Here is a 72,089-nt window from a genome sequence, read left to right on the forward strand (position 1 = left end):
ACCAAGCTGCTCCAATTTAGCCATGAAACCTCCCACACTAAAATAACAGGTGTTTCAGTTTCTTTGTCCAACCCCTGTAGGTGATCAGTTAGCTTTGCACTGTGCAGCTTGATTTAGGGCATGTCAGTGTGTCTTTGCTATCATAACAGCAGGAAAAGTATGCCTTGCATGACTTCTTTTATCCAGCTATGGGCTTGTCTACACATGTTAGGGATGTACCTGTGTTGACTATTCACTGACAAGGTAGCAATGAACGGGTTCCCAAAGTTACCAAAGTCTTCTGGTGGATCCTGTCATAAATGGAAGGCAGGGAAGAGCCAACCTTCAGGGCAACCAGGTGGGACCCAACATACAAAACATCAACACCTCCAGGCAGCATAAGTAGCGTTTTAGTCGTGTTATATAAAAGGTTATAGAGTCTCCTGGTAGAACTTTCACTAAATGCTTTTATTTCCTTTTAATATCTTCTGGGCTGCATATCAGCCTTCTGTAGAGACATAAATCCACTATAGTGTATATTTAAGTGACTGCGTTTAACCCTGGCTGAGTTTGGCCTTGCTTCCATTAAGATAATTACAGTATCTTATAAGCCCATGTGTGTGTGGGATGTGTGTGTGTGTGTTAACTAAACTACTACTGGTAAAAGCGAGATAGCTGTCATGGATTACCTGCCTTGTTGCTGTGATGCAGTACAGCTTTTTAAACAGAGAGGAATTCTGGGGGATACGTATTGATCGGGGGGGTCTCTGAGATGCGGTGTAGTGCCAAATCCTGTCAGCTTGCAGAAAAACAGCAGAAACCCATTCACCCACCAGGGCAATGGTGCTAGACCACGGCCTACTGGGGGAAAACACAGCAGCTGCACACATTTCCAACCTCACGCTGCTTTATTTTCATCACACACCAGTGGGAACTCCAGCGGCTTTTGTTCAGAGCCTGACGGAAGAGAAGGTTTGGTGTGTTTCTGTGGGAATTTGGGTCAGATGCGGTATTAAAAGATGGAATTTGTGATTAAAAATTGTGATCAAAAGCGACATCTGATTTGATTATGTATTTTTAACCTTAGCAAATTCTGTGGCTTCAATTTCTTAATATTTCTGCCTGTTAGATATCACTATTGTTTAAACTCTGCCCAGTGTTGCTATAATAATTTAAGGCATATAGAATCTATTCAGTCCATTGCTGAACTTTCATTTCCTTTATTCTTTTTGATTGAGAGATAAACCAGCTTAGACTATAATTTTATTCTTTTTCTATGTAGAAACAGTATTGTTGCATTAACATTTATTTACATTTATTTTATTAACTGTCAAAGGAATGGGGATCTGGCACTTTCCTTTACAAAAACAGGCAGAAAATGATTTTATTTATTTATTGAGAAAAGTGTTGAGATTCATTACTCTGTAGGTAGAAGTATAGATACTAGGGTTTAAAATACTTTAATACTGTAGAAGTTGAAGTATCAACTCAAGCTTTTTTACTCTTTAAGTAAAAGTGTAAAGGTACTGGTTTCAAAACTACTTACAGTATACAAGTAAAAACCATTATGACTATAATGTTCTATTATTAAAATGTTAATGTTGGTAATATAATTTGGGATGCACTAGGCAGTTTCCTGTTTCAGCTGCATATATGCCCATTGTAAAGTAATGTATTTTAGTAGAATGTAAATATATTAAAAAAGCTTAAAGAATTAAAGAAGTTGGACTGGAGTTTGTCTGGAGTTCTCTTGAGTTTCTGCACAAATCATCTTCACACTAGACTACATACAGGGGTTGGACAATGAAACTGAAACACCTGTCATTTTAGTGTGGGAGGTTTCATGGCTAAATTGGAGCAGCCTGGTGGTCAATCTTCATTAATTGCACATTATTGCACCAGTAAGAGCAGAGTGTGAAGGTTCAATTAGCAGGGTAAGAGCACAGTTCTGCTTTAAATATTGCAATGCACACAACATTATGGGTGACATACCAGAGTTCAAAAGAGGACAAATTGTTGGTGCACGTCTTGCTGGAGCATCTGTGACCAAGACAGCAAGTCTTTGTGATGTATCAAGAGCCACGGTATCCAGGGTAATGTCAGCATACCACCAAGAAGGACCAACCACATCCAACAGGATTAACTGTGGACGCTGTAAGAGGAAGCTGTCTGAAAGGGATGTTCGGGTGCTAACCCGGATTGTATCCAAAAAACATAAAACCACGGCTGATCAAATCATGACAGAATTCAATGTGCATCTCAACTCTTCTGTTTCCACCAGAACTGTCCGTCACCACAATAAATTATTGTGCTCTAAAACCAGGTGTTTCAATTTCATTGTCCAACCCCTGTCCATCTGCAATGTTCTTGCTGGAGTGTGCAGGTGTGATGGATCACAGTATAAACCAATAGGGAGTCGGAATGGTATATGTTTATACTTCTCTACATCCAATCACAATCAGATTCTCTCTATCTGGATGGAGAGATTTATCTGGATAGGGGTTTTATTGAACGATGAGAAGCCAGAATGAAAACGAGCTGAAATGAAACAGGAGTAACGAGGCTACTTTTAAAATGTAAGGAGTAGAAAGTCATATATTTGAGATCCGCACTTTTGACATATGTTTCACAACTAGATCTGCTCTTTCTGTCCAAACCCTGGACTCCTATAATGCTGAGAGCTGAATTCTGCACTAAGCAGTGTGCGAGTGACAAACGACTGACCCACAGCCTGATAAGCTGCTCCGAGCTGGACGTGGATCACTGCCGGACACTGCAGGCCGGCCCACTGACCACAGGCTCACAGCTCAGCAGCTCCACGACGTGAATCATGACGCCTCACGCTCGGCCAGAACGCTGACCGCACAGAATACTTATGAGCTGGGGACACTGTGGACGGACAATTCACACTGTCCTACAGTCTGCTGCTGCACTAACATACAGTACGTACACACAGAACTAAATATTACACACACATCTACTGTACTAGTGCATCTTACAAAATTAGAATATCATTGAAAAGTTCATTTATTTCAGTAATTCAGTTCAAAATGTGAAACTCATATATTATATAGATGTATTAAACACAGAGTGATCTATTTTAAGCTTTTATTATAATGGATTACAGCCAATGAAAACCAACAAAAAAATCAGTGTCTCAGAAAATTAGAATATTATATAAGACCAATTGGTACTTTTGGCAGTGTGGGCAGTGTGCCAAGTCCTGCTGGAAAATGAAATCCGCATCTCCATAAAAACACTGCACTGACTTTGGACTTGATATACAGTAACACAGTGGATCAACACCAGCAGATGAGATGTCTCTCCAAACCATCACTGATTGGTGGAAACTTCACACTAGACCTCAAGCAGTTTGGACTGTGTGTCTCTCCACTCTTCCTCCAGACTCTGCTCCCTTGATTTACAAATGAAATGTAAAATTTACTGATGATCAGTGATGGTTTTATGGAGAGACATGTCATCTGCTGGTGTTGATCCACTGTGTTTTATTATCAAGTCAATGCAGTGTTTTATGGAAATGTGAATTTTCATTTTCCAGCAGGACTTGGCACACATGCATATTTAGTCATAGACAGTTGCCATAGAGAAGGCCTCTGTCTGACTGCTTTATTGTAGACTCTTAAAGGAACAATAACCCTCCAAGCACACCAAGTGAAAAAAAACTTCCACAAACTCCAACACCTCTGACAAACACCAATCAGCCCAGTCATCTCTTAATGCCAATGAACTGAATTATCTCCAAAAAATAGTATTAAAGTTAACATTCACTACAAACATGTGCATTATATCAGGCTCTCTAAACTTAAACCTTTAAAAATGGCTCTATATAGCACCAAAAAATGATTCCACAATTGGTAGTCACACCATAAGCACCAACCCGGAACACAGTCACCAAAAATCATCAACACAAACCCAAGTTTCTCCAAATATGACCAACCCAACATTTCTCCAGACAGGGAATAAGCCTAGTCATTGTCTACAGGCTCTATTTTCTCCAATAATCCAAACACAACACTTTTAAATAATCACCAGCATTGTCCCAAAATTCTTCAATAATACCAATATAAATTCAACATTCTGAAATAACCATTAAGCCCAACATTCTCCAACACCAACACAAAACCAAGTCCAGCATTCAGCAACTTTCACCAACATAAACCCAAATTCTCCAATAATTACCAACATGATGTAGGTTTAATCCATGCCTGGGAGATTGCGAAAATCCAAAACCAAACCAAGTTAAAGTAAGTCGTGTAACAATCCAATCCAATCCAAGTCTGGTAATGAGGATCCGCTGATACGGATCTAATCTACTGATCTGATTTGTAGGTTTGTATAGATAATGTGGCCCCACAGTTTAATACTAAATACTGAACTGGGACTTTTCAATCTGACCACACTGAAAAATCTGATGGTCCAGACCAAACAAGGTAGGTGTAAAAGCACCACAGACAACCAATGCCCAATTAATTCTATTAGCATATGCCTTGATTGACCAATGCATGGCATTAGTCAAAGCATGCATAGCATTAGAGCAGAGTGGGTTTAGGGCCTTGATTATGGACCCTTGAGCAGATATGGTTCCTCAACCCACAGCCATGTGATCAATAAACCATTTCTCTAGCCACCATCCATTCCACTGTAGCCAATCCTACGTCACACAGCTAAAGCTGGGGCAGCCTGATTCAAATGTGCAAATTAGGTTTTTCACTAAAATATATATTTAAGCTAAAATGTCACATGACACATTGTATAAGCTTCCATAAGTCTAATTCCTTTCATGCCGCAATGGCAGCAGCTGCCAATCACCGACGGTGACCTGAAAATGAACCCCACTTTGAATTCAGCATGTAAAATATGATGATAATAAAGCGCAGCCGGAGCCTCGGTTTCCCGTGGGAATGGGCTCTGTGTGATGTTTTGGGTCTCCCTTGCTGCTTTAGCCTGTCAGGGACTTGACCACTGCTCATATTTCCCATTTAAAGGTTGGGGTGTGGGTGTAACACGCAATTTAGTCTGGGGAGGACAGAAAAATCGAGTATTTTATTACCCATTTTCTCCAGCCGTTCCCTGCCTCTCCCCACGGTTACCTGCCTCCATCGTTCCGAATGTCCGGGCAGCAGGTTTGCGCCCGTGACAGTGCTGGTGATTTAGAGCAGTTTTAAGCGAATTGTTTAAAGCTGGATGGAGAGCTCTGCAGACGCCATAAAACTGCAACGCTTGTCAACATCACTCAGGGATGAGTATTTGAGGCAATGGAATAGGCCTGTTCGGATGATAGACAGTTGCCATGGAGATAGGCCTCTGTCTGACTGCTTTATTGTTGAATCTTAAAGGAACAATAACCCTCCAAGCACACCAAGTGAACAAACATCCACAAACTCCACCATCTCTGACAAACACCAACTGAACCCATCCATCTCTAAATGCAAACGAACTGAACTATCTCCAAAAAATAGCATTAAATTGAACATTTTCTAAAAGCATTTACATTATATCTTTTAAAAATGCTCTATATAGTACCAAAAATGATTTCACAATTGGTAGTCACACCATCAACACCAGAACAGAACATCAACCCAGAACAGTCATCAAAAATCATCAACACAAACCCAAGCGCAAACATAGCTTTCTCCAACAATTACTAACAGAAACCCAACATTCTCCAACAAACACCAATACAAACCCAACATTCTCCAACCAACACCAATACAAACCCAAAATTCTCCAACAAAAACACCAATAAAAACCCAACATTCTCCAACAAACACCAATACAAACCCAACAAACACCAATACAAACCCACCATTCTCCAACAAACACCAATACAAACCCACCATTCTCCAACAAATACCAAGACAAACCCACCATTCTCCAACAAACACCAATACAAACCCAACTTTCTCCAACAAACAACAATACAAACCCAACTTTCTCCAACAAACACCAACACAAGCCCAGCATTCCCATTCTCCAACATTTACCACCAAACTCAACGTTCTCCGATAATCAACACAAACCCAACATTCTCATTCTCCAACAACATTCTCCAAATATCATCAAGTCCAGAATTTAAATATTTATCAAATCCATTTGATAAATATCCATGTCTATTAATCACACAAAAAAAACAAAAATCCAAATTTCTACATTTGCCCCCCACACAAACACATTTTTCCAACAATCTTTAACACATACCCACCATTATTCCACAGTTATGGCCATTTTCTACAACCACCAACATCCAAATAATTCAAAACAAAAAATTATCACCAAGCCCAACATACTCCACAGATCAACATCACAAACCCAGTATTCTCAATCACCAATCATATTGTATGTGTGTGTGTGTGTGTGTGAGAGAGTAAATGTAAAAGTGTACTAAATATCATAATTTTTAATACAGTTTACAATGTGAACATATACAATTGTAATTAAGCTGTAATAATGCATAGCTTTATTATTAGTTACACTGTTATTACATGATTGTTAATGTGTAACTGCACAGTTATTGGAGACAATAATTATGAAGTAGGACCAACAACTCTTAAAATGCTTTACAAATCCAGTTTCCAGTGAGAACAACTAGAACACCTTCCAATTTCCTTAATTTGTGGAAGTTAAATGTTTTTTTTTTTTTGTTACTTTTTTGTGACCACTATTTTTGAAATTAATCTGTAACAATGCATAACTCTAACAGTAGTTACACTATTGTTACATGATTGTTAATGTGTAACTAGACAGTTATTGGAGACACTTATTATAAAGAAGGACCAAAAACTCTTTAAACTCTTCACAAATCTATAAAACAATACATATTCTTTGTAATTATCTCCAGGGGTAATTCAGTGAGAACAACTAGGACAACTTACAAATTCCTTAATGTGGAAGAGTTTTTTTGTTACTTTTTTGTGACCACTGTGCCTCAAAAAGTATTAATTTAATGTATAAAATCACATCAAACATAAAATAGTCTTGTGTCAATCCATTTTTTAAATTAATCTGTAACAATGCATAACTTTAACAGTAGTTGCACTGTTATTACATGATTGTTAATGTGTAACTACACAGTTATTGGAGACACGTCTTGCAAAATATGACCAAAAACTATTTAAACGCATCACAAATCCAGTATATTTTAGCACACGCTGATACAAATCCAACATTGTTGTGCTCTAATCACTCAGTGGTCATATTCATATATTATTGATTATTATAAATTATAGATTAATTCAGTGAGAACAACTAGGACAACTTCGAATTTCCTTAATTTGTGGAAGTTAAAATGTATTTTTTTTAACTTTCTTTGTGACCACTGTGCCTCAAAAGGTGTTAATTTGAGGTATAAAATCACATCAAACATAAAACAGTCTTGTGTCAATCCAGGAACGAGTCTCAATATGTGCTTTCTTAATCAGCCTTTTTTTATCTGTACTGGAAAGCACCCTACACATCTACACCCTGGGACTCTTTTGCCTTTTTACTGTATATACTGTTCATTTTGCATCCCTGGACACTTGGCACTTTACTGTACACTCTGTACCTTTTCACTCCTGGACACTTTACTGTACATCTTGTACATTTGCACCCCTGGACACTTTGTCACTTTACTGTACATCCTGTACTTTTGCACTCCTGGACACTACACTACGCACCTTACTTAAATACAATACTTGCACAGGTTTATGTTTAATATTGTCATATCTGCTGATACCTTCTATACTTAAATTATTATTTTCCTGCACTACCTCATATCTATGACTGATTACTTTCCCACTTTGTATATTTTTTTTGTATTTATATATTTATGTATATATTTTTAAGTCTCAGTTTATAATTTTATAGTTTAGAGTCTTATATTCCTCACTGTGCTCTTTTATTTTATTTTATAATACTTATTGTTTGTTTCGACTGTGTTGTGTAACTGCTACTGGCTGCTAAATTTCCTTCGGGATCAATAAAGTATCTATCTATCTATCTATCTATCTATCTATCTATCTATCTATCTATTTTTGTAATTAATCTGTTACATTGCATAACCTTAACATTAATTACACTGTTATTACATGATTGTTAATGTGTTATTGCACACAGTACACAGTTTTTGCATTGAGACAGTTATTGTAAATTGAGACCAACAACTCCAACATCCAATGTGTTGTCCAATAAACCCTGAGCTTTGTGTTCTGCTTTGTTCTCATGTTGTTAATACAGACAATCCAGATTTGTTGGAGATCGTTGGATCAGTGTGCTTCCTGTAACAGAGTCGCTCTTCCAGCCTCTGAGATCAAGTCTCGCTCTAATCACTCAGTGAAGGTCTGTGACACGCTTTCCTGTGTGGCAGCTTCATACCTTCAGTCACAACATGGCAGCACAGAGAACAAGATTACAGCGTTAAATTTTAATGACCGCTGGGAGATGGATTGCTGAAAGAAAGAAGGAGGGAGGGAATGAGTGAGATGGGGAGCCAGTTATCCATAGGATCTGAATTCTATGATACTGACACATGAGGAAAGTTTCCTCTCCCAGCGGGCTCTCCGTACAGCTCCTGCCGCTGAACCTGACTCAGGCTGGCACAGCCGGACCTGCCGGGGCTGGAGGGAGTCTGCGATGGCAACCCGGCAGCCTCGGGATCAGCCGGCGTCCTCAACCGGCCGGCGTAATCCATCTCTCCGCCGTGATAGATGAACAGAAACAAGGCAAAGCCCAGGCATCTGTTGTTTCAGTGTCATTGGCAGCAAGGAGCGTATAACTCACACCAAGGAGCAGCAGAGCTAACATTTATAACACTGCCACCTGCCTGCTGTATTAATCACCCCATCCAGCACATTATACACATCTCAGCCCAAACCAGAGAGCGGCAGGAGTGCCGCCCAGCCAACCAGATGCAGCTTTAGCCACATATGTTCATGTATTGTACATCATATTTTTGGAATTATCTCCAGGGGTAATTCAGCGTCTTTCCAAAGTTTGAGGAAAAACTAGAACAACTTCTAATTTCCTGACTTTATTAAAGTTAAAGGAGAACTCTGGTGTAACCTCTGTTCTCCCACAGCATTTAGAGATCCAGAAATTTCAACAGTTTGTCCAAACACCCTTCAGAATGGGTGAAACAGAGCTTAATTTACCCTGATAAATCGCTTTTTTCCACCGTTATCTACACTATAAACCCATACGTTGCTTGAACTAAGTCTGTTTTACATAAAATTGGATATTTCTAAACATTACTCAACTATTTTAAGTTAGTTAAACATTTGTGGGCACATATATTCATTCAAAAAAGAAGTTTAGTCTGTTGCCATTGGCAGCTTCTTTTCCATTGGCTTCTGTCACAATCTATTTGCATACTGTTGGGTGTCCAACAGTTTCTGACTAACACTCACCATCAGTGTGTAGTGATTCCCCCTGGGCTACCTTAGAAATAAATCAAGTTTCCCTTTTAGTTGTAAAAACTTGATGTTTTAATTTATGCTAACTTAAGTTTTCATTACCCATTACTTAGCTTTTTTTTTCAAATTTTTAAAGTAAATTCAACTTATCTGGGCTTACAGTGCAGGCTCAAAGTATCTCCACACTTTCTTGCTAGAATCCGGAGAGCCCTGACATTTAAAACAAGTCATTAATAACTTAAAAAGTGCACAAAAAGCTTAATAAAAAACACTGTTTAAATCCTATAACACTAGCTTCAGCTCCGAGCGCCGCCATTACTGAACTGTAAAATAGACATATATATGCATAGACTCTGTAAGCCTGCCTCCTGGTGCCGGCTGCTATGCTATGCAAAGTCTATGTATATATATATCAGTACAGTGATGGCGGTGCTTGGAGGTAAAACTAGCGTCACAGGATGTAAAAAGTGTTTTTAATAAGCTTCTTGTGCACTTTTTAAATCATTAATGCCTCATTTTAAATGTCAGGGCTCTCCGTATTCTAGCAAGGAGGTGTGGAGCTACTTTGAGCTGGATAACGGGGGAAAAAGTGATTTATCAGGATAAATTATGCCCCGTGTCATCAGTATGAAGGGTATTTGGATGAACTGTTAAAATTTCTGGATCTTGGAACGCTGTGGGAGAATGGTGGTGTGCTATTCATCAAAGTCAAGAACTTTTTATCATGTTTTACTACAACAAAAGTGCATTTTACACCAGAGTTCTCCTTTAACTTCCATAATTACACAATTATTGTATTAAGACACACTGATAGACTAAAGTTTGGCCAGAAACTCTTTAAATTCTCCACAAATCTATTTTGGGGAGGGGGGTAATGCACTATAGGACTCTGTGGGTGTTTGTTCTTATTGGCTTCATTTTTTCCTCCTTACATTACTTTTACTGTTATACTTTAAGTAGTTTTGAAACCAGTACTTTTTAAACACATTTACTTAAATAGTAAAAAGCTTTAGTTTATACTTATTCAACTTGTACAAATGTAATTTTAAACACTAGTATCTAATATATACAAATATATATTTTTGACAATATTATATGCTATTACTTTATAAACTCCAGAGCTTTGCATCAGGAGTTTGCATCAGGAAAGTCTGAGAGTGAACTTTATAGGACTGGAAAAATCTCACTACAGTGATTCAGATACACTCCTAAAAAGAATGGAATTTGCAATGATGGTAAAATGGACTTGCTAAACACCTAGATCTCTCCATATTAGATTTAATTGTTGAGCATCTATTTAATTTTTTTCCTGACGCTGTAAAACGAAGTGTACTTTATGGTCAGTTTGACTGGAAATGATATTACATCAAATGAAGGGTGAAAAGAGGCCTCTGTGGTTTTGTGCACATTAATGCAGATCAGAAAATGAATTTTCTTTGTTTGTGATGCAGTTTACTTGAATCTAAAATTCCAATGAATTCAATACTTTCATCTATTTGATTTGCCCATGGTGATGCATGGTGATACCTTTTAAAATATGTGTGGCCTTCACTTTAAAAGTGTATTTTTTGCTTGTACAGATCTGTTCCAACCATTTAACCGGTTGTTAACGACACTTTTACCTAGCCTTGAGTTTGTTTGTTTGTTTTCTTGTTGCTGATCTTTTTTCTCTTTTTCTTTGTTTTTTTGTCTATAGCAGGGGTATTTAATTAGACTTCAGTATAGTCCAGTTAGAGAAAATTTCGATAGGCCAAGGTCCGGACCGATTTTTAACTTGTTAACTTGTTATGATTCAGTGCTATATTCTGTAAGGTTGTTTGAAGTATAATGGAAAAATATATAATAATAATAATAAAAAATGCTTCTCTGGTGAGCTTTATATTTCTCCCCTGTCTCTCTCTCTCTGTCGCAATCAGCTTGACTTTAGTTTCCGCCCATTCTCGTTTTTCCTTGTAAAGGCGTTTTTTACGGTTGTGTCCCAATTCATTAGCTGGAGCAGCAGGACCGTGACCATGACAACGTGTGAGGAGCAGTGTTTTTATTTATTTATTTATTTATTTCCTTACGCGTCTGCACAGATCTGATTGACTGAAGAGAGCGTTTGGTGATCTTACAGCACACGTGATTGGTCTGTGAGTTTACTGCACCGCAAAGCACATATGCAATTAAATACTTCACATGAGGTTTTGGTCCGCATAGGACAACGTCTGGGTCCGGATCCAGATCACGGTCCACCTATTAGTGACCTCTGGTCTACAGTCTACCCTTTTGCCTTGTCTTTTTATAGTGTTGGATTATCTGTGTATGACATTTTTGTCTGCTTACTCTGGTATGTTGTTTGTTTATACTGCCCTTTGGTTATTGACCCTGCCCATCCCTGACTATTCTTATGAGCTTAATACCTTATTTAATAAAGCGTGTGTTTGGTATCCGCATTTTTCTGTCTTGTGTTTGGCCACTGTGACAGTCTTCCTGATGGAACAAACCCAATGCATACTGTATATACTGTATATTAACATCACTCTTCTGGCTGATATTGGTAAATGAATGTAACTCATATATGAATTAATATTTATGTTAATGTTTGTATGCATAAGGATGTACCAATAAACATACAGTTGCAAGAAAATGTATGTGAACCCTTTGGGATTATACTTGGATTTCTGCATAAATTGGTCATTAAATGTGTTCTGACTCAGCTAAGTCACAACAATAGACAAACACAGTCTGCTTAAATGCTTAAACTAATATCACACAAAAATGGATATATATATATATATATATATATATATATATATATATATATATATATATGTTTGCATGGTTTTATTGAACACAACATGCTAACATTCACAGTGAGGGAGGAAAAAGCATGTGAACCCCTAGATTAATAACTTTTTTAGAGCTAATCGGATCCAGGATGTGTTGGTTAAAGCTGCCCTGCCCTATAAAAAAAACACACCAGTTTTGAGTTAGCTGTTCTTAAGAAGCATTGCTTGATGTGAATCACGCCTCACACAAAAGATAAAGCTCTCAAAAGACCTACATTCAGGAATTGCTGACTTGCACAAAGCTGGAAAGGGTTACAAAAGTATCAAAGTATCTCTAAAAGCCTTTATGTTAATGTGTCCACGGTAAAACAGACAATCTACAGACACACAATCTACAAATACACTGTTGCTATTCTCGCTAGGTGTGGTAAAGTCCTGCAAAGATGACTGCAAGAGCACAGCGCAGAATGATCAACGAGGTGAGGAAGAATCCTGAGTAAGAGTGTCAGCCTTATAGAAATCTCTGGCACATGCTAACATTTTTGTGTGGTATTAGTTTAAGCAGAGTGTGTTTGTCTATTGTTGTGACTTAGATAAAGATGAGGACACATTTAATAAGCAATTTACGCAGAAATCCAAGTAATCCCAAAGGGTTCATATAGTTTTTTTTTTTTTTTTTGCAACTGTATGCATACGGATAATGTCTCTGTACCAATAAACCTCCAGTTTTATGCTGTTTAGCTGTGTGTGGGGCCATGCAATTGATTGCATTTGATCACTGGCTGTGGTTCTACACTCATTAGGTCATTAACTAGAGTTGTGCATGTTTGCAGTTTTCTGGTGTAAAGCTGTAATAATGTAATAATGCTGGTTTGCATGTGTATCTCTTTACACGGTTGATGGTGTGTGTCAGGACTGTTATTGTAGCATATAAGGCTTGCTAATTACTGTAAGTAAGTGTGTGTGTGGTTGTTTTACCAGTGCAATTAAATGCATGTTTAATAGCAGTTATTAAACCCATGCCTGTCTGGCTTTCCTATTTCACGGGCGGAGAGCTAGAAAGAGAGAAAGAGAAGCCTAGGGTTTCTTTTATTATTATTATATTTTATATTTCTGTTATTTCACCCCTATGTGCAATAATGCTTTCATTCTCTGACTGTTCTGCTACCTTTTTACGGGGTAAATTTATATTAGATCAAATTAGCTTGTCACAGGGAGTGAACAGAGCGACAGCGCTTGGAAATGCATCTTTTTAGTAGGCCACAAGGGTGCAACCACTCACACTCAGGCTAATGTGTAGAGCCATGCTTCATTTTTCTTTTTTCGTTTCCAACGTGCGATACAAGACAATGAAAGAGAAGACATAATAATAATAATAAGAGTAATAAGAGAGAAGAGATGGTTGTCAGGAAGGCCCTTTTGCGCTAAAGAGAATATGGCTTATCGATCGGGGAAGATTTGAGGATAATTACTGAAGAGGGGAATAAATGAGCGGAGCAGAAAAGTCAGCTGACGAGCAGCTAATGCAACGTATCATGAGTGATGAATGAGTTTGGACCTCCCCGTTGCTAAATAAAAGATTAGGTGGCATGCTGCAGACGGATAATGGCATTAACGTCATCGATCTGGCCAGCCAGAGATGGATGATGACGGGTGAGTGTCTGGGTTTGGATCTCAGGGTGTTTCCAGCATGGTGCAACACACAAACGCACAATAACAGGTGCGCTCAACATCAAAAATGTTGTGGTGTTGTTGTTTTTTTTTTTCGAAAGAACTGTTAGCCAAAAAAACGCTAAAACACTTGGATTAGATGCCCAGCTTCCACTGTCAACCAGCAATCCACCCTAAAGCACTGCCACTATGATCAGGAGATTGTCGGTTCGAATCCCAGGCATGCAGCTTTCCATCAGCTGCCAGAGCCCTGAGAGAGCATGTCACTCTTTCCCCTCATCACTCCTAGGGTGATGTGGATCAGCACAAGGCAGCATCTGTGAGCTGACGTATCAAAAGCGAGTCCGAGCGTTAGCGCTGTGATGCTACTCGGCAATGCTGCATCAGCAGCAGTTCAAAAAGAGGTGGTGGCTGACTTCACATGTATCGGAGGAGGCGTCTGCTTGTCTTGGCATTACTAGTGATATACAGATGAGTAGCAACTGAATGGGTGGGACAGCTGGCCTTGATAAATTGGGGAAAGAAATGGTAATAAAAAAATTAATCCTTCAAAGTCAGATGGTAAGTGATTAGTACATACCATTTGAGCATTTCGAGCTGTGCAAGGTGTACATTTCCTGACGTTACTGGATGATAGTTTTATATAGTTTGACATATTATGGGATGTTGTGCTCTACTGTAAAACAGTCCCACACTGAAGACTCTATCTAAACTTTCCCTTAACCTTCTGAAAACTCTTCTCAGCTGTAATGGCTAAGCCATGATGTCCTGTAGTGCATTGAATGCACTGATGAGTATATGATATAAAACTCTCCGTTTATATGCACAAGTAATCTGATTAAACATGACTCGCATGTGTAGTAGTATCACTTGGTGTAAACGTAACCATGACAATGACAATGAGCATTACATGATGCCAGCCAGCGTGAGAGGAGCAACAGCAACTGGTTAACTAGCGATGTTTCCAGAGTTGGCAGTTGGTATTAGGGGTGTAATGAGAAAATTCACAGTTCGGTTCACACCTCGGTATAAACCCCACTTTCGGTAATTTTTCGGTAGATTTTCGGTTGGTTATTCGGCTGGTTATTCTGTATAGACTCACCTTTATTAACTTTATAATAACATTGAATCTTTATTATAATCATGTTTAGTTTTTTGGGGATGGATTGCTGTAACAGGGCTCGAGCTCTTTTTATAAATGCTTCTGTTCTGTCCTACTGTCATCCTGAGAGTCTCCATCTTTTAGATCTTGTTCGAACGAACAACCAATGAGCAAAGACAACAAAAACAACAGCATTTCTTTTAACTGATTAAACTACAAATATTTTTTCATAAGAATATTGCTAGAGAGAGAAAGAGAGAGAGAATAAGAGAGAACATGCGAGAGAGAAAGAGAGAGAGAAACAGAGAGCACACAAGAGAGAAAGAGACAGCGTGCGAGAAAGAGAGGGTGCACAAGAGAAAGAGAATGAGAAAGAGACAGCGTGCGAGAGAAAGATGGAGAGACAGCACAAATGGGTGCGAGAGAGACAGAGACAGTAGGAGCGCCTAACCCTGCGTGCAAACTGGAAAGGGCAAGGCGACCATTCATTTTCTATGGCAGGGTGCGATTTCAACACTCCTGTAACCATTAGTATTATTAGTTCCTCCTACAGACTACCGGTGTACTGCGTATTCTGCATGCATTTCCACGAACCGAACCGTGACCCCCGAACCGTGACGGTTTGTAAAGAATATACATATCGTTACACCCCTAGTTGGTATGTTTGTTTCTTTAACAGCATTAAAATTATGGTGGACTCAGGACAATATTATTCCCATTTCCTTGTTAAAGAAGAGGCGAGACGAAGAGCTTACGTTCTCCATGTCTTCGAACATTCCAAGATGAGTGAAGTGGATAACAGTCCCATCACCCATGACTAGGAATTAGTGGATGAAAGTGAGGAGTAATGTTCCGTTTTGTAAACGTCCAACATGCTGCACATGTACATGGCTATTATTCTTCTATTTAATGGATGATTTAAAGAAATTTTATTTGGAATGGCTTCAATCAAGACTCTCTACTCTATTCCAAATAAGTCATTAGTCCGATTATTGATGGATTATTAAGATGCATGTATAGCCAGTGTTGCAAATTTTCCCACAGTGGGATTAAAAAAGGATTATCTCATCTGCATCTGTCTACCATCATTTATACAGCTGTTACAATTCACTGCAATACCAGAGCTACCATAATCTCTACACCTCTACACCTCTACATGTCCAATGCAGAGATCTTCTCCTGTCTTCCGGCGAGGAGTTGATTCTGATGGTACGTATGCTGTATAGGCCGCTAAAAGGTGAGCGGCGGTTCACGGAGAGGTGAAGGAGAACGAAACGAAGTGTGAAATAACAGCCTGAAAAAAAAGAAAACCAGAAGTATGTCTTACATTTCAAGGGATGAGTGCGATCTGTGGGATGATCAAAGGATCTGAGGACCCAAGCAGAGTGGATAAGGGCATCGGGCATTCCAGGGGAACTATCAAAGGCATCAGAGATGATCCAGCCAAGAAGACTCAGCAAGCCTGCAGGGCGGTGGAATAGGCCGCTTCTGAGTTTGATGCTAAAGGCTACGCTGCTAAATAAGAGAGGTTTCCCAGTGGATCTACAGTCTCTGACTGTAGAGACTGTAGAGGAAGGAATGCAACAATCCCAGCGTTTTTGCATGAATCCAGTCTATCTTCCACCTTGGCCTCGTTTGAGCGTTTTAGGAAATCATCAGCTAAATTGGATCGATAAGTAATTAACACTTAGCTTTTGTGCCAAACCTCATTCCTCAGCTCCCTCACTGTAGCCTTTGCCGTCGCTAGCAGTAGCCTTCGTCACAATGCCCAGCTATTTGCTGAGCTCCTTCTTTTCTACATCCAAGGTTCTTGCAGTTTTGAATCCTTTAGAAAGGAAATGAGGAAATATTGATCAGTGAGGCGTCAAAAGCAATGGGGCCAGAAACACTGGAGAAGCTTTGACACCTGAACTTTTCAATCTATCAAAGCAGGAAGAATAGCATTCATATACTTGTTCAATACGCTTTTCTTAATCTTCGTTAAATAACACGACATTATATAATTGGCTTAAGAAAAGACTAGACAGGCAGACACTACTACAGTTGCTCACTACTATAGAAACCCATTGACCACTTTAAACTTGGATTATACAAGATATAACCTGGTTAATCATTATGATTTCCAATCAATCTGAGTCTGTTCTGGCTTTGATGTGATAAAGATGAAGTAAGGATAAAGTAGAATTGAAGTATTGTTTGCACCCAGAAGGAATCAATGCCAATGAGTTTGAGTTAGAAAAAATATATTTTTTGTATCATTTGATGAAAAAAACAGGGTTAAATCTGTCTTAAAGTTAACAATTTATTCAACTGGTCAATTTATTCATGTGATCAAGATCTTAAAGTCTTAATTTCTTTCTCATACTGTATTAAAGAGCTGCTCAGACTCTGTTCGAGATTTCTGCTCAAACAGTAAAAAGAGAGCTCAGGCCTCTGGTTGGACCTGGTCATTAATCTGATCTGCGAATCAGATGTATGGGTGAATTATTGATGTTTTGCCCTCATCAATTATGGGAGGTTCATTTGCGAGAAGATGAATGGGATCCCTGTGATCAGAGTCAGTGGCTTTGCACGAGGACCACGACTCAGGAACCCGCGGCCATTACTCTCCTGTGTTGCTGAACAGGAAACAGAGCTGTATACAGCTGTCTCACTGCATACAGGTGTTCATCCAGGGCTGAACCAATTCCACAGTGTTTCAGATGAAGCTCTGCTGGATGAAGCTTGAGATTAATGTCAGAATAAAGAAGCAGAATCAACTCTTGAGGTTTATTGGATTTGGTTTGTGAATGTTAACAATGTTTAAGGGATAATATTTAGCTTGAGCTTCAAACTGTTTATGCGTCTGTGTTGATTGGAGATTTTGAATTATTATTATTTTATTTTTGTTGCCGATTTTGGTGGCATTTTTAGAGAATGTTGCATTTCTTGGCCGTTGTTAAGAATTTAATGTTGTGTTTCTTAGGAAATTATCTTTTTTTTTTTAAATAGTTAAATAGTTTGGAGAATGCTGCATGTCTGTCATGTCTTAGCCCTGTCTCATGTCTCTGTGTGTTTTCCTCACGTGACCTGTACTCTGTGTCTCTTGTCAGTACATTTCCACCATGTGTTTCTCATTTGTAGCTCCACCCCTTCCCCAGGTGTTTCTAATTATAGTGTGTTTTATGTTACTATAAATAGCCCTCCTCTACCACCTTGTCCTCCGTCGGTCTTTGCACTAACCCCTGTTGTTTGTCTCTCCGTGTCTCTTTGTGATTTCAGCCTTAGCCCTAGCCCTAGTTCCTTGTTTACATCTTCTTGTTTCTTGTTCCCTTTAGTTCCCTGCTTAGTTTATTTATCCCTGTCTAGTTTAGCCTCTTGTTAGTTTTCCTTGTATATATCCCTGCCTTGTTTAGTATTGTATTTATTCAGTCCCTCGTTTGTTTCTTTGTTTATTTTCTCCCAGTTTATTTTGCTATTTATTATCTCTTGTTGGTTTAGTTTATGTTCTCTGGTTTCTCTCGTTTGTTTTGGTTTTAGTTCACTCCCTTGATCCTTGTATATATCTCCCTGTTTTATGTTTAAGTGTTTACTTGTTTCTCGTTTCCTGGTTTATTTATATTTATTTATTAAATTATTCATTTCTCACCCTACCTGCACTTGTGTCCGCCTCCTCGTCTCCCTGCCTGCGTCATTCCTGACAATGTCTGTGTTGTTTGTAGAGAATGTTGGGTTTGTTGATGAGTCCTGAGTCTGTTGATGTTTTAGAAGAATCCTGGGATTGTAGACATTTCTTTGGCAATTAAAAAAAATCAGAATTTGTTGATGTTTCTTGGGGAATGTTGGAGAATGGTAGATTCATTTTTGTTTATTGGACAATGCTGTGTATTTTTTTCTTTTCTTTTCTTGGGTGATGTTGGGTTCAGTTGTGTTTTTTTTTTCCTGCAAATGTCTGGTTTATATAATTTTTGGTACCACTCTAAAATAAGACTACCTTTATAAAGGGTTTTTAAATGGTTTAGTTTATCAATGGTTACTAATTAGGTTGTAAATGCCTTAAAAGTCATTAATAATCAGTTATAACACATACGTAGAAATGTATGTAGACCTGTTGTTTGCCAAATAGTGAACCCACAGCCACATAATGATTTTTAAGGCATTTACAACCTAATTAATAACCATTAATAAAGTAATTGTAAACCATTTATAAACCCTTTATAAAGGTAGTCTTATTTTAAAGTGGTACCTAATTTTTTTTGGATAAGGTTAAGCTTGTTTTTGTTGGAGAGAGTTGGGATTGTTCACTTTGGAGTATAATGGCTATGCCTGTGTTTTGTTTTTTTGAAAGGTTGGGTGGAATTTTGGATTGTGTTTATGAATTAATACACATTGATTAAGTCTATTAACCCTTGTGTGGTGTTCATATTTTTGTTACTCGTTTACTTTGTTACTTGTATTTAATTCAGCAAAATTAAGCAATTTTACATTAAAATGCTTTACACATGCTCGCTTCACCTAAATTTCAAGCAATATAAACAGCTTACATGGTTAATATTTGCCCTTTACCTTTCTTATGTTACATTTCTTTTAAAAAGTGCTACTCTTTTTTATTAGTTTTTTAATAAAATGTAAAAGAAAATGAATTAAACTCAAAATATGAGTAGAACATTTATTTAGTTTTCAAATTTACAAATGAAGCAATGTTTATTAGCCCTTGGCCAAGCATACACGTCACACATGTTTGGGTGGGGGGTAGTGTACAGTGTGCGTTTATCGAAAATGTGTTTTGAAATATGTTTTTCACAAAAAATGAGCCAATGCCAATGAGTTTGAGTTAGAAAAAATATTTTTTTAGTATCATTTGATGAAAAATGAAAACGGGTCCCACAGACCCGAACACCACACAAGGGTTAATGAATGTTGTGCTGTAAGAAAGGGGCTGAGAATATTGCCTTTGTTAATGTTTGTTGAAAACATGTTCATTTTGCAGTGATGGGAATAATGGCATTACTTTTTTCAGTAACGAGTAATGTAACTAATTACTCTGACTGTAACTATAACGCCATTACCATTTCCGACACCCCGTTACTGCACGTTACTTTAGCCGCTCAATTAACTTTCTTTTTTTTTACTTTGCGCATACAGACAAAGGCACAAGTGTGTGTGTGTGTGTGTGTGTGTGTGTGTGTGTGTGTGCATTGTGTGTGTGAGTCACAGGGGAGGGGAGGATGAGATAACCGCCTAAGCAATGATTGTTGTCTTTGCTGTCGTGCACTCTATTCATCTGGCTTATAAAACACGCAACACAAAAGTAACGCAATAGTTACTTTTACTGGTAACTAGTTACTTTTATAGTGGAGTAACTCAGTTAGTAACTCAGTTACTTTTTTTGGAGAAGTAACTAGTAACTATAACTAATTACTTGTTCAAAGTAACGTGCCCAACACTGTCAATTTGTTATATAATTGTTCAGTTTCTTATTGTTGGTTGGAGATCATTAAGTTTGTTGTTGTTGTTTAAGTATTTTGGGTTTATTCATGTTTGTTGGGGAAGTTTTTTGGGGAATATTCAGAAAAGTATTTGGCTTTTGATATTTGTTCTCTACTATTATACAGTTAGGTCCATAAATATTTGGACAGTGATATAATGTTTATGATTTGGGCTCTGCATGCCACCATAAAGGATTTTAAATTAAACAACTGAGTTGTTAATGAAGTGCTGACTTTCAGATTTAATTTAAGTGGTTGAACAAAAATATCCTATAAAGTTTTTAGGAATTACAACAATTTTTCTCATTTCAGGGGCTCAAAATGATTGTAATTGGACAAATTACCTCAAAAGATATTTTATAGGCCGCTTATTATAACCAATTCCAGGTGTGGCGTTTGCATTTAGAAGCTGTGTTTTTTTTTTAATACACAACAACATGTGGTCAAAGGAGATTTCAGTAAAAGAGAAAAAGACCATCATTAGCCTGAAAAAAAAAAAAGAAATCCATAAGAGAGATAGCGGAGATGTTACGTAGGAGTTGCCAAATCAACAGTTTGTGACATTCTGGTAAAAAAAAAACAAATTGTTTATGCGTCTGTGTTGGTTGAAGGTTTTGAACTATTTTCCATATTTTTGTTTTAGAGTTTTGGTTAGTGTAGATGTGTAAAAAATGTAGATTTCGGTGTCAAGAATCCAGAGATTGTTGACAATTATTTGGGAATTTTGAATAATCAGGGTTTGTTGATGTTTCTTGGGGAATGTTGGAGAATAGTAGATTCATTTTTGTTTATTGGACAATGCTGTGTTTTTTTTTCTTTTCTTTTCTTGAGTAATGATGGGTTCAGTTGTGTTTTTTTTCCCGCAAATGTCTGATTTATTTTAAATTTTTTTGGATAAGGTTAAGTTTGTTGTTGCTTATGTTTATACAATGTGCTATTTTTTTTTTACAATTAAAGTATAATAAGTTAGGGAAAAAAGTTGTTCCATTTTATCACTCTTTAAATATACTGACTAATAATAATGTGGCTACAAGAACACTTTAGTGCACTATAGCATAATAATGCTTAATATACTTTAATCTACTTTCTTTTACTAGGGATACTCTTTTACTTAAAGAGTAAAAAGCTTGAGTTGATATTTCAACTTCAACAAAAGTATTTTTGTTAAACCTTAGTATCTACAGTATTCTTCTACCTACAGAGTAATAAATGTGAATACTAATCACAGATTACGTGCTGATAATGTAACTTTATTTTAACTGACTGATTCATTTGAAATGATAAAGTTCAATAAAGCTCTTTCTCGGACATTCCAGGATTTTGGTACATTTCCTGTCCCACCACTTAAATTTCAAATGTACATATCCAAAATATCTAAATGACTATTTTTTGTTAAAAATGTACTTGTTATAAGACAAACTGTAAAATATGGTGGAAAAATAAGCTCCTTAGATTTTATTCAAAAGACCGAATACCTTTGGACCACCTCAAAAAATGGCCGTTTTCTCTTGTCCCACACATTGGGTGACCAACTCCTTTGGCAAATTTAACAATTAAAATAAGCTGTAAATAAATGACTTCCTCTTGTATATTGTTGATCTGCATCTCCTTTACTTATAGAAACAACTTCTTTGGTCTACATTGTTTTGCATGTTACAGTTTTTATGCTATTTTTAAGTTGTGTCCCACAACATGCGCTCAACCCTGTTACCATAAGGAATTTTACCTGCAGAGAAAGAGTTAAAAATATTTGTCTACTGGCACAAAGGAAGTGACATCACAAGGACATTTTCTGCCCACATGGCAAGACCAAGAGTAAGTGCTCTAACAATTTTCAAGTTTTTTTTCCAAATATGTTTGTCCAAGTTGTGTGTGTCACTCAGTGAACGCAACCCTGTTACTCATATTGTAAGACTAATAATGAGTAGAGTCAAAATTTACTTTATATACTTATATAACCATGTTTGTGCTTGATCTTGTATACATAGCTAAATTTTACAGTTAGCATCTGTTCCTGGGGTAAACCACAACTTAGCCTAGATTTGCAACCCTGTTACTCGCAACCCTGTTACTGTTATAATAAGTTACCAAATATATTGCATAATCTAATTTAAAAAACTGCTTCGATACCTGAGCTTGACGAATCAAACTTTTTGATAGTCTATTACCTGTATTTAATAAATATATGACTAAAAATGATCAAATTGAAGATCAAATTTCCAGAAGTGACCACCCCTGAAATGTACCAAAATCCTGGAATGTCCCTTTTGCATTAGTGCAGCTGTTGATTTAAGACAGTGATTTTTTATTTTTTGCACTGTACTGGAATAAGCTAGTGCTCACTCACTCCCCCACCTACAGTGCTTTCCTGCAGCTAATCACAGCAAGAAAGCAGCAGCGTGTTCAGAACAGCCTTTACATTTTAATCAGGAGTGTTGTAGGGAGGTAGAGTAAGCCCTCAGCGAGGGGGAGCGCCAGTAGATTTAGTTTCGCCCTGATTTTTTTGTCCCTGGATGCGGAGCGAGGCTGCTTCGGTACACTCGCAGCGTAAAGGGCGCCGGCCCGGTGCCGCTGCCTCCACCGCCGCCGCTGTGCTTAAGCAGGTGTGATTCAGCCTCGTCTTTCTGCAGCCCAAGGCCAGTCCCACCAACCAGCAGAGCTTTCTTAAAATTCAGATAAGAAAAAGAGCTACTTAACAACTTACATAACATACAGTCCAACAATACCCGCAGGAAGTCACCACGGCCTTTTCACTCCCGGAACACACTCGCCACTTCACATTTACACAACCAAACTGCTGCTGCCGTGAATAATAACACACACACACACACACACACAGAAGCACTGAAAACTCTGTATATTTTACCATATTAACTCTAATGATGTGCTTTATTACATCATAGCCTTATTCAATAGCAAAGACTGTTACATCAGGTGTGGACTCATTCTGCACATTATCTGCACACTTTTCTACACTGTAATGGGCTGCACACTACCAGTCAAAAGTTTGTATGCACATTCTCATTAACTGTATTTGATTTATTTATTTTTTTCTACAGTGTAAATGAATGCTAAAGTCATTCAGACTATAGTATATCAATTAATCAATCAAACAATTGGAAATACATTGAAGATGATATTAATTCTCAATGCAGCCAAGACTTTACCACTTAAAGGTACTGAAAAATAAATTAAAATTAAGTATTTAATCAGGTGAGCTAAAATATCCATCCATCCATTCATCTGTTGGTCGGTCCATCCATGCATCAATCCATCTGTTGGTCCATCCATCCATTCATCAAGCTGTTGGTCAGTCCATCTATCCATTCATCAAGCTGTTGGTCAGTCCATCCATTCATCAATCCATCTGATGGTATATCCATCCATCCATGCATCCATCCATTCATTCATCTGTTGGTCAGTCCATCCATCCATCCATCCATCCATCCCTCCATGCATCCATCCAACCATCCATTCATAAAGCTGTTGGTCTTTCCATCCATCAATCCATCTATTGGTCTATCCATGCATCCATATGTTGGTCAGTTTCACCATCCATCCATCCATCCATCCATCCATCCATCCATTCCTGTGTTGAGCAGTCTGTCCATCCATCCATCCATCCATCCATCCATCCATTCATTCCTCCATCCCTCTGTTGTTCAGTTCATCCATCCATCCATCCATCCATCTGTTAGTCAGTATATCTGTCCATTGATCCATCAGTTGGTCTATCTACCTATCCATCTGTGGATCAGTCTATCCATCCATCCGTCCACCCATCCATATTAAAATCACGAGACAAAATCTCAGTCAAAAATCCAGAAGTACAAAACACAGGAAAATCAACGCATAATAAAGACAACAGTGGCAATATCTCACAGGAAGCCAGGTGAGTGAGGGCAGCCTTGATAGTCAATAGTCTGGGGAGGCTGATCTCAGACTCAACATTTTAATCTGACAGTTATTTTTTGCACTTTTTTCATAAATGTTAGAATAAATGGATCAATAGAAATCGCACAAACGAGTCCCATTAAAATGTACGAATATTTCTACCTTTTCCATAAATATTTTTGTCCTGAGAGATATTAGATATATACAGTATAAACAGTATAAATATGTTTATTGTTATTATAAAAGATAAGAGACTGATTTGGAATCTGCCAGTTTTAACAGGCTTCATCATGAATAGTTGATGAGATTCTGTTTGTTCTGCTGACTGGCAGGAAGTGAGGAGGTTTTAGATTCTTCAGATGATGGTTTCGCGGGTTGTGATCAATATCAATGCGTTCTGATGTTCTGAGAGCAGTCGGCTGTCCCGTGTCCCGTGTACATCTGTCTGCGCCGATCACCTGGTCTCAGATCAGCGCTGACTGACCTTCATCTTACCCTCCCTCTGCTGCCTTTCTTCAGCAGATCTGAGGGAAGACGTCCAGGAAACTTTTCTCTTTGTGTTCTATACAAACACCATCAAACCACATTTATGATATCCTTCATTTATAATTACTGTGAGGGACATATCATATATTTAAAATGTTTTTTTTTTTCATGATTGACATCGCCCTCTAGGGCTCAGTTTTGGCAAGATCTTGATGATACAATTTGCTTCATAATACAGGGCTTACAATTCTTTATATCGCACATTTTTAAGAAGATCTTAGTCATATTTATAAAATCTGCATAACAGCAAACTATATATTTTATGCAATCAGAACAGTGGGACCTAAAAAGAGTACAAGTAAACCATAGTTTGACACCAATTTTTACATATGAACTAACAGTAAAAACTAGTACTGTTTTTTTTTATTTATAAAAAAGTAATAAAAGTCTTATTTCATATGCCCTTCCTAAAATGAACTAAACTGTTTCTAGTGTTTTATGATATTTTTAAATTGACAAACAAGCATGGATGGTTGAAACAAATATTATTTAGTATTATTATTATATATTATATTTAAACAGAGACTTTTTAAATTGACTCTTTAAACCTTGTGGGAAAATGGCCAGAACATAATTGATGCACTTTGTTAAAAATAACTTTTGTGTTTCTAATTGTCTATAATATTTAAAAATGGACAAAAAGAAAATTATTTCCCCTGCTCTAAATAAAATTGCTCAACAAGAATATGACACATATTGACTATAGACTTGTTACTTCACCACTTGTTAAGCTACAATATATAAAATAACAAAAGTGATCAAAACTTTTAAACAGAAAACTGACTTTTTTCAATTGACTTTTCAAACCTCATGAGAAAATGGCCAGAACATAATTGATAATTGATTTCTTGAAATGAACAAAACTGTTTCTAATGTTTTATGATATTTTCATACTGACAAACAAACATGAAGGTTGAAAGAAAATCCTTTAGTATTAAATTATATTATTTTAATTAATTAATAGAATAATATTAAAGCACTTGTGTTCATTATAACGTTGCTAAAAAAGCAAATTATGGAATGGGTAGCCTAGCTGATTGTGTGTTAATATAAAAATGTAATTTAACACTAAATATAATCCCAATTTACTTTAATTATAAATGAACTTCTTGAAATAAACTTTTCTGTTTCTAACTGTCTATAATATTTTAAAATTGACAAGCAGGCATGGAAGTTTGAAAGAAAATAATTTAGTATTAAAACTGTCATGCAGCCCGACTCTCCTTCCACACCGCCGGACTCCATTTCCCAGAATCCTTTGGATTATGACGTTACCGTCAGTCGCTCTCCTTCGCCCAATCACGTTACGCTCCGACGCTCAGACTCACCTGTGTTCTGAGGAAGTTCCGGGTTATGCTGATCATGTTTATGTATTTAAGGCAGCACTATGTAAACATTCTTCGCGAGGTATTGTCGACTTTTGTTGCATACTAAGCGGTTCTTCTATGTTTTTCTTGTGTGATCTCTCGTTACGACCCTGGTTTTTGGTTTATTGGTTTATGTCTCTGGATTTGCCCCTTTTGGATTTAATGCTTGGCTGGACTGTCTTTTGGTTTCGAACACGGACTGTTTATACGACTACGTCTTTTGTATCTGGTGAGGTTATTGTTTGTTTGGCTCTATTGTTTATAACACCTGGTTATCAGCCTGTAAATAAACCAGTCTGTTCATTTTACTCGGCTCGCGTCTCTCCCCTCTATCTGGCGTTACAAAAACTCTATTCTTTGGACAAATTATTAGAATAATCTCAAGGCCCTTATTATCATTTTAGCAAATTGTACAATAGATATATTAGCTGATCAACTGTTGATATAAAAAATGATTTTTTTAACACTTATTCACCTTCCTGTTGTTGGGTTAGAGGGTGGATAAGGGTCTCCACCAGTCAGCTGCTATTTTATGACAGAACCACAGCTTGTTTAGAAGTCATTAATGCTTTTTCCTGCTGTAAATTAAATTTGCTTAACTGTACTTTAGCCTTGTCTCGTTATTTCACCCCTCGTTAAGCTACTATATATATATATATATATATATATATATATATATATATATATATAAATTAAATAACACAAGTGATTAAAACTTTTTAACAAAATCCAAAGTCTACTCAATTAACTTTATTTATTTATGAACTTCTTGAAATGAACTAAACAGTTTCTAATTGTCCCTTAATATTTAAAAAATGGACAAACTACAAAAGCTACAAAATGTTAAATAACAAAAGTGATTGAACTAAACTTTTCACAATTTCCTTTAATTATTGATAAACTTTTTGAAATGAACTTTTCTGTTTGTAATTGTCTATAATATTTTAAAATCGACAAGCAGGCATGGAAATTTGAAAGAAAATAATTTAGTATTAAAACTCTATTCTTTGGACAAATTATTAGTCCCTGGTGTTCATTATATAATTTCTAAAAAAGCGAATTGTAAAATAGGTAGCTTAGCTGATCATCTGTTGATATAAAAAATGATTTTTTAACACTTATTCACCTTTGTGATGTTGGGTTAGAAGGTGGATAAGGGTCTCTACCAGTCATCTCAATTTTATGAGAGAACCACTGCTTGATAATTATATAATTATATAATTTGCTCAACTGTACAATAGCCTAGTGATTGAAACTTTAAAACAGAAATTTACTTTAATTATTGATAAAATTCTTGAAATTAACTTTTCTGTTTCTAATTGTCAATAATATTAAACAAATGAAAATAAGCATTAAAGGTTAAAAAAAATAGTATTAAAATTATATTATTTAAACTGATTATTAGAATAATTTCCCTTGTATTCATAATAGAGTTGCTAAAAAAGCAAACTATAAAATGTGTAGCCTAGCTGATAGTTTGTTGATATAACAAAATGTTGGGTTAGAGGGTGGATAAGGGTCTCCACCAGTCAGCTGCTATTTTATAAGAGGACCACGGCTTGTTTGACAGTCATTTAAACCAGTTTTCCCTGCTCTATATAAAGTTTGCTCAACTGTACAATAAGCTGGCCTCATTATTTCACCCCTCGTTAAGCTACAATATATTAAATAACAAAAGTGTTTAAAACTTTTAGAGATAAACAAAACTTCTCTCAATTTACTTTAATTATTGATGAATTTCTTGAAATTAACTGTTCTGTTTCAAATTGTCTATAATATTTAAAATTTTACAAGCAAACATGGAAATTTGAAAGAAAATAAATTAGTATTAAAACTCTATTTTTTGAACAAATTATTAGAATAATCGCAAGCCCCTGGTGTTCACAACAGAGTTGCCAAAAAGGCAAATTATGAAATGGGTAACCTATCTGATAGTTTACTGATATAAAAAATATCTTTTAACACTTCTTCACGCTCCTGATGTTGGGTTAAAGGGTGGATAAGGGTCTCCATCAGCGAGCTGCTATTTTACGCAAGAACCACGGCTTGTTTGGCATTGTCATTCACACCACTTTTCACTGCTCTAAATAAAGTTTGCTCAACTGTTCTATAGCCTGGCCTCTTTATTTCACCCCTCGTTAAGCTACAATATAATAAATAACACAATTGATTGAAACTTTTAAATAGAAACCGGACTTTTCTCAATTTACTTTCCAAACCTCGTGGGAAAGTAGCCAGGAGATCAGTCATGTGGAAGCGTCTCATTTGCGAAACATTAAACAGTAGTAAAAGTGTGATTCTGTAACTGATGCAGGCCAGGCTAAATCGTGTTAATGCAGTCATTACTCAGGCGATGCGCAGTGTAAATGTGTTACGCGGGCTCGGGAGCGACGAGGGGGATATATAGTAGTGTTTGAGGAAGCCTTGAGGAGTCAGAGGTGCTGTAATGAACAGTCTGTACTGACAGATTGCAGGGTCCCGGGGGGCCGCAGTAATGCTGATGTTGGGACACTCCGGAAATTAGGCCACAAATCAAAGCTCAATTATTCACATGTGCTGCGTTTCCTCTTCATCATACATGCATCTGCTCAGAGCGGAGAGATACACAACACATGCTACCCTACACGGGTTTAATACGGGCATTTCAACAACATTTCATGCAAGCTTATGAGTAGGGGTGTGACGAGACACTAATACCACGAGACGAGACGAGACACGATACTGAGTTCACGAGAACAAGACGAAACGAGACTTGAAAATAAAATTTTAAAGAAAACGTCAAAAATGAAAAATGGCTTGAAAACTAGAGCTTTATTTGACAAAATCATATAAAGCACTCTTAACAGACTGGTTTCTCTCACACATTCATTCTATAAGAAATAAGAAAAAAATAAATAAAAGTACAACTTTTCTAGGTTTCTTGTAATTTAACTATGCATAACCATGACCAGTCATATTAAGACAAGGGCTTGTGTTTTTTTCTCCTAAATCTCTTGTAATTTAACTGCATAAACATAACCAGTTATATTAAGCCTATGCTTGAAGTGCAAACAGAGCCAGAACATTTTTTAAACACAGTACAGAGCTAAGGGATTAGTACACCTGCCTATGAAACAGACACATGTACGATTTACTTACAGTATTTACTAGGGCTGTGAATCTTTGGGACAGTAAGAGTACTGTATCGCGGAGCTTTTTAACTGCACCGTGGAGCTCACCTACTGTTGCACAGAGCTTTTTACCTGTACCGCGGAGGTCACCTACTGTCGCACGGAGCTTTTTACCTGTACCGTGGAGCTTTTAAACTGTACTGCGGAGCTCATCTACCTGCGGAGCTTTTTACCTGTACCGCGGAGCTCACCTACTGTCGCACGGAGCTCACCTACTGTCGCACGGAGCTTTTTACCTGTACCGCGGAGCTTTTTACCTGTACCGCGGAGCTCACCTACTGTTGCGCGGAGCTTTTTACCTGTACCGTGGAGCTTTTAAACTGTACTGCGGAGCTCATCTACCTGCGGAGCTTTTTACCTGTACCGCGGAGGTCACCTACTGTCGCACGGAGCTTTTTACCTGTACCGTGGAGCTTTTAAACTGTACTGCGGAGCTCATCTACCTGCGGAGCTTTTTACCTGTACCGCGGAGCTCACCTACTGTCGCACGGAGCTCACCTACTGTCGCACGGAGCTTTTTACCTGTACCGCGGAGCTTTTTACCTGTACCGCGGTGCTCACCTACTGTTGCGCTGAGCTTTTTATCTGTACCGCGGCGCTCACCTACTGTTGCGCGGAGCTCACCTACTGTCGCGCGGAGCTTTTTACCTGTACCGCGGAGCTTTTAAACTGTACTGCGGAGCTCATCTACCTGCGGAGCTTTTTACCTGTACTGCAGAGCTCACCTACTGTCGCACGGAGCTTTTAAACTGTACTGCGGAGCTCATCTACCTGCGGAGCTTTTTACCTGTACCGCGGAGCTTTTAAACTGTACTGCGGAGCTTTTAAACTGTACTGCGGAGCTGACCTACTGTCGCACGGAGCTCATCTACCTGCGGAGCTTTTTACCTGTACTGCAGAGCTCACCTACTGTCGCACGGAGCTCATCTACTGTGCCACGAGATCTCGTCACACCCCTACTTATGATAGAATCTGAAGTTTTAGAACTTTTTAACTATCTATCTACAGTTCCAAGTAAAAGTATGTGAATCCTTTGGGATTACTTGGATGATTTCTGCATAAATTGGTCATTAAATGTGTTCTGATCTTCATCTATGTCACAACAATAGACAAACACAGTCTGCTTAAGCCAATACCACACAAACAATTATATATTTGTATATGTTTGCATCGTTTTATTGAACACAACATGTTAATATTCACAGAGGAGAGAAAAAGTATGTGAATCTTTGGATTTAATAACTGGTTGATCCTCTTTTGGCAGCAAAAACCTCAGCCAATCGTTTCCTGTAGCTGCAGATCAGACCTGCAGAATGATCAGGAGGAATTTTGGATCATTCCTCTTCACTAAACTTCAGTTTCAGGATATCTGGTGTGAATCGCTCTGTAAGGTCATGATGCCACAGAGCATCTCAATCTCATATTTTCTTCTGTTGAAGTCGTTCAGCTGTTGATTTACTTCTATGTTTTGGGTCGTTGTCCTGTTGCATCATCCATCCTCTGTTGAGCTTCAGTTGAGGAACAGATGGTCTTAAGTTTTCCTGCAAAATGTCTTGGTAAACTTGAGAATTAATTTTTCCGTTGATGACGGCAATCCATCCAGACCCTAAGGCCTGTGCAAAGCAGCTCCAAACCATGATGCACCCTCCACCATGTTTCACATTTGGGGTGAGGTTTTAATGATGGTGTGCCTTTTTTTTCCCCACACATAGAGTTGTGTGTTCCTTCCAAACAACTCAATTTTGGTTTCATCTGTCCATTTTGTATATTTATCCAGTTCTGCTGTGTGGAACATCCTGGTGCTCTTTTGCAAACTTCAAACGTTTAATGTTTTCCTTATTGTACATTTATCAACAAAACTTTAGCATGTGCCCGATATTTCTGTAAGTCTTCAGCTGACACTCTAGGATTCTTCCTCACCTCATTGATCATTCTGCGCTGTGCTCTTGCAGTCATCTTTACAGGACTTTACCACGCCTAGGGAGAGTAGCAACAGTGCTGAACTATCTATCTATCTATCTATCTATCTATCTATCTATCTATCTATCTTTCTATCTATCTATCGCTATGCTCAACTTAACTCACCCTAGAAGTTGAATTTTATATATGCTGTACAAGCTTGTCTTCTTTTGTCTTGTTTCAGGCTCTGGTTGCACTTTAACCTCAAAGGAGAAATTTAAGTGAAAGCAAAGTAAAGGTAAAGCTAGTTTTGAACCATATTTTTTTTTAGCTTTAGATGAAAAATTATATATTTTAAAGGTCATATCGCTCAGCTCTAAGAAAAATGCATATGATTGATTTTTCAGACCCAATATATAACACATTAAGCAGTTATTTTGTACCTATACACTCTAAGAAATATAAGTACAGATTTGTACTTAAAAGAGTACAAAGCTTGTCGCTGGGGCTGTACCTTATATTGAGGCACAAAAAAGTACCTTTCAGTGAAAGTCCTTTTTTGTACCCATGGTTTTTGTGGCAGTAAAGATCATAAAGATTATAAACGTTATCATCAACTGAATATGGCTCAAAAACTTGATGATCCAAAATTGTCTGGCTTTCAAATAAAAAATGTGCTATTTAAATATATATTGTTTATTAGTACAGTGATACAGAATACTGAATGTACCCTTTGGCTGGTTAAATGGTACAAATTTGTACTTATTGCTGTTAGAAATGACTTTGTACTTCAGAGGGAACAAATCTGACCCCGTAAAGACCAATATTGTACCTTTGAGGGTACAATTATAAAGAGTGTACCTTCGAGTACAAAAAAGTACTCATATCGTACCTCTGTTTTTTAGAGTGTAGCATATGCCATCGGCTTGTTGTAACTGGATACTGCAGCAGTGCATTAAATCCTGTATATTTGTGCTTCAGCTACACTGGGACATCATCTGAGGACAGCGGTATGTATTCTCAGTCCTGCTTGAAGTGATGAAGCCAAATGGGAGTAAGCAGAAGTGGAGAATCAGAGAGGACGAGATGAGAAGACGCTGGATGTTCAGTAATTACAGGAGGGTATGAGCCACCTTTGTTGTTTCTTCAGGTTTAAAATGATGAGAAGCTTCTGTGGCTGTTTGTTTCATACTCCGCTGAGCTTTCTGAAAGGACACGCTCAAGTAGAAGGTCAATACCGTAGTTATGAAGCCTCAGAGAGGGTTTTTTTTTAGTGTCAGTTGTTTCTTCTTTTTTTCATCTTGCTCGCTTTCAAGTTAAGAAAAAAAAAAATACAGAGCTTTGGAAAATGTCAACATGTGTGCATTGATTGTGAGAGCCAATCCAATTCCGTCCAGGGGAGACAGACTGTCCAGCTGAGTTATTTTAAGTCCAGAGGTCGTGTCACCTTTTCAATCCATGCAACTGAATGCTTTAGCAGATTCAATGAAGAGCCTTCAACCACCTGAAGAACGTTATTGATGAAGATTTCAGGACGCTCCCTTTGAGTTGCGGGAAAACCAATAGTTTTCTTTGACGTTAAGTCAAGTCAAGTCAAGTCATTATCAACCGCTTCATCCATTAAGGGTCGCGGGGGGGTGCTGGAGCCCATCCCAGCAGGCATCGGGCGGACTTTGACGTTAAGTAAGACATTTATTGATTTCAGTTGTCTTGTTAAAAACTGTCCTAAAATGGACTCTGATCTTTAAGGCAAGCAGTTTGCGGTGAAAACTGACAGCTATAAAACTAAATTATGGCGTTTTCACACCTGTAGTTGTTTCTAGTTTCTATGGTCCGGATCAGTTGATGAGTTTGTTAAAGTTTGGAGCGTTTCTCTCTCTGTTTGATTTGGTTTCATCATAGACTGTGTATAACTGAACAGAGCATCGTCTCTCAAAAGTGAAGCCACCACAGGTCGGGCGCCCCCTGCTGTTCGGTTTCAGAAAGCTGTGTAACCCCACCCATCCCCATAGGTTTCAATGGCAAAACAGACAACTTTCAATCACGTTTTTTTTTTCAATATACTGTAATTCTACCTCCATTATTTAAATGCAGCAGCTAGTGTAACCTCTGCTTATATTGTCAAATTTTTATATCCCCACATAATTCGTTTTTTAAATCGTTATTCAGCTCTATTTAAAAAGGTGTGGTTATTGGTGTTTAAAAGGGCTGGGTTACACCTAGCCAGGGTGGGATCAATGACTGTATGGGCAGGACATAGACTGGGTATATCTCTGTGGAGGCAGCCCTCAGGGGCGGGTTTATTTAAATGAGTAGGCGGTCTCTCCACAGTCTTTCTTCTCCTCTGGTCTCTACTGCGCAGACTCTGGTTTCAGGATCGCCAACATGGAGGAAGATTTTGGCTTCATTTTCATTGAAAAAATGAGAACGACGACAGGGCTTCCATCTTTTTTACAGTCTCTGGGTTTCACATAGGCATAAGAAAAAAAAAAATGCACCAAATTGCACACCAATAAACCATGTGAGCACATCGTCTCCTCTGATTGGTCAGAGCTGTCTGGCACGGGAGCAAGAAAGCAAATATATCAAGAAGATTCTGTGTTTCAGTGTGTATATCTGTATATCTGTGCAGTGTGAAGCTGCTTTAACACAGAATGCTAATAATAATTGCTGCTGCGCTTTTACACATACTGTTTTCAATGGGACATGCAGATGTACACATAGTAGACAGAGCCGTGAACGCGGCACAGACCATGCGTGTGAACAGCATGGAGCAGCAAAGACAGTGTGCGTTCATAATGTTGTTGGTAATTAGCATTTTCTGGCTAATATATCAGATTAAACTGCACCTTATCAGCAGTTTAGCTCAAATAAAAGAAGTCGGATCGAGACTGGATCAAGAGAATTGTGAGTCCACCGCCTATAGTAGGTCTTGATTCGGTTCTTTTGATCTGCACCCTAATGCGATTACTGTTTTCACACCTGTTCAATAGAACCACACTAAAGCCAAACAAGACCAAATAGCGCTGATGTGAAAATGTCCAGTAGACAGTAATGTTAAGTTAAAAACATTAAAACACTATGAGCCCTATCTTACAACCCTGACAAAAGCCGATTTTAAATAGCAATGGTGCTTGCAAATATGTCTATGCTGATGCTGGTGTAAAAATGAGGTGTGTTTTGTTGTGCATCTTCTCAGCGTAAACAAGCAGGTCAGTTTTTTTTCTCTGCTAAGTAGCGTTGGACACACCCAGGTAGCTGTGCCATTAAAATAGCAATCCGCCAAAGTCAGAGCGCACCTAGCTTTTAAAGGGAATGGCAAGTGAAACAGTGATTAGTATATTGCAGGTTATGCTTAAAACACTCTCATGATCAATTACCATGTTTTAAAGTGCACTTTTAATGAACGTCTATTTTCTGCACTGGATTATAAGGCGCATTTTAAGAGACACTATGGGGAACTTCTAATTCAGCAGGTCTTACCGCTGGATGGCGGTAGTGGGGGGGGGGGGGGGGGGGGGTAGTGGGGGGGGGTAGCTAACTAAGTTACGTAAAGCTAAGCTAAGTAAATAAAACTGAAATAAAAAAGGATTTTCTTTTAAAGTCAAATGAGCGCTCAATGTTAATCTACGCAGATTTCTCTCCTGAAAACCATTTATTTAGGTAAGTAAAGTGCTTTTGCTTTTCTTTACAGTATGCTTAGATTCCCTAAATTTCTCCAGCACCAAGGCTGAAGCATTAGCGGCTAACTGTTAGCGGGTAATGCTAATGTGCTAGCTGGGGTTAGCAGCAGGCTACAGGCTGATAATACTCACCGCTGAAAGGGGAAATAGTGGTTAGCGGCTAATGCTAATGCTACTCCAGCACCAGCGCTGGAGTAGCATTAGCATTAGCCGCTAACCACTATATATATATATATATATATATATATATATATATATATATATATATATATATATATATATATATATATAAATAAACTGAAACTCTAGTATAAAGTTATACTTTAGTGGCTTTACTGCTCCTTAATACCTGACTGGTAAAATCTTTACATAAAGTGCACTGGTTTATAAGTTGCACTGACGCTTTTTGGGAAAATTAAAGAATTTTAAGTGCAAAAAATATGGTAGAAGGATTAATACATGCCTCCATTAAAAATGCTGTGTAGTGCAAGACTGGGAAAATTGGGTAACGCTTTAAAAAAATTCATTAATATACTTTTAACTTATAATAAGCTGATGGTAACAAAGCATTAGTTCAATAGAATTTGAATATCCACAAATGTGTACACATAAAAAAAAAATAGTTATCAGCATTAATATGCACATTTACAAATTTTCACAAATCATAAGCTTATTGGAATTCAAACGTTAATAAATCACTAGTAGTAAGGATTGTAAACCTGATAAATGTTTATCAGTTGCAGTTAATGTTGTCAGTGCATTTAATAGTATTTGCAGATTTGTTAGCAACTGTTATGAATCATTAGTTAATGATATATTACTGAAAGTTATTATAAAGCGTTACAGAAAACTGTACAGTGTGTTCAGTTCTCTAACATAAGCCTTAAACTAAAGACTAAAGACGAACAACTCTGATTACAACAGTTTAGCCTTGATTCAGTGCTGAATTACTGCAGTTCTGAGGCAGCAGATACTGTATATTCAATCTATGGAGGTGATCGATTCCTGTATTTAATTTCAAAGCAGCAGTTAAATAACTTTGAAAAGATTATTGATGGAAAATGTGTGGTTTTGTGTTTCTTTGAAGGTTAAATTAGACCATCATCACTTCCATCGTATTTTTCTCAGTGCAAACAAAAAGAGACACTAATCTGTGAGGCGAGAATGTGTTACTTTAATCAGCCAGCCGGCCACCAACGGCAATAGACACTGATTAATTTCAGGTTGAATGATGGTCATGAAATCAGATGACAAAAAAAGTAGTTAGCACAATGCTAATTGTGGTCATAAGTTACATTAAACTAATTCTAATTCTAATTAAGAATGAATAATTTTATTGTATAATACTTGGAAATGTGTCCATAATATGGTAAAGTGACAAAATTAGGACAAAAATATGTATTTAAGGACCAGGATCAAGACAGCTACTATCTAAAACACATATAGAGCCCTATTTTAGCTATCTATAGCACCACTCTTGTAAAAGAAACATGTATTAAGTATAATTAACATGGAAAAATACATACTTTTTTTAAAATTAAAATATGTACTTAAATACATGCTAAATGTGCTATTTTGGAACAACTTATGACAACTTATGTATATTTCTGTGGTAATTAAGCTATATTTAAATTAGGGCCGTCAACGTTAAAGCGTTAACGCACGCTGTTAATTTGTAATCAGTAACGTGTTACTATTTTTTTAATGCAAGTTAATTAAGGCACCAAGTTTGACTCCTACTTCCACCATAATCTGCCCCGCCCCCGCCCAACGCACTGATTTATATTCTGGCCGAACGACTGAACGGCGCGCTCATACGGTGTCCAGCAGTAACACTCCCGTTTAGACTTCCAGCTCAGACACGGTTAATGTTCTCTCTCTCTCTCTCTCTCTCACTCTCTCTCACTCTCCCTCTCTCACTTTCTCTCACTCTCTCTCTCTCACTCACTCTCCCTCTCTCACTCTCTCTCACTCTCTCACTTTCTCTCACTCTCTCACTCTCCCTCTCACTCTCTCTCACTCTCCCTCTCTCACTTTCTCTCACTCTCCCTCTCACTCTCCCTCTCTCACTCACTCTCCCTCTCTCACTTTCTCTCACTCTCCCTCTCACTCTCTCTCACTCTCTCTCTCTCACTCACTCTCCCTCTCTCACTTTCTCTCACTCTCCCTCTCACTCTCTCTCACTCTCTCTCTCTCACTCCCTCTCCCTCTCTCACTTTCTCTCACTCTCCCTCTCACTCTCCCTCTCTCACTCCCTCTCCCTCTCTCACTTTCTCTCACTCTCCCTCTCACTCTCCCTCTCTCACTCACTCTCCCTCTCACTCTCCCTCTCTCACTCTCCCTCTCTCACTCTCTCTCTCTCACTTTCTCTCACTCTCCCTCTCACTCTCCCTCTCTCACTCACTCTCCCTCTCACTCTCCCTCTCTCACTCTCCCTCTCACTCTCCCTCTCACTCTCCCTCTCTCACTCTCCCTCTCTCACTCTCCCTCTCACTCACTCTCCCTCTCTCACTTTCTCTCACTCTCTCACTTTCTCTCTCACTCTCCCTCTCTCTTACTCTCCCTCTCACTCTCACTCACTTTCCCTCTCTCACTCCCTCTCCCTCTCTCACTTTCTCTCACTCTCTCTCTCTCACTCACTCTCCCTCTCTCACTTTCTCTCCCTCTCCCTCTCTCACTTTCTCTCACTCTCTCTCTCTCTCTCTCTCTCTCTCTCACTCTCCCTCACTCACTCTCTCTCTCTCTCTCTCTCACTCTCAGAAATCCTCAAAAGCTATTTTACAGTCCAATTCATCAGGCATTCTTTATTTCAGCACCCTGCGTTGATTTTTATCTCCCCTCAAACATACAAGTATATACTATTACTTTAATTGACACCACTAATAAACATTTAATTGCATTTTACATTACATTACATTTTTCATTCTTTTATTTTCATTTAAATATCCACTATAATAATTTACGTCTGAAGAAAAACAAATGCGATTAATTGCAGTTAATCACAGAATTTTGTTGTAATTGATCGGATTATTTTTTTTAAATCGATTGACAACTAATTTAAATACAACATAAAAAACATTAAATTGTGCTTTTGAGTGCTTTTTTCTTACAACTTCTGTAAACTTAAGTAGATTTAAGTTTGTGCGTTTTTTAAACACCTTTTTTAACACACTTGAAGTACTGTATATTGTAAATATACTACTTTGCGTATTGATACACATATTGTGTACACATTAATGCTACAGTAAAGTGCACTTTAAGCAGGATTTAATGCCACTATATATATTTTCTATCAACACAATGTTTGAGTTAAAGCATGGCTTAAATTTGCATGTTATGGAAATAAAGAGAAAGTATATTTAATGTGTATTTTCATAAAGTATATTAAATTGAAAATGCACTTTTAGTATTCTTTACCTCATTTGAACATACATTTAATGCTCTTAAGGGAACAATTACGCATCACACAGCTAAAAAATACACCTTGTGCCAAGTACTAATTCTCTTCATTATTCATGGGTGTGTTTTGGGGGCGTAATGTAAAATAAACCAATCAGTGAATTGGAATTTCAGTGGAATATAATTTTACATCAGTGAAGGAAATCACTGCCAGTGAAATCAGTTTCTGAATCAGTTTCTCTGATTTTGCTATTTATAGGTTTATGTTTGAATCAAATTTACATTGTTGTTTTATTCTATAAACTACAGACATCATTTCCCCCAAATTTCAAATAAAAATATTGTCATTTAGAGCATTAATTTTCAGAAAAAGATGACTAAAATGGCTAAAATTACAAAAAAAGATGCAGAGCTTTCAGACCTCAAATAATGCAAAGTAAATTCATATTCATAAAGTTTTAAGAGTTCATTTTTCATGCATCTTGTCATGTTCTCCTCGACCAGTCTTACACACTGCTTTTGGATAACTTTATGCTGCTTTACTCCTGGTGCAAAAATTCAAGCAGTTCAGTTTGGTGGTTTGATGGCTTGTGATCATCCATCTTCCTCTTGATTATATTCCAGAGGTTTGTTTTTTAATTTAACTGTTGTTGGAGTGTAAGCTAGCAATGAGCATTGTTACATGCCTTGCACAGGGTGTATGATAGGGCCCACAGTCTTTGCTTTTAGTCTATTGTTTTTTTTTTTTGGGGAGGGTTGGTGGTTTTAGTATGCTGGTGGTGCGAAGCCTCCAGCCTCCGTAGTGCCTCTTACATTTATTTTGACTTTTATTTAATTGCACACAGCATGAACCCAAAGCTATTTCGTGTTTTATCTGGTCAACTCAATTTCATTTATTAATATACATCCATTCCTGCACTCTAGACCTGCAACACATTACAAAACCAAAAAGAAGAAGTTGGGATGGGAAAATATTTACGCTTTGTAATGTTGCAATTTCTTCTCACAACATTGAAAAAAAAAAGACATTTTGGCACAATGAAGTGTTTCAGGTGTTATTGTGTCCCATTCTTCCTGCAAACACATTTTAAGAGGTTATGGTCATATTTTCCATAAAAAAAAAAATCCACATATTGTCTTTTGGGGAAATGTTGGGACTGTATCTACAACAATGATGAAATCACATCATTATTGTTTTTTTTTTTTATTATTGCATTACCAGTCCTAAACTTTTTTTATAGAATGTGCATGAAAATAATGGATTTTTTTTTTATAAATTAAATAAAGTTGAGCAGACTAAACAACTAACTAATAAAACTAATAAATTCATTTCTTATGAGTGCCACAGTTTCATAACTTCTAGAACTCTACTAGTATTTATGTATATGCATTTAGTGTCCTGAAAGCCAATTGGACATTAGGACATCTTACAATTTTAAATGTTTCATGGCAAATTGGACAAAACTGGACATTTAGTTAAGACTTTTTAGAGACTGCTTGAGGTTTCTGGCCATGTATTTATATTTCCCCCACATTCATGAAGTGTGGAGCTCAGCCACCATGATGTATTGCCTCTGCCAGTTGTTGCTCCATTCATTACTCAAATTTACTTGACTCTGCATTAAAAAAAATCTTTTTTGGTTGTCTGGGAATTAGTAGGCTTGCCTTAAAGGACTGAGATCCAGGGTTTAAGTCCCTGTTTGGGTAAAGTTTCCATGTTTCTTTAGGGCACTCTGTTTTTTCTCCCATAGTTCATTGTTGGTCCCATGTTTTTATAACTTTCAAAAGTGTATGAGTGCTCCTTTCTGTTCGCTAGTGCTCTAAATCCAATTGAAAACCAAGTGTGCGTTTCTAGGAAAACTATGTAAAACCGGACATTGAGTAAAGAGCCTGATTAAAGTTATTGGCCAGTTTCCTTGTTTTGTCACAACCCTTAAGACCCTTTAAGACCCTTAAACTGGACCTAAGCCACCATAATGTCCTTCTTATGCTTGTTGGTGGTTCAGTATTTAATGAAATATGCCTGACAGTCCATTAAAAATGACATATTTTCATTAGAGTCTTGGGATTCAGTCCTTTTCTGGGTGAAGTTTCCATGTTCTCCACCTTTATAAGTTTCCTCAGGGGTTCTTCTGGTGTCCTCCCAAAGTTCATTGTAGCTACTGAACTAAACTGAAAATAACATAGACATGTATATACATAGACTCCGGATAGCGTAGCAGCCGGCGCTAGGAGGCAGTCTATGCGGAATCTATGTATATATATATATGTCTGTGTCATTATCAGTACAGTGATGGTGGCGCACGGAGCAGAATCTAGAGTTATAGGATGCAAACCGTGGTTTTAATAAGCTTCTTGTGCACTTTTTTAAGTTAATAATGCCTGGTTTTAAATGTCAGGGCTCTCCGGATTCTAGCATGGAAGTGTGGAGCTACTTTGAGCTGGATAACGGTGGAATATATGATTTATCGGGGAAAATTATGCCCCGTATCACCCAGTCTGAAGGGTGTTTCTGTATCTTGGAACACTGTGGAAAAACGGAGGTGTGCTATTCATCAGGGGGTAAGTACTTTTTATCAAGTTTTACTACAACAAAAGTACATTTTACACCAGAGTTCTCCTTTAAGCTGAAGCATTAAGTTCAAAGCTGTAAGCTATATCATAGAAACATTTTTTTTATTAAACATATGTTTTGCAAAATCAGACACTGAGTGAAGAGTCTGATTAAATGTCTTGGCCAGTGGAATACCTTTTCTTGTTTTGTCGCAACTCGTGAAGTTTTCAAAGCCTTATGCTTGTTGGTGCTCCAATATTCAGTCAAATATCCCTGACGGTCCATTAAAAATGACTTTTTTGGTGATTTGAAGGTTGGTAAGATTCAGGGGCATCGCCTGGCCTGGGCTTCTGGGGCTTTAGCCCCGAATAATTTTCTAGTAGCCCTGAATCGTTTCGCTCAGCTCAGCTGTATTATTAATGGAAAATCTCTTAACGCGAATCACAGAGCCAGTTCAAGGTTAAATTTACGACTTTTAGGAGAAACAGCCAATCAGCTTGCTGGTTTTGCAGTGACTAGCAGCACTGATTTTACAACTAATCTGGATGTACAGTGATTTTTCTAAAAGAAAGGTAATGGTAGGCTAACCATGTAAACTTTAATGACACTGTTTCTGATAGCTGGTTAAAAAGACTCGTCTCTAAATCGAAACACACAGATGAAACCCACTGTGTGATTAATAAACTACAGCCTATGACAGTCAGTAAGCTTAACTTTAGAATTAGCTAGCTAAGATAGATAGTCAAGGTTTGAGAAAAAAAACATTTTTAAATTGTTTTTATTAATTTAGGATTGCAGGATTACTGTAAGCTATAATTAACGGAAATTTATTTAGCTAACAAGTTAGCTAGAAGCTGGATTTTGTGGATAGCCAGAATTTAGTACTATAATTAGTTTAAATGAGTTTCTTAACCCTGGTCTAAAATTGTATGCTTTCCACCGAAACCAACTGATCAGCTAATAAACTACACACTACTTACACAATACTTATTGTAATATATATATATATATATATATATATATATATATATATATATATATATATACCCCTGGTAAGCTTCCCTTTCAGCTTCAAGTCCCTGTCTGGGAGGACTTATAATATAATATATATTATATTATATTATATAATATAATATTATATTATATTGTATTATATTTATATTATATTGTATATTATTCATTTATTTATTGTCCTAAAAAACAGTTGGACTGTATATGAAAAAAAAAAAAAAACATTGAAGTCTGATTGAAGTTCTTGGCCAGTTTTCTTGTTTTGTCACAACTCATTAACTTATTTTCAAAGCCTAAAGCTGGAGTCTTCAGTCGTAAACTATATTATAGAACATTTTCTGTTTAGAAAACTAGTTGGACATTAAGACTCTAATCAATTTTAAATGTTTCACAAGGCAAACTATGCAAAACTGGACATTCAGTGAAGAGTCTGTTCGAAGTTCTTGGCCAGTTTTCTTGTTTTGTCACAACTCGTGAAGTTTTCAGAGCTTTAAGCTGGAGCTCAGCCACCATGATGTGTTGCTTTCTCCAGTTGGTGCTCCATTTTTTTTTTCTCTCAGATTTGCCCGACAGACTTCTTCTGTAGGCTTACTTGAAGAGAGATTATTCCCAATCCTTGTGGATTACGCCACACACTCTGGTAATTCAGGGTATGAAGAGATTTGGGGAAAGCTTGGACCCAGCGAGTGTGCTGGAGGACGGAGGGGGAGAAAAAATATCATAGCTGTCATTTTTACGAATTTTCCTGCTAAACAGTTTTTGATGGCTCCAGGGCCGCTGTGTTATTGTGATTTATATTAGTATGAATGAGCTTTAGCGCATTGCCTGCCTACAGTGAGCTGGAGAAAATGGGTTAGGCCATTTGTCTTGGTTTGCACGGGTGTTGACCGTGAGACAAAACACTGCTGTTAGTTGTAATATGCAGGGGACGAGCGGAGTCGAAAACTAATCCTTTAGCGCTGGCCTGTTTCAGACACGGTCATGGTGAGTTCCTTCAGGGAATGAGTGTGACTGAGACGAGTGTGTCGCACTAAATCTACAGCTGAATGAAGTAAACAAATCAATTAGCCGAGTGTGTTGTGTTTCTTTCAAGTTCAAGCATGGTGGATCCCTTACTGAAGATATGTGTTCATTTCAGCGACTGAAGCTTTTTTTTTTTTCTTCTGTTAGAAAAAAAGCCTGAGGGTGTAAAGTGGGTTCGAACGTAAAGCATGCAGAGAATTAGGTGTGAAGGTCCTACACTGCACTGGACTGATGAATACAATACAAAAAAAAAAGAAACTACAAATAACACTATACTGAGATTCTCTGATTCCTGAATACAATAAATGCACATTTGTAGTGCATTCTTGACAGACAGAAGACAGAAGATAAAAAGAAAAAATAAATAAATAAATAAATAAATAAATAAATAAATAAATAAATAAATAAATAAATAAATATATATATATATATATATATATATATATATATATATATATATATATATATGTGTGTGTGTGTGTGTGTGTATTTTTCCTGTACTTTTATTTTATATAATATAAGTGCATGTGTTAATGTAACATGAATAATAAATAGCAAGGCTCAGGCTCAGGTGACTCTGTTTGTGGCGTGCTTGCAGAAATGGCTTCTTTCGCATCACTCTCCCATACAGCTTCTCCTTGTGCAAAGTGCGCTGTATTGTTTATCAATGCACAGTGACACCATCTGCAGCAAGATGATGCTGCAGCTCTTTGGAGGTGGTCTGTGGATTGTCCTTGACTGTTCTCACCATTCTTCTTCTCTGCCTTTCTGATATTTTTCTTGGCCTGCCACTTCTGGGCTTAACAAGAACTGTCCCTGTGGTCTTCCATTTCCTTACTATGTTCCTCACAGTGGAAACTGACATTTTAAATCTCTGAGACAACTTTTTGTATCCTTCCCCTGAACAACTATGTTGAACAATCTTTGTTTTTAGATCATTTGAGAGTTGTTTTGATGAGCCCATGATGCCACTCCTCAGAGGAGATTCAAATAGGAGAACATCTTGCAATTGTCCACCTTAAATACCTTTTCTCATGACTGGATACACCTGGCTATGAAGTTCAAAGCTCAATGAGGTTACCAAACCAATTTTGTGCTTCAGTAAGTCAGTAAAAAGTAGTTAGGAGTATTCAAATCAATAAAATGATAAGGGTGCCCATACTTTTGCACCGGTCAAATTTTGGTTTAATGCATATTGCACATTTTCTGTTGGTACAATAAACCTCATTTCTATCCTGAAATATCACTGTGTTCATCAGTTATTAGATATATCAAACTGAAATGGCTGTTGCATACACACAAATATTTACAACTAAAAATGATTAAGATTAATAGGGGTGCCCAAACGTTTTCATATGACTATATATTAATTTTAGACTTGTGAGATGGTAAGACATCTTCGATTCTGGTGCTAAAGTTCCAGTTTGCTGCAGGTAATTAACAGGTAGGTTGGAACAGCTGTACTTAAGCTTTAAAAACAGCACAAAACAAGAAAAGCAGCACAGGAATCCGACACTCCAGGACCAGAACTGCCTACCACTGTGGAATGGGCTTAGTGACACTAGAGACAGCATGTCTGTGTTTTCAGACTCAACTGTGACCATCACAAAACCACATAACAAGCAGCAGCAGCACTCTTCTACTTCCTTATGAACCTTCTCACACTGGACTTGTGCTGAGGAGCAGTCCTCCGTGGCATGCGGCTCGACTGTGGGAGGTAGAGTAGGTGGCAAATCAGCCTTTAAAGATGCTGAAAATGCAGTTGTAGGAAATTTCTTCAAATTCTTTAAACAGCCAGAGTCAGAATTTGGATTTATTTACTTGCTGCATTCTCAGCTCAAGTGTTGGTAATGCAAACAGTATCAGGATTTGATATAGGAAATGCAGAAACTCTTTGGTAACTTCCAACATATTTTAAGTCATTTTTGAATCAATTACCTGAGAATTACGAACCTTACGACTTTAGGTTCAGACAGGACGGGCTATCTTCTGAACTGTTTCCAGATATACAGGGGTTGGACAATGAAACTGAAACACCTGTCGTAATTTTAGTATGGGAGGTGTCATGTCTAAATTGGAGCAGCCTGGTGGCCAATCTTCATTAATTACACATTATTGCACCAGTAAGAGCAGAGTGTGAAGGTTCAGTTAGCAGGGTAAGAGCACAGTTTTACTCTAAATATTGCAATGCACACAACATTATGGGTGACATACCAGAGTTCAAAAGAGGACACATTGTTGGTGCACATCTTGCTGGAGCATCTGTGACCAAGACAGCAAGTCTTTGTGATGCATCAAGAGCCACGGTATCCAGGGTAATGTCAGCATACCACCAAGAAGGACCAATCACATCCAACAGGATTAACTGTGGACGCTGTAAGAGGAAGCTGTCTGAAAGGGATGTTCGGGTGCTAACCCGGATTGTATCCAAAAAACATAAAACCACGGCTGATTAAATCACGGCAGAATTCAATGTGCACCTCAACTCTCCTGTTTCCACCAGAACTGTCCGTCACCACAATAAATTATTGTGCTCTAAAACCAGGTGTTTCAGTTTCATCGTCCAACCCCTTTTTATTTTCAGACACTAGGACCTTTCAAGCTCTCGAGGGCCACATAAAAAGAAGTGGGCCTTGAGTTTAGCACATATGATCTAAAGCATGCCGCCTTAAAAGTCCAGTACTGGACTTTACTGTGAGTTCTTTACTATCTCACACCATCCACTACTTCTGTTTTCTGCTGGACATCCATTCATTCATTCACTGTCTATGTTGACCACAAAATACTGTTTTTTTGGCAGCTTTCGAATTTGTTCAGAGCCATGGTCAGCCTGTCAACAGCAGTATGAGGCCTGTATCTGTGAATTTACCGCTGGCATCCAGCATGTACTGAAAAACAGTACTGCACTGTGACTGGCTGCTCGTCTCAGGCTGCTGTTAGAGCGGATCTCTTGGGATTCTGGGGGCTTTTTGGTCAAACGGCCAGCTGAAAAAATGACAATCATAATATTTGCTCAGATTCTTTGAGGAATGGTTATTCAAATACAATTCCAGCAGAGTTAAAGGCTACTGGATGAACTTTAAAGCCCGGAGAGAATTCTGCGGGCCCATTTTTATGCGATTTTTTTTTAGGATTTGCAAACAAGGAATTCTGTTGCCAAACCTGCCATGCAGCAGCTGCTGACCACTTCTAAATCTTTTGGGTGTGCTCGATGATTGCTGAAGGAAATACAATCAGCTGTTAAAGACAGTAAGGATAAAGTGTAAACAGGCTCTTAACATCTTGTCAATACACTTGTGTAAACTCCATTATACCACATTTTGTTCGGACCCTGCAATGCGATTGGCCGAGAGGCATTTTACAAGTGACATTATCAGCCGGTAATGCACTGTAACCGAAGCTCTCCGTGCATTACTTCGCCACATACAGGTAACCTAGCAACGATGCAGCTCTTACAAAGCAAATACAAACCAAATGCAATGTGAGGCATAGGCGCGGCCCCACAAATAAGCCCAGCGATTCGAAAATACACATTATTACACACATTATCAGCCACCAATATCAGGTTAAGAGTTGTTATTATTAAAATAAAATTTTATGTGTACATATTTTGTTTTACACTTAATCTAGGGTATTTTAAGCTGAATGTAAGGTGGACTCAAGTAATTCCGCAGGTCTTGCCGCTTTCATTTAAATGAGCACTGGACTTTAATCTACACAGATTTATCTCCTTAAAACTGTAAAAATGTGGGTGAGTAAAGCGCTTCTGTTTATATACAGTAAGCTTAGATTTCCACAATTTTGCCTGAAACGGCCGATAATGCACAGCAGTGCCAATATTGCACGTTATAGCACAAACTTCAAGCGTATTTTTGCTGAAACATATTTTATCGTGATTGATTCAGCGATCTAAGGTGCTGCCACTATGATCAGGAGATTGCTGGTTCGAATACCAGTCATGCAGCTTCCAGTCATCAGCTGACGGAGCCCTGAGAGAGCACAGTTTGCCAAGAGGTGGGTAGAGGTGGGTAGATGGCGCTCTTTTCCCTCATATCTCCAAAGGGTGATGTAGATCAGCACACAGCATCTGTGAGCTGATGTATCACTGTGCTTACCTCTGAGCGTGTTTTGCACTAGATGTTGGACCATTGCTGTGAAAAAGACTTGACTTCTCCATGGGTAGATGGTGCTCTTTTTCTCATATCTCCAAAGGGTGATGTAGATCAGCATCTGTGAGCTGATGTATCAAAACCGAGTCACTGCACTTTCTTCTGAGCGTGTTTTGCACTAGATGTTGGACCATTGCTGTGAATAAGACTTGATTTCTCCATGGGTAGATGGCGCTCTTTTTCCTCATATCTCCAAAGGGTGATGTAGATCAGCGTCTGTGAGCTAATGTATCAAAACCGAGTTGCTGCGCTTTCCTCTGAGCATGTTTTTCACTAGATGTTGGACTATTGCTATGAAAAAGACTTGATTTCTCCATGGGTAGATGGTGCTCTTTTCCCTCATATCTCCAAAGGGTGATGTAGATCAGCATCTGTGAGCTAATGTATCAAAACCGAGTTGCTGCGCTTTCCTTTGAGCGTGTTTTTCACTAGATGTTGGACTATTGCTATGAAAAAGACTTGATTTCTCCATGGGTAGATGGTGCTCTTTTCCCTCATATCTCCAAAGGGTGATGTAGATCAGCATCTGTGAGCTAATGTATCAAAACCGAGTCGCTGCGCTTTCCTCTGAGCGTGTTTTGCACTAGATGTTGGACCATTGCTGTGAAAAAGACTTGACTTCTCCATAGGTAGATGGTGCTCTTTTCCCTCATATCTCCAAAGGGTGATGTAGATCAGCATCTGTGAGCTAATGTATCAAAACGGAGTTGCTGCGCTTTCCTCTGAGCGTGTTTTTCACTAGATGTTGGACTATTGCTGTGAAAAAGACTTGATTTCTCCATGGGTAGATGGCGCTCTTTTTCCTTATATCTCCAAAGGGTGATGTAGATCAGCATCTGTGAGCTAATGTATCAAAACGGAGTCGCTCCGCTTTCCTCTGAGCGTGTTTTTCACTAGATGTTGGACTATTGCTATGAAAAAGACTTGATTTCTCCATAGGTAGATGGTGCTCTTTTCCCTCATATCTCCAAAGGGTGATGTAGATCAGCATCTGTGAGCTAATGTATCAAAACGGAGTCGCTGCGCTTTCCTCTGAGCGTGTTTTTCACTAGATGTTGGACTATTGCTGTGAAAAAGACTTGATTTCTCCAATGGTAGATGGTGCTCTTTTCCCTCATATCTCCAAAGGGTGATGTAGATCAGCATCTGTGAGCTAATGTATCAAAACGGAGTCGCTGCGCTTTCCTCTGAGCGTGTTTTTCACTAGATGATGGACTATTGCTGTGAAAAAGACTTGATTTCTCCATGGGTAGATGGTGCTCTTTTCCCTCATATCTCCAAAGGGTGATGTAGATCAGCATCTGTGAGCTGATGTATCAAAACCGAGTAACCTCAAAAAGATTTGTATGCTGCTCTATCTTAAATGATTATATAGTATAATGCGTCCAAACGTTTTAAAAATCTGCTTTTTCAGCAGTCAGAGAGAGTACAATAGGCCATGCTCTCTCTAGGTGTGTAGATTGCACTCTTTCTACTCATCACTCTTCACTATTGTGATGCTGGCCAGCATTGATTGTATGAGAGCTTCTCCACTGGTGGATGATTAGTTCTGCTATTCGCACTAATCCCATGTGAGTATTGGATGGAGCTCCATTACTCCAGAGAATACAATTCCAGCTCTCCAACAGTGAACAAAAAAATGCACCCATGTTTGATGTTTGTTCTCTTTTATGTATCATGTTGTTGTGCTGTTCTCCTTTTAAGTTGTCTTTAACAATAAACTTTAACAGAAATAAAATGATAAAAAAAACAAATCTGGTCTGTGATCCAAAAAAAAGAGGTTTGTGTGTTTTTCTGCAATGGTGTAATGGTGAATATACAGTTTCTCTGATCTTACCAAATTAAAAAACCTCTGGAATATAATCAAGAGGAAGATGGATGATCACAAACCATCAAACCACCAAACTGAACTGCTTGAATTTTTGCACCAGGAGTAAAGCAGCATAAAGTTATCCAAAAGCAGTGTGTAAGACTGGTGGAGGAGAACATGATGCCAAAATGCATAAAAACTCTGATAAAAACCAGATTTATTCCACCAAATTTTGATTTCTGAACTCTTAAAACTTTATGAATATGAACTTGTTTTCTTTGCATTATTTGAGGTCTGAAAGCTCTGCATCTTTTTTTTCTTTTTTTCATTTCTCATTTTCTGCAAATAAATGCTCTAAATGACAATATTTTTTATTCAGAATTTGGGAGAAATGTTGTCTGTAGTTTATAGAATAAAACAACAATGTGCATTTTATTCAAACATTTACCTATAAATAGCAAAATCAGAAAAAACTGATTCAGAATCTGAAGTGGTCTCTTATTTTTTTCCAGAGCTGTATTATTGCAATGCGCATAGTGGTCTTAAAATGAGATTTTCTTTTCTTACAAACTTTACTTTAAATCTATTTATGTCTTTGGTTTCTTTTATGACTTGGTTTCCAATTTTTTCCATATTTAATTTTCTTTCCTTTCCTTTCCTTTTGAATATCCTCTCTACAAAGGTGCGACAGAAAAGTGTGGTTTGACTGTAGTGTGGTTTATTTACTGTAGAGTGCTGCACAGGTTTGGCTGGTTGGCTCTGATTACTGCAGGGGATTGTGGGAGTTGGAGTTTCGACATCCACCTCTACTATTTTTATGGCTACCAGCCACTCTGCTGGCAATCTTCAGTGCAGCACTGGCCATCACATTTGGGCTGTTAAAACTCCTAAAATGAAGACTTAAGACCCTATTTTAAGGTTGTGTCGTGATGCTCATTGCTATATTACACCCTGCTAACGTGTCTATTTTCACGAGTTTTTCCTCAATCATTTAAATATTCACAGAGCATAGCAATATATCTATGCCAATGTGAGTGGGGTCTGGAAATGATGTGTATCTAAGGTGTGTAATCTGTTCTGTGATCTAAAAAGAGGTTTGTGAATATATCTATACAAATAACCGTGGTGGTCTTAAAATGTATTTTTTTATTTTCTTACAAACTTTACTTTAGATTTATCCCTGTCTTTGGGTTTCTTTACACATTTTTCTCCATATTTAATTTTCTTTCCTTTCCTTTTCTTTTCATTTGAGTTCCCTCTGTTATTGGTCTCCCCTCTACAAAGGTGCGACAGAGACGTGTGGTTTGACTGGGGTTTATATACTGTAGAGTGCTGCACAGGTGTGGCTGGTTGGCGCTGATCACTGCTGAGGATTCTGGGAGTTGGAGTTTCAAGGTCCAACTCTACATTTCGGGCTGTTAAAGGTCCTGTAATGAAAACCTAGGACCCGATTGTAAGACACCATTTAAGTCACGATACTTGTTGCTATTTTACACCCTGCCAACACTTTATTTTCATGGCAATTTTCTGAAACAGTGCTTGTGAATATATCTATGCTGATGACACCCATCAGATAGTCTTGAAAGGATTTTTTTTTCTTTTCTTACAAACTTTACTTTAGATTTATACCTGTCTTTGGGTTTTTTTGTGACTTTTTTATTATATATTATATATATATATATATATATATATATATATATATATATATATATTTCTCTATATTTAGTTTTTTTTTCCTTTCCTTTACTTTTGAATATCCTTTGTTACCCCTCTACCCTCTACAAATGTGGTTTGACTGAGGTTTATATACTGTAGAGCAGGGGTGTCCAAACTACGGCCCGTGGGCCATTTGCGGCCCGTTTCCTTTTTTGGAGCGGCCCGCGAGGTATTTTAGAAATAGAATGAAAGTTGTCCGGCTGTTAATCAGGTTTTTATAATGTGAGATTCAAAGTTTGAACGCTAGGTGTCAGAAACGAGCCAAAGAGTCGGAGAGAGTGCGCATTTCTAGCACAGAAAAACGGTCCAACGAGTCTAAAAGCGGAGAGGGTGCGCATTTCTAGCGCAGAAAAATGGGGCAAAAGAGTCTAAAAGCGGAGAGAGTGCGCATTTCTAGCGCAGAAAAACGGGGCAAAAGCGTCTAAAAGCGGAGAGGGTGCGCATTTCTAGCGCAGAAAAACAGGCCAAAGAGTCTAAAAGCGGAGAGGGTGCACATTTCTAGCACAGAAAAACGGGCCAAAGAGTCTAAAAGCGGAGAGGGTGCGCATTTTTAGCGCAGAAAAACGGGGCAAAAGAGTCTAAAAGCGGAGAGGGTGCGCATTTCTAGCGCAGAAAAACAGGCCAAAGAGTCTAAAAGCGGAGAGAGTGCGCATTTCTAGCGCAGAAAAACAGGCCAAAGAGTCTAAAAGCGGAGAGAGTGCGCATTTCTAGCGCAGAAAAACGGGGCAAAGAGTCTAAAAGTTGCCGTAATTAAGGAGTTTTATATTGAGAGACATCATGAAATTAAACACCATTTGAAAAATCTTAGTTTACACAACACTGTCAAAGATAAAGATAGTAAGTCAAGTAAAATGGTGTGTAAATGAAATAATCAGGAAAAATGCATTATTTAAAGTGGTATATTTCATTATTTGTTTTATTACAGAGTCTGTGGCTCGTGACTTCAAATATATTTCTCCTTCTGGCCCCCAACAAAAAAAGTTTGGACACCCCTGCTGTAGAGTCACTGCTGGGCATTCTGGGAGTTGTAGTTTTGAGATCCAACTCTACCATCCGTCATTTTTGGGCCAACAGTCTATTTTCAGGATTTTTTCCTGCATCGTTTATATATTCACAGAGTTTAGGAATATATATATATATATGCCATGGGAAGTGGTGGTCTGAAAATGAGATGTATCTGAGGTGTGTAATCTGTTCTGTGATCTAAAAAAAAGGGCTTTGTTCGTTTTTCTTGTGGTTCTTTTGGGAAGAAGTCCAGGGCGTGAACGGCGGGTTTAGTTTTGAGAAGCTGTAAGCTGTTCTGACACTAAACACGTAAAGGAGGTAAAGAGAAGGACCAGAGGTGGAACGATCAAACACGATTACACTGAAGGCTATTGGTTTAGGCCAGACGCAGCACAAAGCGAAAAAGACAAGCTGGAGTATATTTCAATGCTGTTACATTGGTCAAATAAAGCAGAAAATTGCATCAGTGCATTGGAGCTCGCACACACTCCCATATACACACATATACACAAAAATACACACTAATGCACACAGCCTCAGTGAAATACTATAATCCCAGGGCAAATGTAAGCAAGTATCCACTACATCAGCTCAGCAGGGCACTCTTTTAAAGGCTCACATCGTGAAAAATACATGAATCCCTGCCTTTTATAAAACAACCAAGTCTGTAAACGTTTCAAATGTTTCAAAAAATATAGTCAATATATGGAAAGTGACCTTGTTTTGACTTCTTCTTGGTTGTGATGTCACAACTTTCAAAGTATCTCCATGCATTTAGCTTACAATAGTTATTTCCAATCACTTAGACATTTTAAAGCCTTTAGGAATCTAAATTATATTTTTATTTTCTAATTCGCCTCCTCATGATGAAAGTATGTCTTATGAATATCTTCTGAAAGTCTAATAAATATATGTTATATATGTTATATTTTACAAACCTGGTCATCCTCTCTATGTAGAATGGCCGGTCCTAAAAGTGGCTTAGGTTTACCTCAGCACATCCCTGACCAATCACATCGCTAACATGGTTCTGCTCTCTCTTCGAGTTGACATTAAAGCTAAATCTAAACTTTTCAAGTTAAACCTAAGTCCGGATAGTTATAGCTAAAACTTAACCTAAAGAGTAAAAGTTAAAGCTAAACCTGGAGAATTAAAAGTAAAGCCTAATTTAAATGAAGAGAGCTAAAGCTAAAAAGTTAAAGCTAAACATGAAAAGCTAAAGTTAAATCTAAAACTAAAACCGGAGAGCTAAAGTTAAAGCTAAAACTAAACCTGAGGAGCTAAAGTTAAAGCTAAAGCTAAACCTGTAGAGTTACAGTTAAAGCTAACGCTAAACCTGGAGAGCCAATGTTAAAGCTTAACATGGAGAATTAAAAGTAAAGCCTGATTTAAATTAAGATATCTAAACCTAAAAAGTTAAAACTAAACCCAGAGAGCTAAAGTTATATCTAAGACTAAACCTGGAGAGCTAATGTTAAAGCTAAAAGTTAAAGCTTAATTTAATTGGAGAGAGCTACACCTAAAGAGTTAAAGTTAAAGCTAAAACTAAACCTGTAGAGCTAAAGTTATAGCTAAAATTAAACCTGGAGCGCTAATGTTAAAGCTAAAGCTAAACCTGGAGAGCTAAAATAAAACTAAAACTAAACCTGGAGAGCTAAAGTTAAAGCTAAAACTAAACCTGGAGAGCTGAGGTTAAAGCTAAAACTAAACCTGTAGAGCTAAAGTTATAGCTAAAATTAAACCTGGAGCGCTAATGTTAAAGCTAAAGCTAAACCTGGAGAGCTAAAATTAAAACTAAAACTAAACCTGGAGAGCTAAAGTTAAAGTTAAAGCTAAAACTAAACCTGGAGAGCTGAGGTTAAAGCTAAAACTAAACCTGTAGAGCTTAATTTAAAGCTGAATTTAAATGAAGACAGATCAACCTAAAAAGCTAAAGCTAAACTGGGTTTACTTCAAACTACTTCAAAATAAAATATTTTTACAGTGAATTAAACATTGTTTAACATACAATTAACTTTTCTGTCATAACATAGAAGGGGTAAAGTTAAATGAAAATGTCATGTCCGCTGATCCGCTCAGCTCTTTCTGAGCAGGATTCCTGCGGGTCTCACATTTTCACTCATTCTGAAATCGATGCTAAACCCAGGCAGGAAATTTGGTTAGAGACGCTGGACACGGCTATAATCCCATCCTGCTCAGAGGCCCAGACACATTTCAGCATGAGTTAAATATGTTTTTTACTCTGTTCTGACATCAGTCTCTTCCGCACTCATAAAAATCACATACATACATATCTGGAAAAAAATAAGAGACCACTTAAAAAGTATGAGTTTCTTTGATTTTCCCAAATTAAAAAAAAACCTCTGGAATATAATCAAGAGGAAGATGAATGATCACAAGCCATCAAACCAAACTGAACTGCTTAAATTTTTGCACCAGGAGTAAAGCAGCATAAAGTTATCCAAAAGCAGTGTGTAAGACTGGTGGAGGAGAATATAATGCCATGATGCATACAAAAACTGTGATTAAAAAACAGTGTTATTCCACCAAATATTGATTTTTGAACTCTTAAAACTTTATGAATATGAACTTGTTTTCTTTGCTTTATTTTGAGTTTGAAGGCTCTTGCATTTTTTCTTATTTCAGTCATTTCTCATTTTCTGCAAATAAATACTTTAAATGACAAAAACATTTAGGAATTTAGATTTTACGAAAAAACTTGTCTCTAGTTTATATAAATAGCAAAATCATTCTCTATTTTTTTTCCCAGAGCTGTATGTATTTATTATAATAATAAAAAAATAAATAAAAATAAAAATAAAATCAGACATTCAGATTTTAGAAATTAAAATTGTAAGTACAATTTGTCTATAAACCTGCATTAATTAAATAGAAATTGTGCTTGTGAATATACAAAATCGATGCTGTTGTTATCTCAACAATAATAGAATACAGAATGAAATAACGTTGCTGTTCTCGTAAATAATCAGAGCAGTTTCCTTTGCTGGGAAAGCAAAGAGGCACTGAATTGTTAAAATTGCAATCTGCCAGAGTCAGAGCGCACCTGGCTTTTAAAGGGAATGGCAAATGACATGCTGATTTATCACAGAAGGTATACTTTTCCTGTCGTTACAAAAGCAAAGGCACAATGACACTCGATAAATCAAGTTATCCATTCTTTTTTCGTTCCTGGTAGCTTTATCTTCCTTCTGAACAGCATCGCAATCCAACACTTCATTTTTTTTTGGGATGGTGAAAGCGTTTTACTGAGCAATTACATAATTACACATTAAAACAGTAAAGCAGAAGGACAGTAATAACTCCAGACTTCTAAAGGGGAGAGTTTGAATCATCAGTGGGCCTGAGGCGGATTCGTGACCTCCACCCCCCTGCACGTCGAATGCAAAGCTGATCAATAGAAGCTGATAAGCCTGAGAGAACTGTATTAAAAGCGCTGGGGGGTGCGGGGGAGGGAGGGGTCCTCTGTTTTTTTAGAGCCGCACTGACTAACAGAGCGAGTCTGGGTGAGAGAGCGAGGGGGAGGCGGGAGCAGAGGTGGAGGAAGGGTCTCGATGGTTGGTGTCGTATCATGGGGTGGATGTCTGACTCATGCAGAACACTCTATTTCGGATTGAAGGCGGCGTGTTCACTCGGAGGTGTCGGGGTCTGTGAGTAAAGCTGAGCGATTCCAACGAGAGATGAGCTGCTTTGTTGCTGTCTCACGATTCCACAGTCGCAGGATGGAGCCAAATCCACCAAATCATATGAAAAAGAAAGATAGCAGAGGTTTTAAGTCGGTTTTCAAGTTTTTATTTTATTTTATTTAAACCTTTATTTTACCAGGCAAATCATTAAGAACAACTTCTTATTTACAATGGCAGCCTGGCAAGAGGCACAGCCTCTTGAAAACATTCAACACACAAAATACACAGCATAGAGAGAGAAAGAAAAAAAAAAAAACATTTATAAGGTGACGGAATTACTGCAGTTACAACATTCCGTGAGGAGACCCGTATAAGCATTTTTAAAAAGCGGACTTGGGTATAAAAGCAGTCATTTTTAATGATTTTTGTAGTGAGTTCCAGTCTCTAGCTGCCACAGACTGAAACAAAGATAATCCAAACACTGTGTTTGTTTTATGGATTTTCAGTGAGATGAGTTGGGCATTGCGTGAGTTGTTATAAGTGTTATAAGCAGAGGATGACAGTTGTAGCAGGTTGCACAGGTAAGGAGGGGCCATCCCAAGAAGGGTTTTGTAAATGAGCATATACCAATGAGAGGTACGACGGATGTGTAATGATGGCCAATTCACAGATGCGTAGAGGGAACAGTGGTGAGTATTAAAGGGTGCGTTTGTGGCAAAACGAATAGCTGAGTGATAGAGAACGTCAAGTTTTCGAAGAAGACTATTACTGGCAGACCTGTATATGACATCACAGTAATCAAACAAGCGCATATTTGTCAATTGCACTAATGTCACTTTAGCTGAGCGGGTTAAACCAGAACGCATTCTGTAAAGGAGGTCAATTTTAGATCTAATTTTAGACTGTAATTTAGTGATATGTGTTGCAAAAAATTCAGTGTATTCAGTGACCTGGCATATTTTTGTGCCCTCGAGGGTTACTATGTCTAGAACTGGTGGAGAGGCAGGTATCTTCCCGCTAAACCACATGAGCTTGGTTTTAGAGGAGTTTATCTGTAACTGTAAGGTAGAGAAGAACTGTTGAACACTATGAAAACTCTTTTGAAGTGTATTGATTAACCACTCTGAAGATGGACCTATTGCATAGAGAACTGTATCATCGGCATAGAGGTGCAACGAAGAGTTTTTGGTGAAAGAAGCAATGTCATTCACGTATATAGAAAATAAAGTAGGGCCAAGAATTGAGCCCAGAGGAACGCCCTTGGACACCAGCAGAGAATTAGATAGCAGTTTATTAGATTTACAAAAGTCCATGTTTGGTTGGGGAATTACCGTGGATAAAAAAAAAATAAAAAATCACATGGCTGAGACTACCCAGTTTCATTATTAGTACCATTTCTTTTGATATTAGTGTTTGTTTTTACAACAACTACTACTTCTTAATTTATAAGAATAAATTATTATGATAAAGACTTAAAAATTATAAATAAAAAAGTAGAAAGAAGAAGGAGGGGAACAATAGCGGCGAAACTGTGTTCGAGTTATAGTATACTGTAGATAATGTGTCTCAATCTAACAGTGCAAAATCTGTACTATAGTGAAGGCATCAGTACTGTATCTCAGTCTAACTCAATTAAAAGCCTGGAGAAACTGTGATTTAGTACAAACCAGAGCATTGTATCACAATCTAACTCAATTAAAAGAGCAGAAACTGTACTATAGTAAAGGTATTGTAATATAATTACAATCCAACCCAACTAAAAAGCTGAAACTGTGCTATGGAAACACTAATGTACTATAATCACAATCTAACTCAATTAGAAGAGCAGAAACTGTATTATAGCAAGGGTATTGTACTATAATCACAATCTAACTCAATTAAAGGGCAAAAACTTTACTATGGTGAAACTATGGGTAGTGCAGGAACTGTACAATGGTAACAACACGGGTACTGCATCACAACCTAACTCAATTAACAGAGCACAGGACTGTACTATAGTAAAAGTATGTCTAGTATATGACAGTTAGCTCAATGATTAACTCAAGTAAAAGTTGAAGTATGTAGCCAGAAATTGACTGAGTGAGGTATTGCAATATTAAAATATGCCCATAAGTTTTTTTATTGCATAAAAATCTGTACTAAAGTGAAGGTACTGGTACTGTAACAAAATCACAATCTGGAAAAAAGGAGTGGCTTTTAATCTCATTTTACATGTGTATAATGACAATAAAGGCATTCTATTCTATCTGCAATATAACTTAATTAAAATGACAGATAAACTGTGCTGTAGTACAAACATGCTATTTATACAATTATAATGGTAAATAAACTTTATTAGTGAAAGTAAAAAATATGAGTACTATAATGAGCATATGTATTACAATTTAGCCGGAATTGCAGAAACTGAATTCAGGTAAATTATAGGTACAGTACCACAATGTACTACTGTCAGTAGAATCTATTCTGTAGTGAAAGGTATGGGTGCTGTATCACAAACAAACTCAATTAAGGGCAGAAACTGTACAATAGCAAGAGTATTGTACTGTAATCACAATCTAAACTAATTAAAAGAGCAGAAACCGTACTGTAGTAAAGGTATTGTACTATAATCACATTCGAACACAATTAAAAAGCAGAAACTATACTATGGAAAGAGTAGTGTACTATAATCACAATATAACTCAACTAGAAGAGCAGAAGCTGTACTATAGCAAAGGTATTGAAAGATAATCACAACTTAACTCAATTAAAGGAGCAGCAACTGTACTATAGCAAGGGTATTGTATTATAATCACAATCTAACTCAATTAAAAGAGCAGACACTCTACTATGGTAAAGCTATAAGAGGATCATCGGCATCTCTCTCCCCTCCATCACGGACATTTACACCACCCGCAGCATCCGCAAAGCAACCAGCATTGTGAATGACCCCACTCATCCCTCACACGAACTATTCTCCCTCCTGCCTTCGGGAAGAAGGTACCGCAGCATCCGGTCCAGCACGACCAGATTCTGCAACAGCTTCTACCCCCAAGCCATCAGACTCCTTAACTGCAGAGACTGAACTGATGGTTTTTCTGTACATGCACACACACTCTTACCCCACTTACCCCAGAAAATGGAAAGCACTAAAAACCCTACTACCTCACTGGACTCTATTGCACACTGTGTAATAGAGTAATTACTACCTCACCTGGTCTTTTTTGCACACTGCAAAATTTGCACACTGTCTTGTTATTTATTTATTATTCTTTGTCTGTATGGTGTTGTATTGTCTGTCTGCACTTTTGTACTGTTGCACTATTGTTCTGTCTACACTGTGTTTATGTGCACCATGGTCCCTGGAGGAACGTTGTTTCGTTTCACTGTGTACTCTGTATATAGCTGAAATGACAATAAAAACCACTTTGACTTTGACTATAATCACAATCTAACTGAATTAAAAGAGCAGGAACTAAATTAATTTTTTCATATTGTATTTCATATAACTGTATCATATTGTAACTCATCTAAAAGAGCAGAAATATACTATAGTGGATGTCTGGGTAGTATTTCACAATCTCAATTCAATTCAAACTCAATTAAAAGAACAGATATTATACTGTTGTGAATTGCTGGGTACTGTACCTGAATGTAACTCAATTAAAAGAGCAGAAACTAAACTATAATTTATGTCTGGGTACTATTTCACAATATAGCTCAATTAAAAGCACAGAAACTATAAAATTTTGTGAATGTCCGGGCATTATTTCACAATTTAACTCTAATCCTGTATTCCGGTGCACTGCAGATGCCCGCAGCGTACTCTTATCTCTAGGTTGGGCCTGATTTCTCCTCTATTTGCCTCTCAGCCTGAGCGTCGGGGCTGGCAGTCTCCGCTGTGGTTCTCTCTGGGAGTCGGGGGCTTCGCCGGCTCTGCTGGGCCTGTCAGCGGCCTCCTGCGACGCCAACGAAAACAAACAAATCAGAGATAAATAAAGCAGCGTTATAAATGCCAGCTCACACATCCGCCGCTGCCGCCGCAACAGCATCACACGGGAAACAAAAGCTCCAGAATAATGAGACATTATGAGCGAGAGAAATTTATATCATAGAGCACAACAGCAAGGAAGGCACAGACTTCACGACTCTATCAAATCTGTGCTCCTTCCTCTGATTCTCACAGGTTTATTGGAGAACATGGATCAGGCTGACAGCGCCCAGCCCAGCGGACCCCCGCTAACTCAACCACCACCTCCCCTTTTCAAGCTCTGCACATATACAGTGCCCTCCATAATTATTGGCACCCCTGGTTAAGATGTGTTCTTTAGCTTCTCATAAATTGAGTTTTGTTCAAAATAATATAGGACCACGATGGAAAAAAAGAGTAAAATACAACCTTTAACTCAAGTGAATTTATTCAGTAGGAAAAAAATCCCACATTAAGAAATAATTATTTAACATCAAATCATGTGTGCCACAATTATTAGCACCCCTGATGTTAATACTTTGTACAACCCCCTTTTGCCAACAAAACAGCACCTAATCTTCTCCTGTAATGTTTCACAAGATGGGAGAATACAGAAAGAGGGATCTTTGACCATTCCTCTTTGCACATTCTCTCTAAATCATCCAACGACCTGGGTCCTCTCCTCTGCACTCTCCTCTTCAGCTCACCCCACAGGTTTTCAATGGGGTTGAGGTCTGGGGACTGAGATGGCCATGGGAGGAGCTTGATTCTGTGTGCGGTGAACCATTTCTGTGTAGATTTGGCCACATGTTTAGGGTCATTATCTTGCTGAAAGACCCAGTGACGACCCATCTTCAGCTTTCGGGCAGAAGCCACCAGATTTTGTTTTAAAATGTCCTGGTATTTTAGAGCATTCATGATGCCATGCACCCTAACAAGGTTCCCAGGGCCTTTGGAAGAGAAACAGGCCCACAGCATCACTGATCCCCCGCCGTATTTCACAGTGGGCATGAGGTGCTTTTCTGCATACTCAGCTCTTGTGTTACGCCAGACCCACTTAGAGCAATTGTTGCCAAAAAGCTCTATCTTTGTTTCATCTGACCAAAGCACACGGTCCCAGTTGAAGTCATAGTACCGCTTAGCAAACTCCAAACGTTTGCGTTTATGATTGTGAGTGAGAAATGGTTTCTTCCGTGCATGCCTCCCAAACAGCTTGTTGGCATGTAGATAGCACCTGATGGTTGTTTTGGAGACTTTGTGACCCCAAGAAGCTACCATTTGTTGCAATTCTGTAACAGTGAGCTTTGGAGAACTTTTTATTTCTCTTATCATCCTCCTCACTGTGCGTGGTGGCAAAATAAACTTGCGTCCTCGTCCAGGCTTGTTTACCACTGTTCCAGTTGTTTTAAACTTCTTAATAATTCCTCTGACAGTAGATATGGACAGGTGTAGGCGAGTAGCGATTTTCTTGTAGCCATTGCCTGACTTGTGAAGGTCAACACACATCTGCCTCACTTGAATGGTATGTTCCTTTGTCTTTCCCATGTTGAAGATAAATGGCCTCTGTGTCATGTCATATTTATACCCCAGGGAAACAGGAAGTTGTGAATTACTAATTAAATGTTCCTACATACTCTGATCAACTTCGTAAACTACTGTAGAAGTGACAGAAATACTTTTATTAAATTTATTTCCTAAGAATTGTTAGGGGTGCCAATAATTGTGGAACAGGTGATTTTATGAAGAATAATTATTTCTTAGTCAGGGATTTTATTTCCCCCTTAAAATTTACTTGAGTTAAAGGTTGGACTTTACTTTTTTTCCCATCGTGGTCCTATATTATTTTGAACAAAACTCAATTTATGAGAAGCTAAAGAACACATCTTAACCAGGGGTGCCAATAATTATGGAGGGCACTGTATATATATATATATATATATATATATATATATATATATGCTGTTTTATAAAACAATTGTTGCAATGTTGGCAAGCTTTATAGGCACTGGAGAAAATCCCATTTAATCCTAATGAGAGTCTGTAGGTCTGCCTTATTATATCACAATACTTGCAATACATTTACCGAGTGGCGACTGCTGCTTTTATCAAGATGTATTTTGCAATTGAGTACAGCAGCAGATCATCCTTGGTTTTCATTCCAAGCACTTTGAGAGCCCAACAACCAGTCTTGCAACCAGTGGCCCTTGTTACGTCTTAATAGAAGGTCAATAGGTTTTAAAAGAAACAAATTAGGAAACTAACAAAGTAACACAGATTAAGGGCCCTATTGTAGCAATCTATAGGTGGGGCTGTCAATCATGCACTTTGCAGCTTGATTTAGGGTGTGTCAGTGTGTCTTTGCTATTGTAACTACAGGAAAAGTACACCTTGCACAGCTCGAAACGGTCTCTGGATACTATTTTACAATTTAACTCAATTAAAAGAGCAGAATTTGCACTATAGTGAACGTCTGGACGCTATATCACAACATGACTTAATTAAAAGAGTGGAACCATACTACAGTGGATGTCTGGGTCTATTTTATAATCTTACCAAAAGAGTGTAAATCGTACTATAGTGTACAGTACAGGTCAAAAGTTTGGACACACCTTCTCTTTCTCAATGCGTTTTCTTTATTTAATGACTATTTACATTGTAGATTCTCACTGAAGCATCAAAACTATGAATGAACACATGTGGAGTTTTATGTACTTAACAAAAAATGAGCTGAACCTCCACAGTCACCGGACCTGAACCCAATCCAGATGGTTTGGGGTGAGCTGGAGCACAGAGTGAAGAAGGCAAAGGGGCAACAAGTGCTAATAAACACCTCTGGGAACTCCTTCCTTCAAGACTGTTGGAAAACCATTTCAGGTGACCACCACTTGAAGCTCATTGAGGGAATGATGCCAAGAGTGTGCAAAGCAGTAATCAGAGCAAAGGGGGGCTATTTTGAAGAATATGGTATATATGGTATATGGTATATTTACAAAGCTCTGCTTTAGTGTATCACAACAACTACCTGTAGAATAGCACCAGTGGTCTCCAAGCCTCCTCCCACAGAGGTTCCTTCTCACAGACTTATTCCAGATCCAGCCATATTCCACCCCTTCTGATTAAACTAACTGCTGCGTTAAGGAGTCCATTGATTGGCTGGAAGCTGTAGATTAGACTTCAGTTGGATTTAAAACCTAAAGCAATGTGATTTTCCAGGTTTACAGTTGGAAACCACTGATTTAGGTGGACCAGATACAACCAAATAAGCTTTCGCATTGGTTATTCCATCAGGAGCTGCTCTGAAGGCCAATTGAAGGCCAATTATGATTAATCAAGAATAACCTCCAACATACACAGAAGTAACAGATGAATCATTCAATAAGTGGAGTTCTCAGCCAACATGCTGATGTGGGGCTGGCACGGGTAGAACATGGACTGGGTATGTTTCAGGTAGGCATGGGTTCTTACCTTAATCTCACATGGTTTCCATCTAGACCATGTACAATGTAGTCTACAACCCAGATGAGGCCCATGTTTAACTCTTCCTGGTTCCATTACCGACCCTAATTAGGGCTCATCACTGACATCCATATGTGGAGCAACATGAGACCCATGGACAAAACTTTCTGATTCCCCATTGGGTTACCAATACAGGCCCCACATGGCCATGTTTTCTGAGATACAACATGCAGACCAGCATTAGCTTAGTGCTAATGAACTATAAGCATCCTGTTAGAGTGCTAATAGAAGTTAGTATTAATGTAGAGGTGATTTCTTTCCTTTAATCTCACTAGGGATGCATGAATACAGATCTGAGATTCTCAGCATATTTTTTTTTTTTTCAGATTTTTACATGCCATTTATCAATTTTGCTTTGCTTCCTGTTTTCACCTAAAGGACTTTTGTTGTGAAACCAACCAGTGACAGGAAGTGGTGGTGGCCATTTTGTTTGGGGAGATATGCCAATGAGGGGGGGGAAATTTGCTCTACACCCCTCAACCCCTTAAGGAACAGCAATTTTCAAGCTGTTTTTTCTTTTTTCTTTTTTTCCTGGAATATTCATGGGAATGTGGACTGTGCATGAAGCTGATTAGAAACAATGCTTTTAGGCAAGGTAAGTTTATTTAAAAAGCACCTTTCATACACAATGGTCATTCAAAGTGCTTTACACATTAGAAAATACAAAGAGAAGTCAAATTGCAAATACATGTAACAATAAAAATGGAAATAAAAGAATAAATAAAGAATAAAGCATAAATAAAAATGATTCAAACTTGATTAAAACAAAGATAAGTCAAATAAAAAACACATACATGAATAATTATAATATAAGAAAATAGATTAAGAACAATGTTGAAAGAAAATTAAAATACATTATAACTAAAATAATATTTAAGTAATAAAAAGTTAAGAACAAAGCAAAACAGAGAGAGTTACACAGTGTGGAAAGCGCAGGTAAACAGTTGTTTTCAGCATTTTCTTAAAAATGGTTATAGTTTGAGCACATCTCACAGCAACTGCAGCATAATGTTTGAAAGCTGCCTTTAATATTTGTATTTTTTGCTAAGGAATTATCTTTTTCGTTTTTGTGTGATTTCAACGATTTTTGGGACAAGTTTATTTTAAAAACTGGTCTGCTTCTTATGTATCCTGGACACTTGGGTTTCATATTGTCAAACATAAAGGATAGGTTGAGGTGTTCGATGTGTTGTTACCATGATCAGTGAACAGCTGGTGTGCATGGATACTGCTGAACATGTTCCAGTCTGGTTGTATTCTACTGATACCAACTAGTGGGAGGGGTATTCACTTGAGAGGGATTCTAATAACAGTGCTGATGTACTTTTCTGCACTTTCTTGTACTTCACAAAATTTTAACAGCCTCTTTCACAATTTGTTGTTGCATTCAATTCATAATCAGTCGTTGCCTGGTGCCCCAGGCTATTGCTTGGTTTGCTTGTATTGTTGCAACTTGCCTGCCGATGGACAGAACTTTCTGATTTTCCAATTGGGTTACCAACACAGACACCACATGGCCATGGTATCTAGGAGTGCTAACAGAAGTTCATATTAGTGTAAAGATGTGTTTTTTTCATAGTTTTGACTAGGGATGGTAACAATGCAGCCCTAGTTTTGACATTGTTTTGACATTTAAGGCCACATTCTAATAGTCCATATACTATGTAGTAAACAACCCAGCTGGGACTCATGAGACCCTGTTTCAAGGTATTTGGGGGCCCCAGGCAAAATGGATCCCACCACATACCATAACCCCCCTCCACCTCCCTTTTGTATTGTTGTTTGACCAAGATTGAGAATATGGATACTGCTGAACATGTTCCAGTCTGGTTGTATTCTACTGTTAGAAACTAGTAGAAAGGGCCCATAACAGTGTTGATATTACCTTCCTGCAATGACCATCACAAAATTTAAACAGCCTCTCTGACAGCTTCTTGTTGCATTTAGTTCATAACTATAGTCATTGTCTGGGGACCCCAGGACAGCTCGGCTCCCTAGGCAACTGCTTGATTTGGCTGTCCTGTTGCGACAGGCCTGCCCATGGATAAACCTTTCTGATTTCCCATTGGGTTACCAATACAGGCCCTACGTGTCCATGTTATCTAAGGTACAACATGCAGACCAGCATTAGCTTAGTGCTAATGAACTACAGGAATCCTGTAAGGGTGCTAGCAGAAGTTAATATTGTTGCAAAGGTGTTTTTTCATAGTTTTGTCTAAGGATAGTAACGAGGCATCCCTAGTTTTGGCATTGTTTTGACATTTATGGATGTGAACAACCCAGCTCTGGTACTCATGAGACCAATGGACAGGTCCGTTTCAAAGTATTTGGGGGTCCCACATAAAATGGACCCCACCACATACCATAACCCCCCCCTCCACCTCCCTTTTTTATTGTTGTTTGAGCAAGATTGAGGATATGGATACTGCTGAACATGTTCCAGTCTGGTTGTAATCTACTGTTAAAAAAATAGTGTGAGGCACCGATTTAAGGGGGATTCTGATAAGTGTTGACACGTTATCGGATCTACAACATGCAGACCAGCATTAGCTTAGTGCTAACGAACTACAGGAATCCTGTAAGGGCGCTAGCAGAAGTTAATATTGTTGTAGAGGTATTTTGTAAATAGTTTTTTTTACTGGGGTTGGTAACAATGCATCCATATTTTTGACATTGTTTTCACATTTATGGCCTGGATTGAAGGCCAAGCTCCAATAGCCCTTTTTTTCTTCGCGCCGCTACGTCTTTTGTTCACATACTATTCAATGTACAACCCAGATGATGCCCAGCTTTAACTAATTATCCTAATTAGGGCCCATCACTAACCTTCATATGTGGAGCAACATTAGATCCATGAAAAGGGTTGTTTCAAGGCATTTGGGTGCCCCAAGCAAAATGTTGTTTGACCAAGTTTGACGCAAAATGAGCTACATAGCAAAATGTGCTGCTGTTAAATAAGCTTAAGATAAGTAAGGACATGTAACGTTATTTAAATACTGTCAAATATAAAGGATAGATTGAGGTTTTGGCGTGTTGTTTTCATGATCAGTAAAAAAGCTGGTGTGTGTGGATACTGCTGAACATGTTCCAGTCTGGTTGTATTCTGGACAAACTTTCTGATTCCCCACTGGCTTACCAACACAGGCCACACATGGCCATGTTATCTGGGATACAACATGCAGACCAGCATTAGCTTAGTGCTAATGAACTACAGGAATCCTGTAAGGGTGCTAGCAGAAGTTAATATTGGTGTAAAGGTGTTTTTTTTTTCATAGTTTTGACTAGGCATGGTAACGATGCAGCTCTAGTTTTGACATTGTTTTGACATTTATGGCCTGAATTGACATTTATGGCCAAGCTCCAATAGTCCTGTTTTACTTGCCGCCGCTGCGTCTCATGTCCATATGCATTAGCGCGCTAGTTTACAAGATGCAGATGTTGTTGTAAGCAATGTATTTGGTAGCGCTTTAATTTGTTCTCCTTGGCTTGGCTTGTTCTGCGAATAAAAATGGAAATGCCATTCAATTTTTTTTTTTTTCCCTCTCTCTCACTCTCTCTCTTTTTTCCTCTCTCTCACTCTCCCTCGCTTCACCCCGTCCTCTCCAAACTTTTCCAAATGATCATTTCCAGAAGCACATTGCCGTTCCTCCTGCTCAGTAAATGTCAGACGTGTTGTCGTATTGTAAGCGGAGTGTTGCCGAGTGAAAGGTGGTGTGTTAGCCGAGTTGTCCCCCCATACCTCCACCCCCTCCTCCCGCACCCCACCTGCTCTAATTGAGTGAGGTTTCGAGCCCCCCCACCCACCCCTCCATCCCTTTTGGCTCAGTAGCAGATTTCCCCATTGTTTTAGTTTCTGCCTCTTTCTGCACAATAGAACACCTTATTTCTCAGCACGCCTGACAGCGTGAGCGAAGAGGCAGCTATTTTTAACTCCATGTGGGTGCCTGCACCAGCTAATAAACGCTCGTATTACACCAGCTAGCAGAGACACAGAGAGAGAAAAGGAGGAAAAGAAAAGAGAGAAAAAGTAGGGATTAACAGAGGACAGAAATGGAAGGGAGACGTCACATTTACAGTAATGCTTATTGTTCTTTTTCAACCACTGTGGGTACTTTGTGTGTGTGTGTGTGATTCATAACAGTCATGCCAAAGCATGAAAGCTAATTCAATCTGAATCTGGGGTGTCTGAGGGGTCTGGCTGAGAGAATAAATACAGCATTGGATGGAGAACTCAAATCTTTACAATCTAAAATAGCTTAGAAAATGCTCTCCACAACTGCAGGGGGCAGTACTCAGCCTATTTAACCATGTCCAGAGAACCTCAGTCCTTAAATGAGAACTCTGGTGTAAATTGGACTTTTGTTGTAGTAAAACATGATAAAAAGTACTTACCTTTGATGAGTAGCACACCTCTGGGTGGGCGGAATTATTGATTGACTGATCTGCATGTTGTGACGTGTCTGCATACCAATATACATGGACACATCATTTTCATCTTGCACTGTTGTCTTCCATTGATGTCCAGGCCTTTTGAGTTCCTGAGCTCATCACTGTGCTTTTTGTTATCAATATGTACCAAGCTGTTGATTTGACCCATCCTAACACCTCCATTCTCTTTGATGGATCTGTTCTGGTGATGATCCACTGTGTTTTATTATCAAGTCTAAAGTCAGTGCAGTTTTGTTTTCCCACAAAATCATACAGCACTTCATGCTTCCCTCTGCTCACTGCTTTTATGAAGATGTGGATTTCATTTTCCAGCAGGACTTGGCGCACTACCCACACTGCCAAAAGAACCAATTGGTCTTATATATAATATTTAGATTTTCTGAGACACTGATTTTTGGGTTTCATTGGCTGTAAGGCATAATCATCAACAATAAAAGAAATAAACGCTTAAAATAGATCACTCTGTGTGTAATACATCCATATAATATATGAGTTTTTTTTTTACTGAATTACTGAAATAAAGTAACTTTTCATTAATATTCTATATATATATATATATATATATATATATATATATATATATATTTATTATTATTATATATATTTTTTTCAGATGAGGTATCCTAGTATCCCACATCACAAAATGCACCTACTTCACCATGGTAACAATATTCTTACACTGTTAATACAACACTATTATTATATGCTTTGGAGGGGAAAAAGAAAGTGAATAAATCAGGGTATGGACTATGAAGAATATTTTTAAAACCTTTTAGAGATTCATACATTGCATTGTATTCACACCTTCTGAAGGGAAAAAGAAAGAAAATAAATGAGAGAAGGAGAGAAAGTAGGACGGAAGACAAACAGAGCAAAGGATAGATGCCTAAATTTCCTTCAGGATAAATGAAGTATCTATCTATCTATCTATCTATCTATCTATCTATCTATCTATCTATCTATCTATCTATCTATATAGAAATGAGAGAGAGGAGGATGAGAGACAATCACACACACAGAGAGAGAGAGAGAGAGAGAGAGACAGAGAGAGAGAGACAGAGAGAGAGAGACAGAGAGAGAGAGACAGAGAGAGAGAGACAGAGAGAGAGAGAGACAGAGAGAGAGAGACAGAGAGAGAGACAGAGAGAGAGACAGAGAGAGAGAGAGACAGAAGGAGGTAAAGGCCAGGCAGCACATGCAGTAGGAAATCCACAGCTGCAGAAGGCTGACTTCTCATTACATGGAAAATCCACTCATCCACTCGCGTCAGCTGTGAAACAGCATCTCCTATATTTTATTTAAAGCTCTCTATGAATAGTATTACCATTCAACACAGAGAAACAGCCCTGAATCATTCTCACACTAATGTAGCGGAAGATGTAGTCGCTTACCGAGGCAGGAGAATCAATTCAGCTTCCCCCCGTACCCACACACACACTCCCACACCTCCTCACTGTTAACCATATCCGATACGATTTACCACTCGCGGCCGCGGCTTTACGAGCGTGCATTCAGCCCTCGTTCCTGCTCTCCTTCCCTTTTTTTCCAGGGGAACAAAAAGCTGGCACTTGTTCCTAAACGAACGAGACGCACCCCGTCCATTCATTACGATCAGCCGAGCGCTGATGGATAGCTATGGATCAACCGGTCCGGCAGCATTTGGCCGTAATTGGAGACTTATCTTCACATCGGTAAATGTATGGTTATTGACCAGCGGGTCAGACTCATTAGCCATTGTGTCTGAGCCACTCCATTTATTTCTCAATAGCCAATCATTAGCTACCTGGCTTAAAGGCACGCCTGGTAATATTTTGCTGCCGGGGTCTTTAAAACTTAAAGGGAAACCCCATTGATTGTTCAAGATTCCGTATAATGGAATCGGAGGTTGCTAAGACGACAATACAATACAAATGTAGCCAATTTACTTTACTATCCAAACCAAACCCAACCCAGTAAACCTGCACACCTCCGATCACTTCGGTTTCTGAATCAGTTTCTCAGATTTTGGTATTTATATATACAGTACAGGCCAAAAGTTTGGACACACCTTCTCTTTTTCAATGTGTTTTCTTTATTTTCATGACTATTTACATTGTAGATTCTATATATATGTATATATATATATATATATATATATATATATATATATATATATATATATATATATATATATATATATATTCTAGTTTCTTTAAAATAGCCCCCCTTTGCTCTGATTACTGCTTTGCACACTCTTGGCATCATTCTCTCAATGAGCTTCAAGAGGTGGTCACCTGAAATGTTTTTCCAACAGTCTTGAAGGAAGGAGTTCCCAGAGGTGTTTAGTAGCACTTGTTGCTCCTTTGCCTTCTTCACTCTGTGCTCCAGCTCACCCCAAACCATCTGGATTGGGTTCAGGTCCGGTGACTGTGGAGGTTCAGCTCATTTTTTGTTAAGTACATAAAACTCCACATGTGTTCATTCATAGTTTTCATGCCTTCAGTGAGAATCTACAATGTAAATAATCATAAAAAAAATAAAGAAAACTCAAGGTGTGTCCAAACTTTTGGCCTGTACTGTACAGGTTTGAGTAAAATGAACATTGTTGTTTTATTCTATAAACTACAGAAAACATTTCTCCCAAATTCCAAATTAAAATATTGTCATTTAGAGCATTTATTTGCAGAAAATGAGAAATGGCTGAAATAAAAAAAAAAGATGCAGAGCTTTCAGACCTCAAATAATGCAAAGAAAACAAGTTCATATCGTCGCTGTCCAATGAAAAACATTACAGGAGAAAGACATTTTAAAGTCATTTTAAAGTATTTCTATTGGTCCGTTCATCAAGAAAGTTTGGCATCATGTAAATGACAGTTTGTGTGTTCAAATTATTTAATAAACTAAAAATTGACAAAAATTGAGATCTGTTTTTCATTGAACAGCAACGATATTCACATATTCATAAAGTTTTAAGAGTTCAGAAATCAATATTTGGTGGAATAATCCTGGTTTTTAATCACAGTTTTTTTCATGCATCTTGGCATCATGTTCTACTCCACCAGTCTTACACACTGCTTTTGGATAACTTTATGCCTTTACTCCTGGTGCATAAAGAAAAATCAAGCAGTTCAGTTTGGTTTGATGGCTTGTGATCATCCATCTTCCTCTTGATTATATTCCAGATGTTTTCAATTCGGTAAAATCAAAGAAAATCATCATTTTTAAGTAGTTTCCTTTTTTTTTTTTTTGTAGAGCTGTATATGGAAACTTTGGTTATATTTATTGAGCTGACAATAAACCATAAAGTTTAAAACAGAAAAGAAAGTGGATTATAAACGGTTAAGTTCTCTAAAATTTTACAATGGTTTGTTTTTTAATGTTTACAGTAAATGCGTTTTTCTTTGTAATTCTTAATTTCTAAGACTAAAATATGTTTATAACTGATACAAGGTATATCTCAGGATTTTGGTACATTTCAGGGGTGGTCACTTCTGAAAATTTGATCTTCAATTTGATCATTTTTAGTCATATATTTATTAAATACAGGTAATAGACTACCAAAAAGTTTGATTTGTCAAGCTTAGGTATCAAAGCAGTTTTTTTAAAATTAGATTATGCAATATATTTGGTAACTTATTATAACAGTAACAGGGTTGCCAGTAACAGGGTTGGAAATCTAGGCTAAGTTGTGGTTTACCGCAGGAACAGATGCTAACTGTAAAATTTAGCTAAGTATACAAGATCAAAGACAAACATGGTTATATAAGTATATAAAGTAAATTTTACTCTACTCATTATCAGTCTTACAATATGAGTAACAGGGTTACACAGCGTTCACTGAGTGACACACACAACTTGGACAAACATATTTGGAAAAAAAAAAACATATATATATATATTTTTTAGAGCACTTACTCTTGGTCTTACCATGTGGGCAGAAAATGTCCTTGTGATGTCACTTCCTTTGTGCCAGTAGACAAATATTTTTAACTCTTTCTCTGCAGGTAAAATTCCTTATGGTAACAGGGTTGCGCGCATGTTGTGGGACACAACTTAAAAATAGCATAAAAACTGTAACATGCAAAACAATGTAGACCAAAGAAGTTGTTTCTATAAGTAAAGGAGATGCAGATCAACAATATACAAGAGGAAGTCATTTATTTACAGCTTATTTTAATTGTTAAATTTGCCAAAGGAGTTGGTCACCCAATGTGTGGGACAAGAGAAAACAGCCATTTTTTGAGGTGGTCCAAAGGTATTCGGTCTTTTGAATAATATCTAAGGAGCTTATTTTTCCACCAAATTTTACATTTTGTCTTAAAACAAGTACGTGGTTCACAAAAAAAAAAAAAAAAAAAATCCTGGAATGTCCCACAAAACAGATCAATAAATCTATTTTTAACCTACTTATTATTAAAATAAATGACCACAGAGCTTCTTCTTCCATCTCTAAAGGAGGCCACTCCTCCAAACAGCTTCAGTCATTTTGTAACTCATTAACAGTTAATGGGGCAATCTCACTTTTCCCCCCTTTTAAAAGTCCCTGTGGTGAGTCCTGCGATTCATTAGCAGAGTCCTGTGAGACCGGAATCAGCAGTAATATTTAATGTAGGGAGTGAAATATAAAAACAGAGCTGGATGTTCTGTTTAAAAGAGTACGGTTCGGTCCCGTTTCAGGACACACTGCACATCTGAGTGTTTTCCCTTCTCACTCCAGCACACCTGATTCAACTCAGGAGATAATTAGCCAGTCCTTCATGAGCTGAGTCAGGTGAGTGGGTGGAAAGCTTCAGTGAGTACGAGGGCGACACCGATTTATTTGCTTTTTTGAAACAAAGGCTTTGTGCTCGTGGAGCGCCGGCGTATCACTTGTTTGCTCAGTAGTGATCTTCACTTAAAAGGCTA

This window comes from Astyanax mexicanus, chromosome 9 (genome assembly GCF_023375975.1).
Source record: "Astyanax mexicanus isolate ESR-SI-001 chromosome 9, AstMex3_surface, whole genome shotgun sequence".
In the NCBI taxonomy this organism is placed as follows: Eukaryota; Metazoa; Chordata; class Actinopteri; order Characiformes; family Acestrorhamphidae; genus Astyanax; species Astyanax mexicanus.